This window comes from Salmo salar, chromosome 11 (assembly GCF_965601325.2).
Source record: "Salmo salar chromosome 11, fSalSal1, whole genome shotgun sequence".
Taxonomy (NCBI): domain Eukaryota; kingdom Metazoa; phylum Chordata; class Actinopteri; order Salmoniformes; family Salmonidae; genus Salmo; species Salmo salar.
In genome coordinates this window covers 34,694,090-34,766,178 of record NC_138301.1, presented here as the reverse complement: position 1 = coordinate 34,766,178, position 72,089 = coordinate 34,694,090, and the positions used below count along the sequence as shown (strand labels likewise).

Sequence of the window (72,089 nt, the reverse complement as noted above, 5' to 3'; positions counted from 1 at the left end):
TGAGGTCAGTCAGTCTGTCTCTGCTGGGAACAGGGAAACACAGCTAGTGGAGGTCAGTCAGTCTGTCTCTGCTGGGAATAGGGAAACACAGCTAGTTGAGGTCAGCCAGTCTGTCTCTGGTGGGAATAGGGAAACACAGCTAGTTGAGGTCAGTCAGTCTGTCTCTGCTGGGAACAGGGAAACACAGCTAGTTGAGGTCAGTCAGTCTGTCTCTGCTGGGAATAGGGAAACACAGCTAGTTGAGGTCAGTCAGTCTGTCTCTGGTGGGAACAGGGAAACACAGCTAGTTGAGGTCAGTCAGTCTGTCTCTGGTGGGAATAGGGAAACACAGCTAGTTGAGGTCAGCCAGTCTGTCTCTGCTGGGAACAGGGAAACACAGCTAGTTGAGGTCAGTCAGTCTGTCTCTGCTGGGAACAGGGAAACACAGCTAGTTGAGGTCAGCCAGTCTGTCTCTGGTGGGAATAGGGAAACACAGCTAGTTGAGGTCAGCCAGTCTGTCTCTGCTGGGAACAGGGAAACACAGCTAGTTGAGGTCAGCCAGTCTGTCTCTGGTGGGAATAGGGAAACACAGCTAGTTGAGGTCAGCTCAGTCTGTCTCTGCTGGGAATAGGGAAACACAGCTAGTTGAGGTCAGTCAGTCTGTCTCTGGTGGGAACAGGGAAACACAGCTAGTTGAGGTCAGCCAGTCTGTCTCTGCTGGGAATAGGGAAACACAGCTAGTTGAGGTCAGTCAGTCTGTCTCTGGTGGGAACAGGGAACAGGGAAACACAGCTAGTTGAGGTCAGTCAGTCTGTCTCTGGTGGGAATAGGGAAACACAGCTAGTTGAGGTCAGTCAGTCTGTCTCTGGTGGGAATAGGGAAACACAGCTAGTTGAGGTCAGCCAGTCTGTCTCTGGTGGGAATAGGGAAACACAGCTAGTTGAGGTCAGTCAGTCTGTCTCTGCTGGGAACAGGGAAACACAGCTATTTGAGGTCAGTCAGTCTGTCTCTGCTGGGAATAGGGAAACACAGCTAGTTGAGGTCAGCCAGTCTGTCTCTGGTGGGAATAGGGAAACACAGCTAGTTGAGATCAGTCAGTCTGTCTCTGGTGGGAACAGGGAACACAGCTAGTTGAGGTCAGTCAGTCTGTCTCTGCTGGGAATAGGGAAACACAGCTAGTTGAGGTCAGTCAGTCTGTCTCTGCTGGGAACAGGGAAACACAGCTAGTTGAGGTCAGTCAGTCTGTCTCTGGTGGGAATAGGGAAACACAGCTAGTTGAGGTCAGTCAGTCTGTCTCTGCTGGGAATAGGGAAACACAGCTAGTTGGTCAGTCAGTCTGTCTCAGTCTGTCCCTGCTGGGAACAGGGAAACACAGCTAGTTGAGGTCAGTCAGTCTGTCTCTGCAGGGAACAGGAAAACACAGCTACTTGAGGTCAGTCAGTCTGTCTCTGGTGGGAACAGGGAAACACAGCTAGTTGAGGTCAGTCAGTCTGTCTCTGCTGGGATCAGGGAAACACAGCTAGTTGAGGTCAGTCAGTCTGTCTCTGCTGGGAAAAGGTAAACACAGCTAGTTGAGGTCAGTCAGTCTGTCCCTGCTGGGAACAGGGAAACACAGCTAGTTGAGGTCAGTCAGTCTGTCTCTGCAGGGAACAGGAAAACACAGCTAGTTGAGGTCAGTCAGTCTGTCTCTGCTGGGAACAGGGAAACACAGCTAGTTGAGGTCAGTCAGTCTGTCTCTGCTGGGAACAGGGAAACACAGCTAGTTGAGGTCAGTCAGTCTGTCTCTGATGGGAACAGGGAAACACAGCTAGTTGAGGTCAGTCAGTCTGTCTCTGGTGGGAATAGGGAAACACAGCTAGTTGAGGTCAGCCAGTCTGTCTCTGGTAGGAATAGGGAAACACAGCTAGTTGAGGTCAGCCAGTCTGTCTCTGCTGGGAATAGGGAAACACAGCTAGTTGAGGTCAGTCAGTCTGTCTCTGGTGGGAACAGGGAAACACAGCTAGTTGAGGTCAGTCAGTCTGTCTCTGATGGGAACAGGGAAACACAGCTAGTTGAGGTCAGTCAGTCTGTCTCTGGTGGGAATAGGGAAACACAGCTAGTTGAGGTCAGCCAGTCTGTCTCTGGTGGGAACAGGGAAACACAGCTAGTTGAGCTCAGTCAGTCTGTCTCTGCTGGGAATAGGGAAACACAGCTAGTTGAGGTCAGCCAGTCTGTCTCTGGTGGGAATAAGGAAACACAGCTAGTTGAGGTCAGTCAGTCTGTCTCTGCTGGGAATAGGGAAACACAGCTAGTTGAGGTCAGCCAGTCTGTCTCTGGTGGGAATAGGGAAACACAGCTAGTTGAGGTCAGCCAGTCTGTCTCTGCTGGGAATAGGGAAACACAGCTAGTTGAGGTCAGTCAGTCTTTCTCTGCAGGGAACAGGGAAACACAGCTAGTTGAGGTCAGTCAGTCTGACTCTGCTGGGAATAGGGAAACACAGCTAGTTGAGGTCAGTCAGTCTGTCTCTGCTGGGAATAGGGAAACACAGCTAGTTGAGGTCAGCCAGTCTGTCTCTGGTGGGAACAGGGAAACACAGCTAGTTGAGGTCAGTCAGTCTGTCTCTGGAGGGAATAGGGAACACAGCTAGTTGAGGTCAGCCAGTCTGTCTCTGGTGGGAACAGGGAAACACAGATAGTTGAGGTCAGTCAGTCTGTCTCTGCTGGGAACAGGGAAACACAGCTAGTTGAGGTCAGTCAGTCTGTCTCTGCTGGGAACAGGGAAACACAGCTAGTGGAGGTCAGTCAGTCTGTCTCTGCTGGGAATAGGGAAACACAGCTAGTTGAGGTCAGCCAGTCTGTCTCTGGTGGGAATAGGGAAACACAGCTAGTTGAGGTCAGTCAGTCTGTCTCTGCTGGGAATAGGGAAACACAGCTAGTTGAGGTCAGTCAGTCTGTCTCTGGTGGGAATAGGGAAACACAGCTAGTTGAGGTCAGCCAGTCTGTCTCTGGTGGGAACAGGGAAACACAGCTAGTTGAGGTCAGCCAGTCTATCTCTGGTGGGAATAGGGAAACACAGATAGTTGAGGTCAGCCAGTCTGTCTCTGCTGGGAACAGGGAAACACAGCTAGTTGAGGTCAGCCAGTCTGTCTCTGGTGGGAACAGGGAAACACAGCTAGTTGAGGTCAGCCAGTCTGTCTCTGCTGGGAACAGGGAAACACAGCTAGTTGAGGTCAGTCAGTCTGTCTCTGGTGGGAATAGGGAAACACAGCTAGTTGAGGTCAGTCAGTCTGTCTCTGGTGGGAATAGGGAAACACAGCTAGTTGAGGTCAGCCAGTCTGTCTCTGGTGGGAATAGGGAAACACAGCTAGTTGAGGTCAGTCAGTCTGTCTCTGCTGGGAACAGGGAAACACAGCTAGTTGAGGTCAGTCAGTCTGTCTCTGCTGGGAATAGGGAAACACAGCTAGTTGAGGTCAGCCAGTCTGTCTCTGGTGGGAATAGGGAAACACAGCTAGTTGAGGTCAGTCAGTCTGTCTCTGGTGGGAACAGGGAAACACAGCTAGTTGAGGTCAGTCAGTCTGTCTCTGGTGGGAATAGGGAAACACAGCTAGTTGAGGTCAGTCAGTCTGTCTCTGCTGGGAATAGGGAAACACAGCTAGTTGAGGTCAGTCAGTCTGTCTCTGCTGGGAACAGGGAAACACAGCTAGTTGAGGTCAGTCAGTCTGTCTCTGCTGGGAATCAGGGAAACACAGCTAGTTGAGGTCAGTCAGTCTGTCTCTGCTGGGAAAAGGGAAACACAGCTAGTTGAGGTCAGTCAGTCTGTCTCTGCTGGGAACAGGGAAACACAGCTAGTTGAGGTCAGTCAGTCTGTCTCTGCAGGGAACAGGGAAACACAGCTAGTTGAGGTCAGTCAGTCTGTCTCTGCTGGGAACAGGGAAACACAGCTAGTTGAGGTCAGTCAGTCTGTCTCTGCTGGGATCAGGGAAACACAGCTAGTTGAGGTCAGTCAGTCTGTCTCTGCTGGGAAAAGGTAAACACAGCTAGTTGAGGTCAGTCAGTCTGTCCCTGCTGGGAACAGGGAAACACAGCTAGTTGAGGTCAGTCAGTCTGTCTCTGCAGGGAACAGGAAAACACAGCTAGTTGAGGTCAGTCAGTCTGTCTCTGCTGGGAACAGGGAAACACAGCTAGTTGAGGTCAGTCAGTCTGTCTCTGCTGGGAACAGGGAAACACAGCTAGTTGAGGTCAGTCAGTCTGTCTCTGATGGGAACAGGGAAACACAGCTAGTTGAGGTCAGTCAGTCTGTCTCTGGTGGGAATAGGGAAACACAGCTAGTTGAGGTCAGTCAGTCTGTCTCTGGTAGGAATAGGGAAACACAGCTAGTTGAGGTCAGCCAGTCTGTCTCTGCTGGGAATAGGGAAACACAGCTAGTTGAGGTCAGTCAGTCTGTCTCTGGTGGGAACAGGGAAACACAGCTAGTTGAGGTCAGTCAGTCTGTCTCTGATGGGAACAGGGAAACACAGCTAGTTGAGGTCAGTCAGTCTGTCTCTGGTGGGAATAGGGAAACACAGCTAGTTGAGGTCAGCCAGTCTGTCTCTGGTGGGAACAGGGAAACACAGCTAGTTGAGCTCAGTCAGTCTGTCTCTGCTGGGAATAGGGAAACACAGCTAGTTGATGTCAGCCAGTCTGTCTCTGGTGGGAATAAGGAAACACAGCTAGTTGAGGTCAGTCAGTCTGTCTCTGCTGGGAATAGGGAAACACAGCTAGTTGAGGTCAGCCAGTCTGTCTCTGGTGGGAATAGGGAAACACAGCTAGTTGAGGTCAGCCAGTCTGTCTCTGCTGGGAATAGGGAAACACAGCTAGTTGAGGTCAGTCAGTCTTTCTCTGCAGGGAACAGGGAAACACAGCTAGTTGAGGTCAGTCAGTCTGACTCTGCTGGGAATAGGGAAACACAGCTAGTTGAGGTCAGTCAGTCTGTCTCTGCTGGGAATAGGGAAACACAGCTAGTTGAGGTCAGCCAGTCTGTCTCTGGTGGGAACAGGGAAACACAGCTAGTTGAGGTCAGTCAGTCTGTCTCTGGAGGGAATAGGGAACACAGCTAGTTGAGGTCAGCCAGTCTGTCTCTGGTGGGAACAGGGAAACACAGATAGTTGAGGTCAGTCAGTCTGTCTCTGCTGGGAACAGGGAAACACAGCTAGTTGAGGTCAGTCAGTCTGTCTCTGCTGGGAACAGGGAAACACAGCTAGTGGAGGTCAGTCAGTCTGTCTCTGCTTGGAATAGGGAAACACAGCTAGTTGAGGTCAGCCAGTCTGTCTCTGGTGGGAATAGGGAAACACAGCTAGTTGAGGTCAGTCAGTCTGTCTCTGCTGGGAATAGGGAAACACAGCTAGTTGAGGTCAGCCAGTCTGTCTCTGATGGGAATAGGGAAACACAGATAGTTGAGGTCAGTCAGTCTGTCTCTGGTGGGAACAGGGAACACAGCTAGTTGAGGTCAGTCAGTCTGTCTCTGCTGGGAATAGGGAAACACAGCTAGTTGAGGTCAGTCAGTCTGTCTCTGGTGGGAACAGGGAAACACAGCTAGTTGAGATCAGTCAGTCTGTCTCTGCTGGGAACAGGGAAACACAGCTAGTTGAGGTCAGTCAGTCTGTCTCTGCTGGGAACAGGGAAACACAGCTAGTGGAGGTCAGTCAGTCTGTCTCTGCTTGGAATAGGGAAACACAGCTAGTTGAGGTCAGCCAGTCTGTCTCTGGTGGGAATAGGGAAACACAGCTAGTTGAGGTCAGTCAGTCTGTCTCTGCTGGGAATAGGGAAACACAGCTAGTTGAGGTCAGCCAGTCTGTCTCTGATGGGAATAGGGAAACACAGATAGTTGAGGTCAGTCAGTCTGTCTCTGGTGGGAACAGGGAACACAGCTAGTTGAGGTCAGTCAGTCTGTCTCTGCTGGGAATAGGGAAACACAGCTAGTTGAGGTCAGTCAGTCTGTCTCTGGTGGGAACAGGGAAACACAGCTAGTTGAGATCAGTCAGTCTGTCTCTGCTGGGAATAGGGAAACACAGCTAGTTGAGGTCAGTCAGTCTGTCTCTGGTGGGAATAGGGAAACACAGCTAGTTGAGGTCAGCCAGTCTGTCTCTGGTGGGAACAGGGAAACACAGCTAGTTGAGGTCAGCCAGTCTATCTCTGGTGGGAATAGGGAAACACAGATAGTTGAGGTCAGCCAGTCTGTCTCTGCTGGGAACAGGGAAACACAGCTAGTTGAGGTCAGCCAGTCTGTCTCTGGTGGGAACAGGGAAACACAGCTAGTTGAGGTCAGCCAGTCTGTCTCTGCTGGGAACAGGGAAACACAGCTAGTTGAGGTCAGTCAGTCTGTCTCTGGTGGGAATAGGGAAACACAGCTAGTTGAGGTCAGTCAGTCTGTCTCTGGTGGGAATAGGGAAACACAGCTAGTTGAGGTCAGCCAGTCTGTCTCTGGTGGGAATAGGGAAACACAGCTAGTTGAGGTCAGTCAGTCTGTCTCTGCTGGGAACAGGGAAACACAGCTATTTGAGGTCAGTCTGTCTCTGCTGGGAATAGGGAAACACAGCTAGTTGAGGTCAGCCAGTCTGTCTCTGGTGGGAATAGGGAAACACAGCTAGTTGAGATCAGTCAGTCTGTCTCTGGTGGGAACAGGGAACACAGCTAGTTGAGGTCAGTCAGTCTGTCTCTGCTGGGAATAGGGAAACACAGCTAATTGAGGTCAGTCAGTCTGTCTCTGCTGGGAACAGGGAAACATAGCTAGTTGAGGTCAGTCAGTCTGTCTCTGCTGGGATCAGGGAAACACAGCTAGTTGAGGTCAGTCAGTCTGTCTCTGCTGGGAAAAGGTAAACACAGCTAGTTGAGGTCAGTCAGTCTGTCCCTGCTGGGAACAGGGAAACACAGCTAGTTGAGGTCAGTCAGTCTGTCTCTGCTGGGAATAGGGAAACACAGCTAGTTGAGGTCAGTCAGTCTGTCTCTGGTGGGAACAGGGAAACACAGCTAGTTGAGGTCAGCCAGTCTGTCTCTGGTGGGAATAGGGAAACACAGCTAGTTGAGGTCAGTCAGTCTGTCTCTGCTGGGAATAGGGAAACACAGCTAGTTGAGGTCAGCCAGTCTGTCTCTGCTGGGAACAGGGAAACACTGCTAGTTGTGGTCAGCCAGTCTGTCTCTGCTGGGAATAGGGAAACACAGCTAGTTGAGGTCAGTCAGTCTGTCTCTGCATGGAACTGGGAAACACAGCTAGTTCAGGTCAGCCGGTCAGTCTCTGGTGGGAATAGGGAAACACAGCTAGTTGAGGTCAGTCACTCTGTCTCTGGTGGGAACAGGGAACCACAGCTAGTTGAGGTCAGCCAGTCTGTCTCTGGTGGGAATAGGGAAACACAGCTAGTTGAGGTCAGCCAGTCTGTCTCTGGTGGGAACAGGGAAACACAGCTAGTTGAGGTCAGCCAGTCTGTCTCTGGTGGGAATAGGGAAACACAGCTAGTTGAGATCAGTCAGTCTGTCTCTGGTGGGAACAGGGAACACAGCTAGTTGAGGTCAGTCAGTCTGTCTCTGCTGGGAATAGGGAAACACAGCTAATTGAGGTCAGTCAGTCTGTCTCTGCTGGGAACAGGGAAACATAGCTAGTTGAGGTCAGTCAGTCTGTCTCTGCTGGGATCAGGGAAACACAGCTAGTTGAGGTCAGTCAGTCTGTCTCTGCTGGGAAAAGGGAAACACAGCTAGTTGAGGTCAGTCAGTCTGTCCCTGCTGGGAACAGGGAAACACAGCTAGTTGAGGTCAGTCAGTCTGTCTCTGCTGGGAATAGGGAAACACAGCTAGTTGAGGTCAGTCAGTCTGTCTCTGGTGGGAACAGGGAAACACAGCTAGTTGAGGTCAGCCAGTCTGTCTCTGGTGGGAATAGGGAAACACAGCTAGTTGAGGTCAGTCAGTCTGTCTCTGCTGGGAATAGGGAAACACAGCTAGTTGAGGTCAGCCAGTCTGTCTCTGGTGGGAACAGGGAAACACTGCTAGTTGTGGTCAGCCAGTCTGTCTCTGCTGGGAATAGGGAAACACAGCTAGTTGAGGTCAGTCAGTCTGTCTCTGCAGGGAACAGGGAAACACAGCTAGTTCAGGTCAGCCGGTCAGTCTCTGGTGGGAATAGGGAAACACAGCTAGTTGAGGTCAGTCACTCTGTCTCTGGTGGGAACAGGGAAACACAGCTAGTTGAGGTCAGCCAGTCTGTCTCTGGTGGGAATAGGGAAACACAGCTAGTTGAGGTCAGCCAGTCTGTCTCTGGTGGGAACAGGGAAACACAGCTAGTTGAGGTCAGCCAGTCTGTCTCTGCTGGGAATAGGGAAACACAGCTAGTTGACGTCAGCCAGTCTGTCTCTGGTGGGAATAGGGAAACACAGCTAGTTGAGGTCAGTCAGTCTGTCTCTGGTGGGAATCGGGAAACACAGCTAGTTGAGGTCAGTCAGTCTGTCTCTGGTGGGAACAGGGAAACACAGCTAGTTGAGATCAGTCAGTCTGTCTCTGCTGGGAATAGGGAAACACAGCTAGTTGAGGTCAGTCAGTCTGTCTCTGGTGGGAACAGGGAAACACAGCTAGTTGAGGTCAGTCAGTCTGTCTCTGCTGGAAACAGGGAAACACAGCTAGTTGAGGTCAGTCAGTCTGTCTCTGCTGGGAATAGGGAAACACAGCTAGTTGAGGTCAGCCAGTCTGTCTCTGGTAGGAATAGGGAAACACAGCTAGTTGAGGTCAGTCAGTCTGTCTCTGCTGGGATCAGGGAAACACAGCTAGTTGAGGTCATTCAGTATGTCTCTGCTGGGAAAAGGGAAACACAGCTAGTTGAGGTCAGTCAGTCTGTCCCTGCTGGGAACAGGGAAACACAGCTAGTTGAGGTCAGTCAGTCTGTCTCTGCTGAGAATAGGGAAACACAGCTAGTTGAGGTCAGTCAGTCTGTCTCTGGTGGGAACAGGGAAACACAGCTAGTTGAGGTCAGCCAGTCTGTCTCTGGTGGGAATAGGGAAACACAGCTAGTTGAGGTCAGTCAGTCTGTCTCTGCTGGGAATAGGGAAACACAGCTAGTTGAGGTCAGCCAGTCTGTCTCTGCTGGGAACAGGGAAACACTGCTAGTTGTGGTCAGCCAGTCTGTCTCTGCTGGGAATAGGGAAACACAGCTAGTTGAGGTCAGTCAGTCTGTCTCTGCAGGGAACAGGGAAACACAGCAAGTTCAGGTCAGCCGGTCAGTCTCTGGTGGGAATAGGGAAACACAGCTAGTTGAGGTCAGTCACTCAGTCTCTGGTGGGAACAGTGAAACACAGCTAGTTGAGGTCAGCCAGTCTGTCTCTGGTGGGAATAGGGAAACACAGCTAGTTGAGGTCAGCCAGTCTGTCTCTGGTGGGAACAGGGAAACACAGCTAGTTGAGGTCAGCCAGTCTGTCTCTGCTGGGAATAGGGAAACACAGCTAGTTGACGTCAGCCAGTCTGTCTCTGCTGGGAATAGGGAAACACAGCTAGTTGAGGTCAGTCAGTCTGTCTCTGGTGGGAATCGGGAAACACAGCTAGTTGAGGTCAGTCAGTCTGTCTCTGGTGGGAACAGGGAAACACAGCTAGTTGAGATCAGTCAGTATGTCTCTGCTGGGAATAGGGAAACACAGCTAGTTGAGGTCAGTCAGTCTGTCTCTGGTGGGAACAGGGAAACACAGCTAGTTGAGGTCAGTCAGTCTGTCTCTGCTGGAAACAGGGAAACACAGCTAGTTGAGGTCAGTCAGTCTGTCTCTGCTGGGAATAGGGAAACACAGCTAGTTGAGGTCAGCCAGTCTGTCTCTGCTGGGAACAGGGAAACACTGCTAGTTGTGGTCAGCCAGTCTGTCTCTGCTGGGAATAGGGAAACACAGCTAGTTGAGGTCAGTCAGTCGGTCTCTGCAGGGAACAGGGAAACACAGCAAGTTCAGGTCAGCCGGTCAGTCTCTGGTGGGAATAGGGAAACACAGCTAGTTGAGGTCAGTCACTCAGTCTCTGGTGGGAACAGTGAAACACAGCTAGTTGAGGTCAGCCAGTCTGTCTCTGGTGGGAATAGGGAAACACAGCTAGTTGAGGTCAGCCAGTCTGTCTCTGGTGGGAACAGGGAAACACAGCTAGTTGAGGTCAGCCAGTCTGTCTCTGCTGGGAATAGGGAAACACAGCTAGTTGACGTCAGCCAGTCTGTCTCTGGTGGGAATAGGGAAACACAGCTAGTTGAGGTCAGTCAGTCTGTCTCTGGTGGGAATCGGGAAACACAGCTAGTTGAGGTCAGTCAGTCTGTCTCTGGTGGAAACAGGGAAACACAGCTAGTTGAGATCAGTCAGTCTGTCTCTGCTGGGAATAGGGAAACACAGCTAGTTGAGGTCAGTCAGTCTGTCTCTGGTGGGAACAGGGAAACACAGCTAGTTGAGGTCAGTCAGTCTGTCTCTGCTGGAAACAGGGAAACACAGCTAGTTGAGGTCAGTCAGTCTGTCTCTGCTGGGAATAGGGAAACACAGCTAGTTGAGGTCAGCCAGTCTGTCTCTGGTAGGAATAGGGAAACACAGCTAGTTGAGGTCAGTCAGTCTGTCTCTGCTGGGAACAGGGAAACACAGCTAGTTGAGGTCAGTCAGTCTGTCTCTGCTGGGAATAGGGAAACACAGCTAGTTGAGGTCAGCCAGTCTGTCTCTGCTGGGAACAGGGAAACACAGCTAGTTGAGGTCAGTCAGTCTGTCTCTGGTGGGAATAGGGAAACACAGCTAGTTGAGGTCAGCCAGTCTGTCTCTGCTGGGAACAGGGAAACACAGCTAGTTGAGGTCAGTCAGTCTGTCTCTGCTGGGAACAGGGAAACACAGCTAGTTGAGGTCAGCCAGTCTGTCTCTGATGGGAATAGGGAAACACAGCTAGTTGAGGTCAGCCAGTCTGTCTCTGCTGGGAATAGGGAAACACAGCTTGTTGACGTCAGCCAGTCTGTCTCTGGTGGGAATAGGGAAACACAGCTAGTTGAGGTCACTCAGTCTGTCTCTGCTGGGAATAGGGAAACACAGCTAGTTGAGGGCAGTCAGTCTGTCTCTGGTGGGAACAGGGAAACACAGCTAGTTGAGATCAGTCAGTCTGTCTCTGCTGGGAATAGGGAAACACAGCTAGTTGAGGTCAGTCAGTCTGTCTCTGGTGGGAACAGGGAAACACAGCTAGTTGAGATCAGTCAGTCTGTCTGATGGGAATAAGGAAACACAGCTAGTTGAGGTCAGTCAGTCTGTCTCTGGTGGGAACAGGGAAACACAGCTAGTTGAGGTCAGTCAGTCTGTCTCTGCTGGGAACAGGGAAACACAGCTAGTTGAGGTCAGTCAGTCTGTCTCTGCTGGGAATAGGGAAACACAGCTAGTTGAGGTCAGCCAGTCTGTCTCTGGTGGGAACAGGGAAACACAGCTAGTTGAGGTCAGCCAGTCTGTCTCTGGTGGGAATAGGGAAACACAGATAGTTGAGGTCAGCCAGTCTGTCTCTGCTGGGAACAGGGAAACACAGCTAGTTGAGGTCAGCCAGTCTGTCTCTGGTGGGAACAGGGAAACACAGCTAGTTGAGGTCAGCCAGTCTGTCTCTGCTGGGAACAGGGAAACACAGCTAGTTGAGGTCAGTCAGTCCGTCTCTGGTGGGAATAGGGAAACACAGCTAGTTGAGGTCAGTCAGTCTGTCTCTGGTGGGAATAGGGAAACACAGCTAGTTGAGGTCAGCCAGTCGGTCTCTGGTGGGAATAGGGAAACACAGCTAGTTGAGGTCAGTCAGTCTGTCTCTGCTGGGAACAGGGAAACACAGCTAGTTGAGGTCAGTCAGTCTGTCTCTGGTGGGAATAGGGAAACACAGCTAGTTGAGGTCACTCAGTCTGTCTCTGCTGGGAATAGGGAAACACAGCTAGTTGAGGGCAGTCAGTCTGTCTCTGGTGGGAACAGGGAAACACAGCTAGTTGAGATCAGTCAGTCTGTCTCTGCTGGGAATAGGGAAACACAGCTAGTTGAGGTCAGTCAGTCTGTCTCTGGTGGGAACAGGGAAACACAGCTAGTTGAGATCAGTCAGTCTGTCTGATGGGAATAAGGAAACACAGCTAGTTGAGGTCAGTCAGTCTGTCTCTGGTGGGAACAGGGAAACACAGCTAGTTGAGGTCAGTCAGTCTGTCTCTGCTGGGAACAGGGAAACACAGCTAGTTGAGGTCAGTCAGTCTGTCTCTGCTGGGAACAGGGAAACACAGCTAGTTGAGATCAGTCAGTCTGTCTGATGGGAATAAGGAAACACAGCTAGTTGAGGTCTATCAGTCTGTCTCTGGTGGGAACAGGGAAACACAGCTAGTTGAGGTCAGCCAGTCTGTCTCTGGTGGGAACAGGGAAACACAGCTAGTTGAGGTCAGCCAGTCTGTCTCTGGTGGGAATAGGGAAACACAGATAGTTGAGGTCAGCCAGTCTGTCTCTGCTGGGAACAGGGAAACACAGCTAGTTGAGGTCAGCCAGTCTGTCTCTGGTGGGAACAGGGAAACACAGCTAGTTGAGGTCAGCCAGTCTGTCTCTGCTGGGAACAGGGAAACACAGCTAGTTGAGGTCAGTCAGTCCGTCTCTGGTGGGAATAGGGAAACACAGCTAGTTGAGGTCAGTCAGTCTGTCTCTGGTGGGAATAGGGAAACACAGCTAGTTGAGGTCAGCCAGTCGGTCTCTGGTGGGAATAGGGAAACACAGCTAGTTGAGGTCAGTCAGTCTGTCTCTGCTGGGAACAGGGAAACACAGCTAGTTGAGGTCAGTCAGTCTGTCTCTGCTGGGAATAGGCAAACACAGCTAGTTGAGGTCAGCCAGACTGTCTCTGGTGGGAATAGGGAAACACAGCTAGTTGAGATCAGTCAGTCTGTCTCTGGTGGGAACAGGGAACACAGCTAGTTGAGGTCAGTCAGTCTGTCTCTGCTGGGAATAGGGAAAAACAGCTATTTGAGGTCAGTCAGTCTGTGTCTGCTGGGAACAGGGAAACACAGCTAGTTGAGGTCAGCCAGTCTGTCTCTGGTGGGAACAGGGAAACACAGCTAATTGAGGTCAGTCAGTCTGTCTCTGCTGGGAACAGGGAAACACAGCTAGTTGAGGTCAGTCAGTCTGTCTCTGCTGGGAATAGGGAAACACAGCTAGTTGAGGTCAGTCAGTCTGTCTCTGCTGGGAACAGGGAAACACAGCTAGTTGAGGTCAGTCAGTCTGTCTCTGCTGGGAACAGGGAACACAGCTAGTTGAGGTCAGTCAGTCTGTCTCTGCTGGGAATAGGGAAACACAGCTAGTTGAGGTCAGCCAGTCTGTCTCTGCTGGGAATAGGGAAACACAGCTAGTTGAGGTCAGCCAGTCTGTCTCTGGTGGGAATAGGGAAACACAGCTAGTTGAGGTCAGTCAGTCTGTCTCTGCTGGGAATAGGGAAACACAGCTAGTTGAGGTCAGCCAGTCTGTCTCTGCTGGGAACAGGGAAACACATCTAGTTGTGCTCAGCCAGTCTGTCTCTGCTGGGAATAGGGAAACACAGCTAGTTGAGGTCAGTCAGTCTGTCTCTGCAGGGAACAGGGAAACACAGCTAGTTCAGGTCAGCCGGTCAGTCTCTGGTGGGAATAGGGAAACACAGCTAGTTGAGGTCACTCAGTCTGTCTCTGCTGGGAATAGGGAAACACAGCTAGTTGAGGGCAGTCAGTCTGTCTCTGGTGGGAACAGGGAAACACAGCTAGTTGAGATCAGTCAGTCTGTCTCTGCTGGGAATAGGGAAACACAGCTAGTTGAGGTCAGTCAGTCTGTCTCTGGTGGGAACAGGGAAACACAGCTAGTTGAGATCAGTCAGTCTGTCTGATGGGAATAAGGAAACACAGCTAGTTGAGGTCAGTCAGTCTGTCTCTGGTGGGAACAGGGAAACACAGCTAGTTGAGGTCAGTCAGTCTGTCTCTGCTGGGAACAGGGAAACACAGCTAGTTGAGGTCAGTCAGTCTGTCTCTGCTGGGAACAGGGAAACACAGCTAGTTGAGATCAGTCAGTCTGTCTGATGGGAATAAGGAAACACAGCTAGTTGAGGTCTATCAGTCTGTCTCTGGTGGGAACAGGGAAACACAGCTAGTTGAGGTCAGCCAGTCTGTCTCTGGTGGGAACAGGGAAACACAGCTAGTTGAGGTCAGCCAGTCTGTCTCTGGTGGGAATAGGGAAACACAGATAGTTGAGGTCAGCCAGTCTGTCTCTGCTGGGAACAGGGAAACACAGCTAGTTGAGGTCAGCCAGTCTGTCTCTGGTGGGAACAGGGAAACACAGCTAGTTGAGGTCAGTCAGTCTGTCTCTGCTGGGAACAGGGAAACACAGCTAGTTGAGGTCAGTCAGTCCGTCTCTGGTGGGAATAGGGAAACACAGCTAGTTGAGGTCAGTCAGTCTGTCTCTGGTGGGAATAGGGAAACACAGCTAGTTGAGGTCAGCCAGTCGGTCTCTGGTGGGAATAGGGAAACACAGCTAGTTGAGGTCAGTCAGTCTGTCTCTGCTGGGAACAGGGAAACACAGCTAGTTGAGGTCAGTCAGTCTGTCTCTGCTGGGAATAGGCAAACACAGCTAGTTGAGGTCAGCCAGTCTGTCTCTGGTGGGAATAGGGAAACACAGCTAGTTGAGATCAGTCAATCTGTCTCTGGTGGGAACAGGGAACACAGCTAGTTGAGGTCAGTCAGTCTGTCTCTGCTGGGAATAGGGAAAAACAGCTATTTGAGGTCAGTCAGTCTGTGTCTGCTGGGAACAGGGAAACACAGCTAGTTGAGGTCAGCCAGTCTGTCTCTGGTGGGAACAGGGAAACACAGCTAATTGAGGTCAGTCAGTCTGTCTCTGCTGGGAACAGGGAAACACAGCTAGTTGAGGTCAGTCAGTCTGTCTCTGCTGGGAATAGGGAAACACAGCTAGTTGAGGTCAGTCAGTCTGTCTCTGCTGGGAACAGGGAAACACAGCTAGTTGAGGTCAGTCAGTCTGTCTCTGCTGGGAACAGGGAACACAGCTAGTTGAGGTCAGTCAGTCTGTCTCTGCTGGGAATAGGGAAACACAGCTAGTTGAGGTCAGCCAGTCTGTCTCTGCTGGGAATAGGGAAACACAGCTAGTTGAGGTCAGCCAGTCTGTCTCTGGTGGGAATAGGGAAACACAGCTAGTTGAGGTCAGTCAGTCTGTCTCTGCTGGGAATAGGGAAACACAGCTAGTTGAGGTCAGCCAGTCTGTCTCTGCTGGGAACAGGGAAACACATCTAGTTGTGCTCAGCCAGTCTGTCTCTGCTGGGAATAGGGAAACACAGCTAGTTGAGGTCAGTCAGTCTGTCTCTGCAGGGAACAGGGAAACACAGCTAGTTCAGGTCAGCCGGTCAGTCTCTGGTGGGAATAGGGAAACACAGCTAGTTGAGGTCACTCAGTCTGTCTCTGCTGGGAATAGGGAAACACAGCTAGTTGAGGGCAGTCAGTCTGTCTCTGGTGGGAACAGGGAAACACAGCTAGTTGAGATCAGTCAGTCTGTCTCTGCTGGGAATAGGGAAACACAGCTAGTTGAGGTCAGTCAGTCTGTCTCTGGTGGGAACAGGGAAACACAGCTAGTTGAGATCAGTCAGTCTGTCTGATGGGAATAAGGAAACACAGCTAGTTGAGGTCAGTCAGTCTGTCTCTGGTGGGAACAGGGAAACACAGCTAGTTGAGGTCAGTCAGTCTGTCTCTGCTGGGAACAGGGAAACACAGCTAGTTGAGGTCAGTCAGTCTGTCTCTGCTGGGAACAGGGAAACACAGCTAGTTGAGATCAGTCAGTCTGTCTGATGGGAATAAGGAAACACAGCTAGTTGAGGTCTATCAGTCTGTCTCTGGTGGGAACAGGGAAACACAGCTAGTTGAGGTCAGCCAGTCTGTCTCTGGTGGGAACAGGGAAACACAGCTAGTTGAGGTCAGCCAGTCTGTCTCTGGTGGGAATAGGGAAACACAGATAGTTGAGGTCAGCCAGTCTGTCTCTGCTGGGAACAGGGAAACACAGCTAGTTGAGGTCAGCCAGTCTGTCTCTGGTGGGAACAGGGAAACACAGCTAGTTGAGGTCAGCCAGTCTGTCTCTGCTGGGAACAGGGAAACACAGCTAGTTGAGGTCAGTCAGTCCGTCTCTGGTGGGAATAGGGAAACACAGCTAGTTGAGGTCAGTCAGTCTGTCTCTGGTGGGAATAGGGAAACACAGCTAGTTGAGGTCAGCCAGTCGGTCTCTGGTGGGAATAGGGAAACACAGCTAGTTGAGGTCAGTCAGTCTGTCTCTGCTGGGAACAGGGAAACACAGCTAGTTGAGGTCAGTCAGTCTGTCTCTGCTGGGAATAGGCAAACACAGCTAGTTGAGGTCAGCCAGTCTGTCTCTGGTGGGAATAGGGAAACACAGCTAGTTGAGATCAGTCAGTCTGTCTCTGGTGGGAACAGGGAACACAGCTAGTTGAGGTCAGTCAGTCTGTCTCTGCTGGGAATAGGGAAAAACAGCTATTTGAGGTCAGTCAGTCTGTGTCTGCTGGGAACAGGGAAACACAGCTAGTTGAGGTCAGCCAGTCTGTCTCTGGTGGGAACAGGGAAACACAGCTAATTGAGGTCAGTCAGTCTGTCTCTGCTGGGAACAGGGAAACACAGCTAGTTGAGGTCAGTCAGTCTGTCTCTGCTGGGAATAGGGAAACACAGCTAGTTGAGGTCAGTCAGTCTGTCTCTGCTGGGAACAGGGAAACACAGCTAGTTGAGGTCAGTCAGTCTGTCTCTGCTGGGAACAGGGAACACAGCTAGTTGAGGTCAGTCAGTCTGTCTCTGCTGGGAATAGGGAAACACAGCTAGTTGAGGTCAGCCAGTCTGTCTCTGCTGGGAATAGGGAAACACAGCTAGTTGAGGTCAGCCAGTCTGTCTCTGGTGGGAATAGGGAAACACAGCTAGTTGAGGTCAGTCAGTCTGTCTCTGCTGGGAATAGGGAAACACAGCTAGTTGAGGTCAGCCAGTCTGTCTCTGCTGGGAACAGGGAAACACATCTAGTTGTGCTCAGCCAGTCTGTCTCTGCTGGGAATAGGGAAACACAGCTAGTTGAGGTCAGTCAGTCTGTCTCTGCAGGGAACAGGGAAACACAGCTAGTTCAGGTCAGCCGGTCAGTCTCTGGTGGGAATAGGGAAACACAGCTAGTTGAGGTCAGTCAGTCTGTCTCTGGTGGGAACAGGGAAACACAGCTAGTTCAGGTCAGCCAGTCTGTCTCTGGTGGGAATAGGGAAACACAGCTAGTTGAGGTCAGCCAGTCTGTCTCTGGTAGGAATAGGGAAACACAGCTAGTTGAGGTCAGTCAGTCTGTCTCTGCTGGGAACAGGGAAACACAGCTAGTTGAGGTCAGTCAGTCTGTCTCTGCTGGGAATAGGGAAACACAGCTAGTTGAGGTCAGCCAGTCTGTCTCTGCTGGGAACAGGGAAACACAGCTAGTTGAGGTCAGTCAGTCTGTCTCTGGTGGGAACAGGGAAACACAGCTAGTTGAGATCAGTCAGTCTGTCTCTGCTAGGAATAGGGAAACACAGCTAGTTGAGGTCAGTCAGTCTGTCTCTGGTGAGAACAGGGAAACACAGCTAGTTGAGATCAGTCAGTCTGTCTCTGATGGGAATAAGGAAACACAGCTAGTTGAGGTCAGTCAGTCTGTCTCTGGTGGGAACAGGATAACACAGCTAGTTGAGGTCAGTCAGTCTGTCTCTGCTGGGAACAGGGAAACACAGCTAGTTGATGTCAGTCTGTCTGTCTCTGCTGGGAATAGGGAAACACAGCTAGTTGAGGTCAGCCAGTCTGTCTCTGATGGGAATAAGGAAACACAGCTAGTTGAGGTCAGCCGGTCTGTCTATGGTGGGAATAGGGAAACACAGCTAGTTGAGGTCAGCCAGTCTGTCTCTGGTGGGAACAGGGAAACACAGCTAGTTGAGGTCAGCCAGTCTGTCTCTGGTGGGAATAGGGAAACACAGCTAGTTGAGGTCAGCCAGTATGTCTCTGGTGGGAACAGGGAAACACAGCTAGTTGAGGTCAGCCAGTCTGTCTCTGCTGGGAACAGGGAAACACAGCTAGTTGAGGTCAGTCAGTCTGTGTCTGCTGGGAACAGGGAAACACAGCTAGTTGAGGTCAGCCAGTCTGTCTCTGGTGGGAACAGGGAAACACAGCTAATTGAGGTCACTCAGTCTGTCTCTGCTGGGAACAGGGAAACACAGCTAGTTGAGGTCAGTCAGTCTGTCTCTGCTGGGAACAGGGAAACACATCTAGTTGAGGTCAGTCAGTCTGTCTCTGCTGGGAATAGGGAAACACAGCTAGTTGAGGTCAGTCAGTCTGTCTCTGCTGGGAACAGGGAAACACAGCTAGTTGAGGTCAGTCAGTCTGTCTCTGCTGGGAATAGGGAAACACAGCTAGTTGAGGTCAGCCAGTCTGTCTCTGCTGGGAATAGGGAAACACAGCTAGTTGAGGTCAGCCAGTCTGTCTCTGCTGGGAACAGGGAACACAGCTAGTTGAGGTCAGTCAGTCTGTCTCTGCTGGGAATAGGGAAACACAGCTAGTTGAGGTCAGCCAGTCTGTCTCTGCTGGGAATAGGGAAACACAGCTAGTTGAGGTCAGCCAGTCTGTCTCTGGTGGGAATAGGGAAACACAGCAAGTTGAGGTCAGTCAGTCTGTCTCTGGTGGGAACAGGGAAACACAGCTAGTTGAGATCAGTCAGTCTGTCTCTGCTGGGAAAAGGGAAACACAGCTAGTTGAGGTCAGTCAGTCTGTCTCTGCTGGGAACAGGGAAACATAGCTAGTTGAGGTCAGTCAGTCTGTCTCTGCTGGGATCAGGGAAACACAGCTAGTTGAGGTCAGTCAGTCTGTCTCTGCTGGGAAAAGGTAAACACAGCTAGTTGAGGTCAGTCAGTCTGTCCCTGCTGGGAACAGGGAAACACAGCTAGTTGAGGTCAGTCAGTCTGTCTCTGCTGGGAATAGGGAAACACAGCTAGTTGAGGTCAGTCAGTCTGTCTCTGGTGGGAACAGGGAAACACAGCTAGTTGAGGTCAGCCAGTCTGTCTCTGGTGGGAATAGGGAAACACAGCTAGTTGAGGTCAGTCAGTCTGTCTCTGCTGGGAATAGGGAAACACAGCTAGTTGAGGTCAGCCAGTCTGTCTCTGCTGGGAACAGGGAAACACTGCTAGTTGTGGTCAGCCAGTCTGTCTCTCCTGGGAATAGGGAAACACAGCTAGTTGAGGTCAGTCAGTCTGTCTCTGGTGGGAACAGGGAAACACCGCTAGTTGAGATCAGTCAGTCTGTCTCTGATGGGAATAAGGAAAAACAGCTAGTTGAGGTCTATCAGTCTGTCTCTGGTGGGAATAGGGAAACACAGCTAGTTGAGGTCAGCCAGTCTGTCTCTGGTGTGAACAGGGAAACACAGCTAGTTGAGGTCAGCCAGTCTGTCTCTGGTGGGAATAGGGAAACACAGCTAGTTGAGGTCAGCCAGTCTGTCTCTGCTGGGAATAGGGAAACACAGCTAGTTGAAGTCAGCCAGTCTGTCTCTGGTGGGAACAGGGAAACACAGCTAGTTGAGGTCAGCCAGTCTGTCTCTGCTGGGAACAGGGAAACACAGCTAGTTGAGGTCAGCCAGTCTGTCTCTGGTGGGAACAGGGAAACACAGATAGTTGAGGTCAGTCAGTCTGTCTCTGGTGGGAATAGGGAAACACAGCTAGTTGAGGTCAGTCAGTCTGTCTCTGGTGGGAATCGGGAAACACAGCTAGTTGAGGTCAGTCAGTCTGTCTCTGGTGGGAATAGGGAAACACAGCTAGTTGAGGTCAGCCAGTCTGTCTCTGCTGGGAATAGGGAAACACAGCTAGTTGATGTCAGCCAGTCTGTCTCTGCTGTGAATAGGGAAACACAGCTAGTTGAGGTCAGTCAGTCTGTCTCTGGTGGGAATAGGGAAACACAGCTAGTTGAGGTCAGTCAGTCTGTCTCTGCTGGGAATAGGGAAACACAGCTAGTTGAGGTCAGCCAGTCTGTCTCTGCTGGGAACAGGGAAACACAGCTAGTTGAGGTCAGCCAGTCTGTCTCTGCTGGGAACAGGGAAACACAGCTAGTTGAGGTCAGCCAGTCTGTCTCTGCTGGGAATAGGGAAACACAGCTAGTTGAGGTCAGTCAGTCTGTCTCTGCTGGGAATAGGGAAACACAGCTAGTTGAGGTCAGTCAGTCTGTCTCTGCTGGGAATAGGGAAACAAATGCACAGCGCAAGCCAAAACTCATGTTGATCACCAAAACACTTTATATCCTTGTTTACACACACACACACACACACACACACACACACACACACACACACACACACACACACACACGCACACACATGCACACACACACACACACACACACACACACACACACACACACACACACACACACACACACACACACACACACACACACACACACACACACACACACACACACACACACACATACACAAAAACACAGACACACACACACAGTGGTATTATCAGATAAACAAGAGAGGTCGGTGATGACATTTTGGGAGATGACAATATTCCAGAGCTGGAGTGGCCGTCCTTCCCTGCTCTGTGTTCCTCCCTGAGCTACGAGGTCATTTGTCAAATTCAGTCTTAACGAGACATCAATTAAATCATGGAAATTAATTAGTGTAGGGAGGTCTCTTCTAACAAGGAAGGTCACAGTTAGCTTTAATGAAGTAGATGAAGTTTTAGGTATAAACTGTTGGTTCAGATACCACTCTGTCTGTCTGTCCCAGGACTAGGAGATAACTATAGCTGCACAGAGGAAATGACTGCCAGACCTACTCAACGTCTACTGAAAGTATGTGTGTGTGTGTGTTTGTCTGTGTGTGTGTGTGTGTTTTTGTGTATGTGTCAGTGTGTGTGTGTGTGTGTGTGTGTGTGTGTGTGTGTGTGTGCAAGTGCAAGAGAAGGACAGACATGGCCAGATCACTCTGTAACAATAGCTCAGTATTGTGATTATAATATTTTAAATGATCACCACTGTCTTGTATTGAAGCAACGTTGAACGTTTGTTGTTAAAGATAAAACCAGAAGATAATTGAAAATCAGAGGAGTTTCTGTGTGTGCAGCTCAGAGATACAATCTGTTCTGGTCTTGTGGCCTGAAATACTGACGTCTTTTCAAATCTACCAGCATGCGCAGGTTGAGTTACTCTGTGTTGGATTTAATCCCAGCCTACATTACCATTACCTACATTATCATCAGCCTACATTACCAACTATTTACAGTTTCTTTATTTTTAATGGCACTTTAACTGACTGCCTAATAGAAAGCATCTGCGTGTTGTTTCTTAAGTACTCGTTAGAAGAAAGTCCTCTTTGTTCCTCTAATGCTCCATGAGAAATGAATGAGCTGTGTTTTTCCACATCAAAAGGCCCTGGAATCAGAGTTCGTGTTTGATCCGGTCCATCTGCTGGCTGAGAACCAGTCCTGGGTTTCATGGCAGGGCCTGCCCGTGTGTGTGTGTGTGTGTGTGTGTGTGTGTGTGTGTGTGTGTGTGTGTGTGTGTGTGTGTGTGTGTGTGTGTGTGTGTGTGTGTGTGTGTGTGTGTGTGTGTGTGTGTGTGTGTGTGTGTGTGTGTGTGTGTGTGTGTGTGTGCGTGCGTGCATTTGTGTGCATCTTGTGTAGGAGCATGCATGTGTGTGAAGCCTGGCCAGTGAAAGAGCTTAATGTTTCCCTTCTTTCAGTTGAGTATCTACAAAAGGAGTATGATTCTGAATAACTCTGAACATTTAATAATGTTCAGGGATAATGTTTAGGGACAATGTTTAACGATAATGTTTCGGGATAATGATGAGGGACAATGTTTAACGATAATGTTTAAGGATAATGTTTAGGATAACAGTTTGGGATAATGTTTAGTGGTGCTAGTAATAATGTTTAAGGATAATGTTTAGGGACAATGTTTAACGATAATGTTTAGTGAAAATATTTAGCAATAATATTTTCACATTATTAACTAATCTTAAATGATTTTCATGAAGATCGTTGCCATTGACACAGCTCTCTCAACAATACGCTTCTCAGAGAGATTAGTGATAGACATCTCTGCTAGACGTTCCCATAGCAACCCCTGCCTTGTCTTGTTGATGAAGAGCTAAATATCAACAAGGGAGATGATGCTGCTATAGGCTATAAAGATATATTAGCAGGAACAACATGTCACAACCAGTTAGTGTGTGTGTGTGTTTACACTCTGCCTTCACCCATGTCAGTTTGAGAGAAGACACGAGCCTGTTTCCTTTTGGAAGACACAGAAACACAACGAGAGAGAAAAGAGAAATGGAATCTATTTGTGTACTAACTTTGTTCCAAGACTAAAAGGTCTAATGGTTCTATTCCAATGTTCATGAATGTGTTATTTTATCTATACCAGCTGTAGATTGCATGACAGAGAGCTCCAGGGTTCTCTATTGATATGCTTCAATAAGTACAATGCTTTTTCTGCCGTGGAAACATGAAAACTGCACTCAGCCAAGGAGTAAGATTGGGCTTCCTTTGTGCTGAATCAGTGTTTCCCTCTGATGAAACCTAATATCGTCTAACACACACACACACACATGCACGTCTGTATGCTCACACATACACTCACACACACGCACGCAGACACATGCACACATACACACACGCATACACGCACACACATACTGTACACACACACACTCAGAACCAACCCCAATATAATGCAGTTACTCCTGATCTATCCAACAGATCTCTGATCTCATACAGTAGACAGTAGAGTTGGAATAGGGACAACACAACATCACATTCACTATCTGAGAGATGCAATGATATTGTCAAGTCTTATTTCATATGGAGTGAACTGACGCTCACTTTATTGACTTTTTATCAATTGAGATGTGGAGAATGACCTCACTTTTCAATACAATCATTTTGTTTTTAATTATAAATGTTGTCTCTCTCTATTTCTCTCTTGTAGCACTGTTCTTCTTTCATCCTCTATTTCCTCCCTCCTCCTCCTCTTCCTCCTCCTCTCATTCTGACTTTTTACATCTCTCTCTTTTTCTTCTCTCCCTCCTGTCTTCCCCTCTCCTCCTCTTCCACTTCTCCTCCTCCTCTGTCTGTCTCTCCATCTATATACTGTACGCCCCTCTCCCTCCTGTCTTTACCCTCATCCTTCTTCCTCTCCTCTTCTTCTCTCTGTCTCTATCTCCCTGTTCCAACAAGCTCTCACAGTCTCACTGCAGAATTAGATGCTCATCCACGTTCTCCAAATGGCAAATTTAGAAGTTGCTCCAAACGTCAAATTTCAATTACAGCTGCACTGTATCGTTCCATTTCTGCAAACATCAAATTTAGAAGTTGAGGTGTAAGTTTAGACACTCATTCTGAATGGTTAAGGTAAAGGTTAAGGTTTTGGATAGGGTTAAAACATGAAGTAATAGCGCTCCCTGCTGCCCCTAGTGGCAGGTTTTGAAGGCTTTTCCCAACCTCCTCAGGAGACGTCCAATTTTGACGGCAATCTTGAACGACCTGGCTACTCTGTGCCCTTTGTCCCTCTTGTCTTCCCTCTCCTTCTCTCACTCCTCCTCTCTCTCCTTCTCTCTCTCCAGTGTCGTGAAAAAGTATTTGCCCACTTTTCAAATGTTCTCTACTTTTGCATATAGTTGATACTGAATGTTATCAGATCTTCAACCAAAACCTGATATTAGATTTAAAAAAAAATTGTATTTCACCTTTATTTAACCAGGTAGGCAAGTTGAGAACAAGTTCTCATTTACAATTGCGACCTGGCCAAGAAAAGGCATAGCAGTTCGACACATACAACAACACAGAGTTACACATGGAGTAAAACAAACATACAGTCAATAATACAGTAGAAAAATAAGTCAATATACAATGTGAGCAAATGAGGTGAGATAAGGGAGGTAAAGGCAATAAAAAGGCCATGGTGGCGAAGTAAATACAATACAGCAAGTAAAACACTGGAATGGTAGATTTGCAGTAGAAGAAAGTGCAAAGTAGAAATAGAAATAATGGGGTGCAAAGGAGCAAAATAAATAAATAAATAAATACAGTAGGGGAAGAGGTAGTTGTTTGGGCTAAATTATAGATGGGCTATGTACAGGTGCACTAATCTGTGAGCTGCTCTGACAGCTGGTGCTTAAAGCTAGTGAGGGAGATAAGTGTTTCCAGTTTCAGAGATTTTTGTAGTTCGTTCCAGTCATTGGCAGCAGAGAACTGGAAGGAGAGGCGGCCGAAGGAGGAATTGGCTTTGGGGGTGACCAGAGAGATATACCTGCTGGGTGCTGCTATGGTAACCAGTGAGCTGAGATAAGGGGGGACTTTACCTAGCAGGGTCTTGTAGATGACCTGGAGCCAGTGGGTTTGGCGACGAGTATGAAGCGAGGGCCAGCCAACGAGAGCGTACAGGTCGCAGTGGTGGGTAGTATATGGGGCTTTGGTGACAAAACGGATGGCATTGTGATAGACTGCATCCAGTTTATTGAGTAGGGTATTGGAGGCTATTTTGTAAATGACATCGCCGAAGTCGAGGACCGGTAGCATGGTCAGTTTTACAAGGGTATGTTTGACAGCATGAGTGAAGGATGCTTTGTTGCGAAATAGGAAGCCAATTCTAGATTTAACTTTGGATTGGAGATGTTTGATGTGAGTCTGGAAGGAGAGTTTACAGTCTAACCAGACACCTAGGTATTTTTAGTTGTCCACATATTCTAAGTCAGAACCGTCCAGAGTAGTGATGCTGGACGGGCGGGCAGGTGCAGGCAGCGATTGGTTGAAGAGCATGCATTTAGTTTTACTTGCATTTAAGAGCAGTTGGAGGCCACGGAAGGAGAGTTGTATGGCATTGAAGCTCGTCTGGAGGTTAGTTAACACAGTGTCCAAAGAAGGGTCAGAGGTATACAGAATGGTGTCGTCTGCGTAGAGGTGAATCAGAGACTCACCAGCAGCAAGAGCAACATCATTGATGTATACAGAGAAGAGAGTCGGCCCAATAATTGAACCCTGTGGCACCCCCATAGAGACTGCCAGAGGTCCGGACAACAGGTCCTCCGATTTGACACACTGAACTCTATCAGAGAAGTAGTTGGTGAACCAGGCGAGGCGAAGCAGGGCTAGAGGCTCTACAGTGAAATAAGCCAATTAACACTAACCATAACAGCAATGGACAAGGCATATTGACATTAAGGAGAGGCATGCTTAGCCGAGTGATCATAAGGGTCCAGTGAGTAGTGAGCTTGGTTGGGGTCTTGGGCCATGGGTAGCAAGCTTAGATTAGTGGGGTTCCGTGTGGTAGAGGGGACCAATCCAATTGGCAAAATAGTTATAGTTATAGTGGCCCAAGAAAATTGTCCGATAGACCTATTCAGATAGCAGCCGTTAAGACAGCTAACAATTAGCAGGCTGCAGATGGGCGTTCAGGTTACGTCGCGACGGAGGGGCCAGTTGGATAACTCCCTCGAGCAGATAACGTCGGTAGTCCAGTCGTGAAGGCCCGTTGGGGCTCCGCATCGGCAGTAAAACGGGTCCGGATAGGTGATTGTAGCCCAGGAGTGGCTGATGGAACTCTTCAGCTGGCTAGCTCCGGAATAATTGATGTTTGCTCCGGGACCGACGTTAGCCAATAGACACTCGGATAGCAGCTAGCTAGCTGCAAGATCCAGGTGTAAATGTCCAGAGCTTGCGGTAGAAATCCGGGGATATGGAGAGAAAATAGGTCGGGTATGCTCTGGTCTGAGTCTCGTTGTACAAAACTGGCGATAGCTTTTCGAACTAAAGGATAGCTGATGACCGCCAACCGTGGTTAGCTGAATACTAACGTTAGCCAGTGAACTGGTTAACTTCTGGCTAGCTTCTGTTGTGGATTTCAGATTTGAGGTGAATAATACTCTTTTTTTAAATTGGGGAGGCGGGTTGCAGGAGAGCGTTTTGAAGTTGAGTTTTTCGAAAAAAATATATAAAAAAGATACGCGAAGAAAAGATGTAAATATATATACACGGGACACGACAAGATGAGGACAAAGGACGTCTGACTGCTATGCCATCTTGGATCACAGATAAAGGGAACCTGAGTGAATAAATAACACAACAATTATATATTTATTTCATTTATTTCATAAACAAAGTTATGCAACACCCAATGCCCCTGTGTGAAAAAGTAATTGCCACCTTTAGCTGCAAAGACTGCAACCAAGCACTTCCTGTGGTTATTGATCATTCTACCACGTCGCTGTAACTGGCCCACTCTTCCAGGCAGAAGTGCTGTAACTCAGCAACATTTATTGGTTTTCAAGCATGAACTGCTCATTTCAATTCCTGACACAACATCTCAATTGGGATTAGGCTTGGACTTTGACATTCCAGAACTTCAAATTTGTTACTTTTTAGTCATTTTCATGTAGACTTGATTGTGTGTTTTGGATCATTGTCTTGCTGCATGACCCAGCTGCACTTCAGCTTCAGCTCACTGACGGATGCCCTGACATTGTCCTGTAGAATTTTCTGATACAAAGCAGAATTCATGGTTCCTTACTGTGGAATGCAGTGTTAGGTTTTTGCCAGGCATAATGGGACCCATGTCATCTAAACAGTTATACATCTGTCCATAGAACATTCTGCCAAGAGTCTTGATTATCATCCAGGTGCTTTTTGGCAAACTTGAGAAAACTGTTTGGACGACATGGGTCCTATTATGCCTGGCGAAGACCAAACATTGCATTCCACAGTAAGAACTTCATACCAACGGTCAAGCATGGTGGTGGTAATGTGCTGGTTTGGGGATGATTTGCTGTCTCAGGATCTGGACGACTTGCCTTAATAGAAAGAACCATGAATTCTGCTCTGTATCAGAGAATTCTATAGGAGAATATTAGGGCATCCGTCAGTGAGCTGAAACTGAAGTGCAGCTGGGTCATGCTGCAAGACAATGATCCAAAACACACAATCAAGTCTACATGAAAATGGCTAAAAAGCAACACATTTGAAGTTTTAGAATGGCCTAGTCAAAGTCTAGACATAATCCAAATTGAGATGTTGTGGCAGGACTTGAAATGGCAGTTCATGCTTGTTAAAGCAGTTCTTCATGCAAGAGTGTGCCAAAATTCCTCTGCAGGTATGTGAGGCTGATCAACAACTACAGGAAGCGTTTGGTTGCAGTCATTGCAGCTAAAGGTGGCAAAGCCAGTTATTGAGTGTAAGGGGGCAATTATTTTTCCACATGGGGGAATTGGGTGTTGCAAAGCTTTGTTCAATTAAATAAATAAAATAAGTATGTAATTGCTGTGTTATTTGTAAACTCGGGTTCCCTTTATATAATATTAGCTTTTGGTTGAAAATCTGATAACATTCAGAATCAAAAATATGCAAAAATAGAGAAAATCAGAAAGGGGGCAAATTCTTTTTCACGGCACTGTGTGTCTCTCTCCCCTCTCCCTCCTGTCTTCCTCCTCCTCCTCCTCTCCCCCTGATGTTGATAGGAGATGACAATGTTCTGTACTAGGGTGATAGACCATTCACAGAGAGGTGACAATTAACGTCACAAACACACTGCCCCACACACACACACACACACACACACACACACACACACACACACACACACACACACACACACACACACACACACACACACACACACACACACACACACACACACACACACACTCAGGCAAAGAAGTGACAGTCACATCATGTAGACAAATATAATCACATAGACAAAGACAACAAACCTCATTGTGGTCTGTATATGACAAAGACAACAAACCTCACTGTGGTCTACAGGAGACAAAGACAACAAACCTCACTGTGGTCTGTAGGTGACAAAGATAACAAACCTCACTGTGGTCTGCAGGTGACAAAGACAACAAACCATACTGTGATCTCCAGGTGACAAAGACAACAAACCTCACTGTGGTCTGCAGGTGACAAAGACATCAAACCTCACTGCGGTCTCCAGGTGACAAAGACATCAAACCTCACTGTGGTCTGCAGGTGACAAAGACATCAAACCTCACTGTGGTCTGCAGGTGACAAAGACAACAAACCTCACTGTAGTCTGCAGGTGACAAAGACAACAAACCTCACTGTGATCTGCAGGTGACAAAGACAACAAACCTCACTGTGGTCTCCAGGTGACAAAGACAACAACCCTCTCTGTGATCTGCAGGTGACAAAGACAACAAACCTCACTGTGGTCTGCAGGTGACAAAGACAACAAACCTTACTGTGATCTGCAGGTGACAAAGACAACAAACCTCACTGTGGTCTCCAGGTGACAAAGATAACAAACCTCACTGTGGTCTGCAGGTGACAAAGACAACAAACCTCACTGTGGTCTGCAGGTGACAAAGACAACAAACCTCACTGTGATCTGCAGGTGACAAAGACATCAAACTTCACTGTGGTCTGCAGGTGAGAAAGACAACAAACCTCACTGTAGTCTGCAGGTGACAAAGACAACAAACCTCACTGTGATCTGCAGGTGACAAAGACAACAAACCTCACTGTGGTCTCCAGGTGACAAAGACAACAACCCTCTCTGTGATCTGCAGGTGACAAAGACAACAAACCTCACTGTGGTCTGCAGGTGACAAAGACAACAAACCTCACTGTGATCTGCAGGTGACAAAGACAACAAACCTCACTGTGATCTGCAGGTGACAAAGACAACAAACCTCACTGTGGTCTCCAGGTGACAAAGACAACAACCCTCACTGTGATCTGCAGGTGACAAAGACAACAAACCTCACTGTGGTCTGCAGGTGACAAAGACAACAAACCTCACTGTGGTCTGAAGGTGACAAAGACAACAAACCTCACTGTGATCTGCAGGTGACAAAGACAACAAACCTCACTGTGGTCTCCAGGTGACAAAGATAACAAACCTCACTGTGGTCTGCAGGTGACAAAGACAACAAACCTCACTGTGGTCTGCAGGTGACAAAGACAACAAACCTCACTGTGGTCTCCAGGTGACAAAGATAACAAACCTCACTGTGGTCTGCAGGTGACAAAGACAACAAACCTCACTGTGGTCTGCAGGTGACAAAGACAACAAACCTCACTGTGCTCTCCAGGTGACAAAGACAACAAACCTCACTGTGGTCTGCAGGTGACAAAGACATCAAACCTCACTGTGGTCTGTAGGTGACAAAGACAACAAACCTCACTGTGGTCTCCAGGTGACAAAGACAACAACCCTCACTGTGATCTGCAGGTGACAAAGACAACAAACCTCACTGTGGTCTGCAGGTGACAAAGACAACAAACCTCACTGTGATCTGCAGGTGACAAAGACATCAAACCTCACTGTGGTCTGCAGGTGAGAAAGACAACAAACCTCACTGTGGTCTGCAGGTGACAAAGACAACAAACCTCACTGTGATCTGCAGGTGACAAAGACAACAAACCTCACTGTGGTCTCCAGGTGACAAAGACAACAACCCTCTCTGTGATCTGCAGGTGACAAAGACAACAAACCTCACTGTGGTCTGCAGGTGACAAAGACAACAAACCTCACTGTGATCTGCAGGTGACAAAGACAACAAACCTCACTGTGGTCTCCAGGTGACAAAGATAACAAACCTCACTGTGGTCTGCAGGTGACAAAGACAACAAACCTCACTGTGGTCTGCAGGTGACAAAGACAACAAACCTCACTGTGATCTGCAGGTGACAAAGACAACAAACCTCACTGTGGTCTCCAGGTGACAAAGATAACAAACCTCACTGTGGTCTGCAGGTGACAAAGACAACAAACCTCACTGTGGTCTGCAGGTGACAAAGACAACAAACCTCACTGTGATCTCCAGGTGACAAAGACAACAAACCTCACTGTGGTCTGCAGGTGACAAAGACATCAAACCTCACTGTGGTCTGTAGGTGACAAAGACAACAAACCTCACTTTGGTCTACAGGTGACAAAGACAGCAAACCTCACTGTGGTCTGCAGGTGACAAAGACAACAAACCTCACTGTGGTCTGCAGGTGACAAAGACAACAAACCTCACTGTAGTCTGCAGGTGACAAAGACAACAAACCTCACTGTGATCTGCAGGTGACAAAGACAACAAACCTCACTGTGGTCTCCAGGTGACAACGAAAACAACCCTCACTGTGATCTGCAGGTGACAAAGACAACAAACCTCACTGTGGTCTGCAGGTGACAAAGACAACAAACCTCACTGTGGTCTGCAGGTGACAAAGACAACAAACCTCACTGTGATCTGCAGGTGACAAAGACAACAAACCTCACTGTGGTCTCCAGGTGACAAAGATAACAAACCTCACTGTGGTCTGCAGGTGACAAAGACAACAAACCTCACTGTGGTCTGCAGGTGACAAAGACAACAAACCTCACTGTGGTCTCCAGGTGACAAAGATAACAAACCTCACTGTGGTCTGCAGGTGACAAAGACAACAAACCTCACTGTGGTCTGCAGGTGACAAAGACAACAAACCTCACTGTGCTCTCCAGGTGACAAAGACAACAAACCTCACTGTGGTCTGCAGGTGACAAAGACATCAAACCTCACTGTGGTCTGTAGGTGACAAAGACAACAAACCTCACTTTGGTCTACAGGTGACAAAGACAGCAAACCTCACTGTGGTCTGCAGGTGACAAAGACAGCAAACCTCACTGTGGTCTGCAGGTGACAAAGACAACAAACCTCACTGTGAGTCTGCAGGTGACAAAGACAACAAACCTCACTGTGGTCTCCAGGTGACAAAGACAACAAACCTCACTGTGGTCTGTAGGTGACAAAGACAACAAACCTCACTTTGGTCTACAGGTGACAAAGACAGCAAACCTCACTGTGGTCTCCAGGTGACAAAGACAACAAACCTCACTGTGGTCTGTAGGTGACAAAGACAACAAACCTCACTTTGGTCTACAGGTGACAAAGACAGCAAACCTCACTGTGGTCTGCAGGTGACAAAGACAACAAACCTCACTGTGGTCTGCAGGTGACAAAGACAACAAACCTCACTGTAGTCTGCAGGTGACAAAGACAACAAACCTCACTGTGATCTGCAGGTGACAAAGACAACAAACCTCACTGTGGTCTCCAGGTGACAAAGACAACAACCCTCACTGTGATCTGCAGGTGACAAAGACAACAAACCTCACTGTGGTCTGCAGGTGACAAAGACAACAAACCTCACTGTGGTCTGCAGGTGACAAAGACAACAAACCTCACTGTGGTCTCCAGGTGACAAAGATAACAAACCTCACTGTGGTCTGCAGGTGACAAAGACAACAAACCTCACTGTGGTCTGCAGGTGACAAAGACAACAAACCTCACTGTGGTCTCCAGTGACAAAGATAACAAACCTCACTGTGGTCTGCAGGTGACAAAGACAACAAACCTCACTGTGGTCTGCAGGTGACAAAGACAACAAACCTCACTGTGCTCTCCAGGTGACAAAGACAACAAACCTCACTGTGGTCTGCAGGTGACAAAGACATCAAACCTCACTGTGGTCTGTAGGTGACAAAGACAACAAACCTCACTGTGGTCTCCAGGTGACAAAGACAACAACCCTCACTGTGATCTGCAGGTGACAAAGACAACAAACCTCACTGTGGTCTGCAGGTGACAAAGACAACAAACCTCACTGTGATCTGCAGGTGACAAAGACATCAAACCTCACTGTGGTCTGCAGGTGAGAAAGACAACAAACCTCACTGTAGTCTGCAGGTGACAAAGACAACAAACCTCACTGTGATCTGCAGGTGACAAAGACAACAAACCTCACTGTGGTCTCCAGGTGACAAAGACAACAACCCTCTCTGTGATCTGCAGGTGACAAAGACAACAAACCTCACTGTGGTCTGCAGGTGACAAAGACAACAAACCTCACTGTGATCTGCAGGTGACAAAGACAACAAACCTCACTGTGGTCTCCAGGTGACAAAGATAACAAACCTCACTGTGGTCTGCAGGTGACAAAGACAACAAACCTCACTGTGGTCTGCAGGTGACAAAGACAACAAACCTCACTGTGATCTGCAGGTGACAAAGACAACAAACCTCACTGTGGTCTCCAGGTGACAAAGATAACAAACCTCACTGTGGTCTGCAGGTGACAAAGACAACAAACCTCACTGTGGTCTGCAGGTGACAAAGACAACAAACCTCACTGTGATCTCCAGGTGACAAAGACAACAAACCTCACTGTGGTCTGCAGGTGACAAAGACATCAAACCTCACTGTGGTCTGTAGGTGACAAAGACAACAAACCTCACTTTGGTCTACAGGTGACAAAGACAGCAAACCTCACTGTGGTCTGCAGGTGACAAAGACAACAAACCTCACTGTGGTCTGCAGGTGACAAAGACAACAAACCTCACTGTAGTCTGCAGGTGACAAAGACAACAAACCTCACTGTGATCTGCAGGTGACAAAGACAACAAACCTCACTGTGGTCTCCAGGTGACAACGAAAACAACCCTCACTGTGATCTGCAGGTGACAAAGACAACAAACCTCACTGTGGTCTGCAGGTGACAAAGACAACAAACCTCACTGTGGTCTGCAGGTGACAAAGACAACAAACCTCACTGTGATCTGCAGGTGACAAAGACAACAAACCTCACTGTGGTCTCCAGGTGACAAAGATAACAAACCTCACTGTGGTCTGCAGGTGACAAAGACAACAAACCTCACTGTGGTCTGCAGGTGACAAAGACAACAAACCTCACTGTGGTCTCCAGGTGACAAAGATAACAAACCTCACTGTGGTCTGCAGGTGACAAAGACAACAAACCTCACTGTGGTCTGCAGGTGACAAAGACAACAAACCTCACTGTGCTCTCCAGGTGACAAAGACAACAAACCTCACTGTGGTCTGCAGGTGACAAAGACATCAAACCTCACTGTGGTCTGTAGGTGACAAAGACAACAAACCTCACTTTGTTCTACAGGTGACAAAGACAGCAAACCTCACTGTGGTCTGCAGGTGACAAAGACAACAAACCTCACTGTAGTCTGCAGGTGACAAAGACAACAAACCTCACTGTGGTCTCCAGGTGACAAAGACAACAAACCTCACTGTGGTCTGTAGGTGACAAAGACAACAAACCTCACTTTGGTCTACAGGTGACAAAGACAGCAAACCTCACTGTGGTCTGCAGGTGACAAAGACAACAAACCTCACTGTGGTCTGCAGGTGACAAAGACAACAAACCTCACTGTAGTCTGCAGGTGACAAAGACAACAAACCTCACTGTGATCTGCAGGTGACAAAGACAACAAACCTCACTGTGGTCTGCAGGTGACAAAGACAACAAACCTCACTGTGGTCTGCAGGTGACAAAGACAACAAACCTCACTGTGGTCTGCAGGTGACAAAGACAACAAACCTCACTGTGATCTGCAGGTGACAAAGACAACAAACCTCACTGTGGTCTCCAGGTGACAAAGATAACAAACCTCACTGTGGTCTGCAGGTGACAAAGACAACAAACCTCACTGTGGTCTGCAGGTGACAAAGACAACAAACCTCACTGTGGTCTCCAGGTGACAAAGATAACAAACCTCACTGTGGTCTGCAGGTGACAAAGACAACAAACCTCACTGTGGTCTGCAGGTGACAAAGACAACAAACCTCACTGTGCTCTCCAGGTGACAAAGACAACAAACCTCACTGTGGTCTGCAGGTGACAAAGACATCAAACCTCACTGTGGTCTGTAGGTGACAAAGACAACAAACCTCACTTTGGTCTACAGGTGACAAAGACAGCAAACCTCACTGTGGTCTGCAGGTGACAAAGACAGCAAACCTCACTGTGGTCTGCAGGTGACAAAGACAACAAACCTCACTGTGGTCTGCAGGTGACAAAGACAACAAACCTCACTGTGGTCTGCAGGTGACAAAGACAACAAACCTCACTGTGGTCTGCAGGTGACAAAGACAACAAACCTCACTGTGGTCTGCAGGTGACAAAGACAACAAACCTCACTGTGGTCTGCAGGTGACAAAGACAACAAACCTCACTGTGGTCTGCAGGTGACAAAGACAACAAACCTCACTGTGATCTGCAGGTGACAAAGACAACAAACCTCACTGTGGTCTGCAGGTGACAAAGACAACAAACCTCACTGTGGTCTGCAGGTGACAAAGACAACAAACCTCACTGTGGTCTGCAGGTGACAAAGACAACAAACCTCACTGTGGTCTGCAGGTGACAAAGACAACAAACCTCACTGTGGTCTGCAGGTGACAAAGACAACAAACCTCACTGTGGTCTCCAGGTGACAAAGACAACAAACCTCACTGTGGTCTGCAGGTGACAAAGACAACAAACCTCACTGTGGTCTGCAGGTGACAAAGACAACAAACCTCACTGTGGTCTGCAGGTGACAAAGACAACAAACCTCACTGTGGTCTGCAGGTGACAAAGACAACAAACCTCACTGTGGTCTGCAGGTGACAAAGACAACAAACCTCACTGTGGTCTGCAGGTGACAAAGACAACAAACCTCACTGTGATCTGCAGGTGACAAAGACAACAAACCTCACTGTGGTCTGCAGGTGACAAAGACAACAAACCTCACTGTGGTCTGCAGGTGACAAAGACAACAAACCTCACTGTGGTCTGCAGGTGACAAAGACAACAAACCTCACTGTGATCTGCAGGTGACAAAGACAACAAACCTCACTGTGGTCTGCAGGTGACAAAGACAACAAACCTCACTGTGGTCTGCAGGTGACAAAGACAACAAACCTCACTGTGGTCTGCAGGTGACAAAGACAACAAACCTCACTGTGGTCTGCAGGTGACAAAGACAACAAACCTCACTGTGATCTGCAGGTGACAAAGACAACAAACCTCACTGTGGTCTCCAGGTGACAAAGACAACAAACCTCACTGTGGTCTGCAGGTGACAAAGACAACAAACCTCACTGTGGTCTGCAGGTGACAAAGACAACAAACCTCACTGTGATCTGCAGGTGACAAAGACAACAAACCTCACTGTGGTCTCCAGGTGACAAAGATAACAAACCTCACTGTGGTCTGCAGGTGACAAAGACAACAAACCTCACTGTGGTCTGCAGGTGACAAAGACAACAAACCTCACTGTGATCTCCAGGTGACAAAGACAACAAACCTCACTGTGGTCTGCAGGTGACAAAGACATCAAACCTCACTGTGGTCTGTAGGTGACAAAGACAACAAACCTCACTTTGGTCTACAGGTGACAAAGACAGCAAACCTCACTGTGGTCTGCAGGTGACAAAGACAACAAACCTCACTGTGGTCTGCAGGTGACAAAGACAACAAACCTCACTGTGGTCTGCAGGTGACAAAGACAACAAACCTCACTGTGATCTGCAGGTGACAAAGACAACAAACCTCACTGTGGTCTGCAGGTGACAAAGACAACAACCCTCACTGTGATCTGCAGGTGACAAAGACAACAAACCTCACTGTGGTCTGCAGGTGACAAAGACAACAAACCTCACTGTGGTCTGCAGGTGACAAAGACAACAAACCTCACTGTGATCTGCAGGTGACAAAGACAACAAACCTCACTGTGGTCTCCAGGTGACAAAGATAACAAACCTCACTGTGGTCTGCAGGTGACAAAGACAACAAACCTCACTGTGGTCTGCAGGTGACAAAGACAACAAACCTCACTGTGGTCTCCAGGTGACAAAGACAACAAACCTCACTGTGGTCTGCAGGTGACAAAGACAACAAACCTCACTGTGGTCTGCAGGTGACAAAGACAACAAACCTCACTGTGCTCTCCAGGTGACAAAGACAACAAACCTCACTGTGGTCTGCAGGTGACAAAGACATCAAACCTCACTGTGGTCTGTAGGTGACAAAGACAACAAACCTCACTTTGGTCTACAGGTGACAAAGACAACAAACCTCACTGTGGTCTGCAGGTGACAAAGACAACAAACCTCACTGTGGTCTGCAGGTGACAAAGACAACAAACCTCACTGTGGTCTCCAGGTGACAAAGACAACAAACCTCACTGTGGTCTGCAGGTGACAAAGACAACAAACCTCACTGTGGTCTGCAGGTGACAAAGACAACAAACCTCACTGTGGTCTGCAGGTGACAAAGACAACAAACCTCACTGTGGTCTGCAGGTGACAAAGACAACAACCCTCACTGTGATCTGCAGGTGACAAAGACAACAAACCTCACTGTGGTCTGCAGGTGACAAAGACAACAAACCTCACTGTGGTCTGAAGGTGACAAAGACAACAAACCTCACTGTGATCTGCAGGTGACAAAGACAACAATCCTCACTGTGGTCTCCAGGTGACAAAGATAACAAACCTCACTGTGGTCTGCAGGTGACAAAGACAACAAACCTCACTGTGGTCTGCAGGTGACAAAGACAACAAACCTCACTGTGGTCTCCAGTGACAAAGATAACAAACCTCACTGTGGTCTGCAGGTGACAAAGACAACAAACCTCACTGTGGTCTGCAGGTGACAAAGACAACAAACCTCACTGTGCTCTCCAGGTGACAAAGACAACAAACCTCACTGTGGTCTGCAGGTGACAAAGACATCAAACCTCACTGTGGTCTGTAGGTGACAAAGACAACAAACCTCACTGTGGTCTCCAGGTGACAAAGACAACAACCCTCACTGTGATCTGCAGGTGACAAAGACAACATACCTCACTGTGGTCTGCAGGTGACAAAGACAACAAACCTCACTGTGGTCTGCAGGTGACAAAGACAACAAACCTCACTGTGGTCTCCAGGTGACAAAGATAACAAACCTCACTGTGGTCTGCAGGTGACAAAGACAACAAACCTCACTGTGGTCTGCAGGTGACAAAGACAACAAGCCATACTGTGATCTGCAAGTGACAAAGGCAACAAACCTCACTGTGGTCTGCAGGTGACAAAGACATCAAACCTCACTGTGGTCTGTAGGTGACAAAGACAACAAACCTCACTTTGGTCTACAGGTGACAAAGACAACAAACCATACTGTGATCTGCAGGTAACAAAGGCAACAAACCTCACTGTGGTCTGCAGGTGACAAAGACATCAAACCTCACTGTGGTCTGTAGGTGACAAAGACAACAAACCTCACTTTGGTCTACAGGTGACAAAGACATCAAACCTCACTGTGGTCTGCAGGTGACAAAGACAACAAATCTCACTGTGGTCTCCAGGTGACAAAGACAATAAACCTCACTGTGGTCTCCAGGTGACAAAGATAACAAACCTCACTGTGGTCTGCAGGTGACAAAGACAACAAACCTCACTGTGGTCTCCAGGTGACAAAGACAACAAACCATACTGTGATCTCCAGGTGACAAAGATAACAAACCTCACTGTGGTCTGCAGGTGACAAAGACAACAAACCTGACTTTGGTCTACAGGTGACAAAGACAGCAAACCTCACTGTGGTCTGCAGGTGACAAAGACAACAAACCTGACTTTGGTCTACAGGTGACAAAGATAACAAACCTCACTGTGGTCTGCAGGTGACAAAGACAACAAACCTCACTGTGATCTGCAGGTGACAAAGACAACAAACCTCACTGTGGTCTGCAGGTGACAAAGACAACAAACCTCACTGTGATCTGCAGGTGACAAAGACAACAAACCTCACTGTGGTCTGCAGGTGACAAAGACAACAACCCTCACTGTGATCTGCAGGTGACAAAGACAACAAACCTCACTGTGGTCTGCAGGTGACAAAGACAACAAACCTCACTGTGGTCTGCAGGTGACAAAGACATCAAACCTCACTGTGATCTGCAGGTGACAAAGACAACAAACCTCACTGTGGTCTCCAGGTGACAAAGATAACAAACCTCACTGTGGTCTGCAGGTGACAAAGACAACAAACCTCACTGTGGTCTGCAGGTGACAAAGACAACAAACCTCACTGTGATATCCAGGTGACAAAGACAACAAATCTCACTGTGGTCTGCAGGTGACAAAGACATCAAACCTCACTGCGGTCTCCAGGTGACAAAGACATCAAACCTCACTGTGGTCTGTAGGTGACAAAGACAACAAACCTCACTTTGGTCTACAGGTGACAAAGACAACAAACCTCACTGTGGTCTGCAGGTGACAAAGACAACAAACCTCACTGTGATCTGCAGGTGACAAAGACAACAAACCTCACTGTGGTCTGCAGGTGACAAAGACAACAAACCTCACTGTGATCTGCAGGTGACAAAGACAACAAACCTCACTGCGCTCTGCAGGTGACAAAGACAACAAACCTCACTGTGGTCTGCAGGTGACAAAGACAACAAACCATACTGTGATCTGTAGGTGACAAAGACATCAAACCTCACTGTGATCTGTAGGTGACAAAGACAACAAACCTCACTTTGGTCTACAGGTGACAAAGACATCAAACCTCACTGTGGTCTGCAGGTGACAAAGACAACAAACCTCACTGTGATCTGCAGGTGACAAAGACAACAAACCTCACTGTGGTCCGCAAGTGACAAAGACAACAAACCTCACTGTGGTCTCCAGGTGACAAAGACATCAAACCTCACTGTGGTCTGCAGGTGACAAAGACAACAAACCATACTGTGATCTGTAGGTGACAAAGACATCAAACCTCACTGTGGTCTGTAGGTGACAAAGACAACAAACCTCACTTTGGTCTACAGGTGACAAAGACATCAAACCTCACTGTGGTCTGCAGGTGACAAAGACAACAAACCTCACTGTGATCTGTAGGTGACAAAGACATCAATCCTCACTGTGGTCTGCAGGTGACAAAGACAACAAACCTCACTGTGATCTGCAGGTGACAAAGACAACAAACCTCACTGTGGTCTGCAGGTGACAAAGACAACAAACCTCACTCAAAGGTGAAGAAGTGGAAATTGGAAACGATCAAAAGTAAAACACGTTAAACTGAAGTGATGTATTTAAACAGAAAAGCCCACAAATGAATTTATTGACATTTTCCTATATCAAAACGTTCCCATTTGGGTGTATCATAAGAAGCCCCACTCGTGACTGGCCGGCAGGTCAGCGATGTCAGCCAATGCTGTCAGGATTTGGAAGTGTTTATCTGATGGAGCTCAGCTGTTCTGAGAGTCGTTACTATGGAGACGTGCTTGGAGGAACAGACTATGATGCTATCTAACAGAAAATGGCCTTTTAAATAAGCTAACCCCAAGACTCTTTCTCAATTCATTTTTACTGATTCCTCACATCCTCTCTGCTCACCTCCTTCTCAAAACACATTAAACAATAATATCTCAAGAGAGGGACCATGGACCTTCTCCTCCAATAAGGTTGAATTAGAGGTCCAACTCTTACCTTTTTATCCTAACCCCGTAACCCCTGGACTATAAAGCTAACGCTTCACAAAGAACAACTAGCTGAAGTACATCAACAAGTCTGATGTCACTTCTGTTCTTCCTGCATGGCCAGACCATCTAGTGACAACTAGTGACTACTAGTGACTAAAACTATGTAACAGAAGAGCAGCTGTTCTGTGTTACAGAAGAGAAAATACACAAGACCAAACAGCCCATCCTTAGACACCAAATACTTCTGTAATCACACACTGTGACGTGGAATGATGAACGACTGGAGAGTTTATATTAGTTGATGAGAGAATATCGAGGAGTTAAGTTTTTTTCAGCTTGATTAGCATCATTATCTCCTAATCTAAGCTTCTTTCCCATGTCTCTCTACAGTTGTGTTAACAACAGTGACTTTCTCATATCTCTACAGTTGTGTTAACAACAGTGACTTTCTCATGTCTCTACAGTTGTGTTAACAACAGTGACTTTCTCATGTCTCTACAGTTGTGTTAACAACAGTGACTTTCTCATGTCTCTACAGTTGTGTTAACAACAGTGACTTTCTCATGTCTCTACAGTTGTTAACAACAGCGGCTTTCCCATAGAGGGCACTGAGTCTGAGTCATCACTAGGCTAAACAGACACCCACTCTATCAGCGACAGTGCCTTTAGAGAGAGGAGGGGGGGAAGAGAGGGGATAGGCTGAGAGAAGGAAGGTATAGAGTGAGCGGAAGTAGAGAGGGAGGAGAGAGGGAGCGGGAGAGAGGAGGAAGAGAGAAGGAAGGAGAGAGAGGGCAGGTAGAGATAGATAGAAGGACTCTCCTCTGAGATGAGAGTCAATTAAATTCAAAACAACTTTTTAGGAAAGGCATATTCAGTTTACAAGTGTAAATATCAACATCAAAACCAGACCTCTCTCTCCAATATAATATATCCTCCTTTAGACAGCACACTATGAATGGGGTGATTGAGTAGGTAACCCTCCCCTCAGATTCCATCCACCTCTACCCAGCAGTTCCTCAGTCACATTAACAATGTCTATCTGAGTGAAGTCTGATCTCTCTCGGGAGGCTGGAGATCGATGCGCTGTGATGATTCTAAGATAAGAAAACTCTAGGTGGCTAATCAATGATGCTAACAGCCCAGCCTGCTAAGCCCAGCATGAAACCAACTGGTTCTAGGTGTGTGTGTGTGCAGAAACCAAATGGCAATCTCTTAAATCTTGCTTGAAAAACACTCTTTGAGTGTACTATGTCAATGTACAGCCACAAGATGGCGATGTTTCCCTACAGTCCATTAAGTGCAATAATGTGCATATTGCTCACCGGAGCAACATTGTAGTAATGTTGTTATATAGCTTTGAGAATACAGATGAGGATAACATATCACATCCTAAAGTCAACCTTCAATTAAAACCCTTATTGGAACATTATTGCACTTAATGGACTGTTGGGAAACATCACCATCTTGTGGATGTACATTGACATAGAAAACCTGCCTTCACTACTGCTGATGGTCGATTGTCTGAAAACTACAGGTAATTAACTGGTGCTCGACTTGGACTGAAATAGGTGCCGGTACTCATTTTTGGTGCCGGTACTGTTTATATTTAGGTGCAGGAACTCCACAATACTTTGGAGCTAATATTCTATAAGAGGTACAGGAGCTCAAGTAGAACATTTGAGGTGCCGGTACTCAGCTCAGGTGAACTCCTGACCAAGTCAAGCACTGCAGGTAACTGCCAAAATAATGGAAACACTTGAGTAAATGTGGGATACAACGAATATTGAAAGCAGGTACTGTACGTCCACACAGGTGAGGTTCCTGAATTAATTAAGCAATTAACATCCCATCATGCTTAGGGTCATGTATAAAAATGCTGGGCGGGACATTATTTTGGCTACCATGGCTATGACCCATACGATGACAATGCCCCTATCCACAGAGCACGAGTTGTCACTGAATGGTTTGGTCACTGAATGGTTTGGTCACTGAATGGTTTGGTCACTGAATGGTTTGGTGAGCATGAAAATGATGTAAACCATATGCCATGGCTGTCTCAGTCACCAGATCTCAACCCAATTGAACACTTATGGGAGATTCTGGAATGGCACCTGAGACAGCGTTTTTCATCACCATCAATAAAACACAAAATGATGGAATTTCTTGTGGAAGAATGATGTCGCATCTCTCCAATGGAGTTCCAGACACTTGTAGAATCTATGCCAAGACGCATTGAAGCTGTTCTGGCTCGTGGTGGCACAAGGCCCTATTAAAACACTTTATGTTGGTGATTCTTTCATTTTGGCAGTTACCTGTACATTACTGATGCTGAACTGATTGCTCAATTCAAATCAAAGTTTACTGTCATATGCACAAGATACAGCGTAGTGTACACAGTGCAATGAAATTATTTCTTGCAAGCTCTCCTTCTAGTTCAACAGCAAAACATTTTTTTTAAATAAAATATAGTAAGAAACATAATCATGCAGGACAGTATTTAATTATTATAGTAAGTCATGTAATAATCTAATTTCAGGGGTTTACTGAACATATGACAGTGCATACAGACCTGGGCTTCCTGTTGTATTTATTGGACTGTTTTCTATTCTTCCCAATGTCATGTTATATCAGGAAGAAGAATATGGATCTCATCCACTAAGATGATATGGTCCACAGAGATAGATGGACAGGTAGGTCTTATTGGATTACATTATGAGACTGTGATTTACTATGCTAACACATGAAATAATAACCTTATTCACAAAATAACTTAGTTCTGCATTAATAACTGCAATTGAATGATTACATTATCAGGAAAAGTTTTTGCATTATAAATGTAAAATGTTAATACATTATCTGCTGATTTATATAATATGTATTACATTACAATTAATTATTACACTATCTGGTCACTATTACATTATCAGTTATTTTAACATTATTTCAATGTTTGGTATAAACCAGTCAGTCAGTTATATCTACAGGAGTGATGACCAGTGGGGTTGAGTTTTTACCAGTGTAATTATTACCAGGGCTGAAGAATGGATAGAGTTTCTCAGTGAAGGTGCAGCCAGTGAAAGAGTAGATATGAGACCTGGCCTCCACATTGTGGAATGAGACCCGACCATTCTCATAATCCACAAACACCCCCACCTTCTGGGGCTTCTCTTTCAGAGAGAGAGGGACAGGGGGGTCAGTGATAGCCCTGTACCCTTCCTCCCTCAGCAACACAGTCCAGTTTCCATTCTCAGGGCTCACTGTAATCTCCCCCTTCCTGTTGATGGACTCTCTGACCACTCCTAAAATCCACCCAGTCTTCTCCTTCACCTGAACCTCATAGTAGAATCTCCCTGAGGAGAAGCCCTCCTTTCCCAGGATACAGGGAACAGTATCAAACCTCTCTGGGTTATCAGGGAGATCCTGTTTTGTGTCTCCACATCTAACTTGTTTCCTGTCTTCAGACAGGATGAGTTTAGGATGTGCTGTATCAGGATCTAGAGTCACATCCACTGTTGAGAAAACATACATTTAATTAGAATTAGAAAATATCAGTGGATATATAACAAATCTGGGGAACAGAATTGTACTGTATAAAATCCCCTAGTGTTGATATCCGCGGCAGTAAGGACATCTAATTAGCATAACAAAACCACATACTGTAAATCTGTCTCGTCTTTGCCAGAGATATATCTTTTTTTCATGATTTTCTTTGATTTTGTGCTGCGTCTCAATCCATCCCATTCGCCAATGTTGGCCTTACGCATATGTGGTGGAAGGTGATTGCTACAGCGGAGTTTGTCAGACCTGAAGCAATACTGAAATTTGGTCTAGCGAAAACGTCTGTAGCCTCCGAACGGTTTGGGCTACCAGATATTATGACCCCACTACGGAAAGCTGAGACTCTGACAAACACGATGGTGTTCATCATTTTACGACCACCCACAAGCATCACAGGGCTCGTCTGAAGGTAACATGGTACAGTGGTGGAAAATGAATGGAAGTGAATAGGGCATTTCCTGAGCAGTAAGGCAAAATTCTATGTTTCATCAAATATACACTACCGGTCAAAAGTTTTAGAACACCTACTCATTCAAGGGTTTTTCTTTATTTTTTACATTGTAGCATAATAGTGAAGACATAAAAACTATGAAATAACACATATGGAATCAATGCCAAGAGTGTGCAAAGCTGTCATCAAGGCTAGGGTGGCTATTTGAAGAATCTCAAATATAAAATATATTTTGATTTGTTTAACCATTTTTTACTTACTACATGAATCCATATGTGTTATTTCATAGTTTTGATGTCTTCACTATTATTCTACAATGTAGAAAATAGTAAAAATAAAGAAAAACCCTTGAATGAGTAGGTGTGTCCAAGCTTTTGGCCGGTAGTGTATATATCTTTATATGAAAACAACTCCATGTGTTAGCTTAGTAGAAACCCAGCCCTGGGTCCTTAGACTAATACATTCTATGACATTTGGCTACGGTATTTTGCAAATGGTATGCCATCTAAACAGTAATAGTCTATTCATGTAAAAACTCTAGATGGAGTAAACACACAGGACTGTTGAGTCTAACAGAGGACTAAACACGCACTGACCATAACATTTTCTGATTGTTTCAAGTTCTAAACAAGGCAACAGTAAACATGTCATCCCCCTGAAATGATGCAGTGCCCCTCTTGGGCCAATCAGTGTAATTTAGTAAATGACAGATCTCTATGACAAGACTCATCATTCTCCCAAGCTTCGTTAAAGTAGGACCAGTGTTATCTGAGATATCGTGTGTGACTAAAGTACGTTCAGTTGATTACTATAACGCACCCCTTTAGCCAATCAGTTCATTTGTAAATTATGTATCTTTATGACAAGACTCATCATTCTACCAAGTTTCGTCAAAGTTGGCCCAGTTGTGTCTGAGATATCGCATGTGACTAACGTACGACGGACAGAGACAGTTCCACAGTCCCATCCTCGGGTTTTATCGTGGACGACAAATGTAGAAGGTAAAACTTTACGTGAATTATTTTCAGTATTTTTTATTTAACCTTTATTTAACCAGGTAGGCAAGTTGAGAACAAGTTCTCATTTACAATTGCGACCTGGCCAAGATAAAGCAAAACAGTTCGACAACATACAACAATATGTGAGAGAGAATAAAGTAGACGGCATCGGTCAAAATCGTGATTTATGACCCTATGTCCGTCTAGGGCGTACATGCCCAAATAAGGGCATCCGGTCAGGACATCCTGGCGGGAAGGTGTCACGTGGTTAGGGTCATATAGTTTCATCCTGTTCTGTCACTTGTTAGAGTGTGTGTTATATCTATATTGCATCTCTTTGAAGTTGTCATGATGATATATGTGTAGGGACCTCGTTGAGCTGGGGGGGTTGTGTTTGAACATTTCAAAGAGGATGGCCCCCACATCCCCCTATTTTATTGCTCTTAGGGTTGTTGTCTATGAATTAGGAATGTCCGGGGGGCTATGTGTTGGAGGCAGACGTCTTATAAATACGCCCCAGACACACATGCGGCCCCAGAACACTAAACAAGATTTTAAAATGAACATTAAACAGAACATTATGTCTCTTAGGCCAATTCTCGGGGTACTATGCGCCTCTTGTCATGAACCCAATGATAAAAGCATTGAGGATCTTTGGGTTGAGGTCCCAGAATGTTTTAAAGCATTTTTGGATACTAGTGATGGCCATATGACTTATATGTTCGAACCTGAGGATTCGATGGTGAAGGATTTCACAGACAGCGGCCCCAGACCACTTTATCATGCAAAACCTGGGAGTTTTTCTTCTGCACTGCATATGAGAGAATGGCTTAAGATACACCTAGCGCTCTGTCAAATTGAACAGGCCCTTAGCGCTACAAAATTACCAGGCTATGCAGTGGAAGAGCTTGTGGGGGGTCGCCATGATTTAAAAGCCATCAAGATCTCTTCAATGGCTTATAGCCCCGACTCCAAAGTGACAACTTTAGCATGTGAACAATTTGATAGTACAAATGCAACGAAGTCTGTCAGTTCATATTTATTTTCCAAAGCCTACAAGGATGTGAATTATTTTATGCCTGTGTTTAGCTTTAAATGAAGGGATTACCCTATATTCATAACCCTGATTGTCACGTCTGATTAGGACTGGCGGATAGGCGGAATCAAATGCAGGAGACAGAGGTGCTGGAGGTGAGTGTCTTTTAATAAAACAGACACACACAAACGCCGAAAAGCACAGGGCGCTATACAAAGTTCGCCTGGGAGAAACACTTTCCCATAAAATACAAAATATAATTCCAAGGCACAAAAAGGCAAGGTAACACAACGTGGACAATAAACAATCCCGCACAAAATCCCAACTGAAAACACACCTTAAATAAGCCCCCACTAATGACATACACAAAACAGGTGCGGCACAGACAGACAAAACTAAAAGACACAGAAACAACGATCGGTGGCAGCTAATAGGCCGGCGACGACGACCGCCGAGCGCCGCCCGACCGAGGAGGGGCGCCACTTTCGTTGGATCCTGTGACAGTACGCGCGCCGACGCCGGCCTCGGGGACGGCCCGGAGGGCGAGGCGCCGGCCGATCCGGTCGGCGACGGTGGAAGTCCAGCAGCATAGAGGGGTCCAGAACGTCCGCCGCCGGAACCCAGCACCTCTCCTCCGGACCGTACCCCTCCCAGTCCACGAGGTACTGCAGGCCCCCTACCCGACGTCGGGAGTCCAGGATGGCTCGGAATGTGTACGCCGGGATCCCCCCGATGTCCAGGGGGGGCGGGGGGGCCTCCAGCACCTCACTGTCCTGCAGCGGACCAGCTAACACCGGCCTGAGGAGAGACACATGAAACGAGGGGTTAATGCGGTAATATGAAGGAAGTTGCAACCTGTAACACACCTCGTTTATCCTCCTCAGGACTTTAAACGGCCCCACGAACCGCGGACCCAGCTTCCGCAGTTCGGCCCATGGCACGAACTGCGCCCACTCCCCTGGCCGGTCCTGGCAATACGACCGCAGGAACCTGCCCACATCCTGGTTAATGCGCTCTACCTGCCCATTACTCTCGGGGTGGAACCCCGAGGTCAGGCTGACCGAGACCCTCAGCCTCTCCATAAACGATTTCCATACCCTGGACGTAAACTGGGGACCCCGATCAGATACGATGTCCTCGGGCACCCCATAGTGCCGGAAGACGTGGGTGAACAGGGCCTGCAGGGCCGTAGGAAGACCGGGCAAAGGGAGCAGACGGCAGGACTTAGAGAACCTGTCCACAACGACTAGGATCGCCGTGTTCCCCTGAGACGGCGGGAGATCCGTAAGGAAATCCACCGAGAGGTGAGTCCAGGGCCGCTGTGGAACGGGGAGGGGCTGTAATTTCCCTCGAGGTAGGTGCCTAGGAGCCTTACACTGAGCGCATACTGAACAGGAAGAGACATAACGCCGAACATCCTCAGCCAAGGTGGGCCACCAGTACCTTCCCTTCAGGCCCCGCACTGTCCGTTCCACCCCAGGATGACCCGAGGAGGGTAGAGTATGGGACCATCGGATCAGGCGATCGCGAACACCAAGCGGAACGTATTTCAGGCCCATGGTACACTGCGGTGGAGTGGGTTCTGACCGACCCGCCCGCTCGATGTCCGCATCCACCTCCCATACCGGTGCCACCAGACAGGAGGCGGGAAGTATGGGAGTAGGATCGATGGTCCGCTCCTCGGTGTCGTAGAGACGCGACAGTGCGTCAGCCTTCCAGTTCTGGGAACCTGGAATGTACGAGAGAGTGAAGTTAAACCTCGTAAAAAAACATGGCCCACCTTGCCTGACGGGGATTAAGCCTCCTCGCTGCCCGAATATACACCAGGTTACGGTGGTCGGTCCAGATGAGAAAAGGGTGACGTGCCCCCTCAAACCAATGTCTCCACACCATCAAAGCCCTGACCACGGCTAACAGCTCCCGGTCCCCCACATCATAGTTGCGCTCCGCCGGGCTCAGCTTCTTAGAAAAGAACGCACATGGGCGGAGCTTCGGAGGGGCGCCCGAGCGCTGCGATAGCACAGCTCCTACCCCAGCCTCGGACGCGTCCACCTCCACTATGAATGGCAAAGAGGGGTCCGGATGCGCCAGGACAGGTGCATTGGTAAACAGAACCTTCAGACGATGGAAGGCTCTGTCCGCCTCTGCTGACCATCGTAGCCGCACCGGCCCCCCCTTCATCAGTGAGGTAATGGGAGCTGCCACCTGGCCAAAACCCCGGATAAACCTCCGATAATAATTAGCGAACCCCAAGAACCGCTGCACCTCCTTCACAGTGGCTGGGGTTGGCCAATTACGCACAGCCGTCACGCGGTCACACTCCACCTCCACCCCCGAGGTGGAAATGCGATATCCTAGAAATGAGACGGCTCTTTTGAAGAACTCACATTTCTCAGCCTTGACGTATAGGTTATGCTCCAGCAGCCGCCCAAGCACTTTACGCACCAGGGACACATGCTCGGCGCGTGTGGCGGAGCAGATCAGGATGTCATTGATGTACACCACCACACCCTGCCCGAGCATGTCCCTAAGGACCTCGTCCACAAAGGATTGGAAGACAGCGGGAGCATTCTTTAACCCATACGGCATGACGAGGTACTCATAATGGCCCGATGTGGTACTAAATGCGGTTTTCCACTCGTCTCCATCTCGGATATGCACCAAGTTATACGCACTCCTGAGATCCAGTTTCGTGAAGAAGCGCGCCCCATGAAATGACGCCACTGCCATAGCAATGAGAGGTAGCGGGTAACTGAAACCCACTGTGATAGCATTTAGACCTCTATAGTCAATGCACGGGCGCAGACCTCCCTCCTTCTTCTTCACGAAAAAGAAGCTTGAGGAGACGGGGGATTTAGAGGGCCGAATGTATCCCTGTCTCAAGGACTCAGCAACGTATGTATCCATAGCCACTGTCTCCTCCTGAGACAGAGGATACACATGACTCCTAGGAAGAACCGCGTCAGCCTGGAGGTTTATCGCACAATCCCCTCGACGATGGGGTGGTAATAGAGTCGCCTTCGTCTTACTGAAAGCGATAGCCAAATCGGCATACTCTGAGGGAATGTGCACGGTGGAGACTTGGTCTGGACTCTCCCCCGTAGTCGCACCGATGGAAACTCCTATGCACCTACCTGAGCACTCCCTCGACCACCCCGTTAGAGCCCTCTGCCCCCACGAAATCTGGGGGTTGTGTGTGGCTAGCCAGGGGATTCCCAGTACCACTGGAAACGCTGGGGAGTCAATGATGAACAGGCTGATACGCTCCACATGACCCCCCCACGTCTGCATAACCAGTGGCACGGTGACCTCCCCTACTTGGCCTGACCCTAGCGGTCGACTATCTAGGGTGTGCACGGGGAAGGGGTGGTCCAGCTGAACCCGGGGAATCCCTAACCTCTTAGCTAACCCATGGTCCATAAAACTCCCAGCTGCACCTGAATCGACTAGCGCCTTATACTGGAAGTGAGGGGAAAAATTAGGAAAACAAACGGAGGTGTACAAGTGGTCGACAGGGGGCTCTGGGTGTGGCTGGTGCGGACTCACCTGGGGGGTCGAAGCGGTGCTCTGCCTGCCCTCCGAACTCCCGGAGGGACCTCTCCAGCACCGGTCCACAGTGTGTCCTCTGCGTCCACATCGGGTGCAGGAGAGACCCCCCCCTCCGGTCCTCCTCGATGCAGCCCCCCCTATCTCCATGGGCTGTGGAGCGGGAGGACTGGGAGGCGGAACGAACAGGCCCCGACTGGAACGTCCCCGGGCAGCCAGCAGGTTGTCCAATCTAATGGACAAATCCACCAGTTGGTGGAGGGGCGCCACTTTCGTTGGATCCTGTGACACTGATGAATAAGCTGGACAGTCTTTTCCAAAATCGTGAACAATTACGTCGATGGCCGCTTCTATCCTTAAGACACACGGGCGAGTGTCTACAGGCCAGACGTAGGATCTATCCCTGGAGTGAAAACTTACTGAGTCTTGACGCTGGGGAATTGGACACAGACAGCGGGTGGTGTTCAGTGACAACCCTATAGCCGGGCCCGTTATCCGTAAGAAAGGAACAGTAAAAAAAAATGTTTTGGATTAATTATTCAAAGGTCTGTATTAAATATTACGAATTAAATAAATGTTTTTAAAGCTACCCCTTAACGAACGGGAATCTGTCATTTCTTCAAACGTTGTTTATACAAAAAAACATGAATGCGTGTTAAAATATTGCACAGTAAAACATTTTAAGTGATTATTGCATGTTTAAAAAGGTCTGTACTAAATAATATGAATTAAATAAAATGGTTTTAAAGCTGTATCTCACCTTTAACGTAGGGACTATGCATTTTCGAGCCATCCCCCGGCAGGGCCCTGAGAAAAAAGGATTCCGGAACGACATGTGCATGCGCTGGGGTGTGTGCGTGTGAAGGTGGGTAATTGTGTGTGTGTGTTTCAAAACAAAAAGGGGGGTGTGTCTCTGCATGGGTGGCTTTTGAAACCAGAAAAAGTGTGTGTAAGTTTGTTTAGGATTGGGTGCGTCTCTTCAATTGGGCTAGGCACTTTCAATTTTATCACCACACAAGCCCTTTCAAATAAGTATTTATCTCACCCCCAAGCATGTGGGGGCAAAAAAAAAATCTAAAAGCCCAGCCATAACATATCTTGTCTAGACGAACTCCTAAGGGTTTAAAACATATGTTATTTCTAATCAGCGCATATACTAAAGGTCCCCCACCCCGGGATATACATTTACAACGGTCACCCCCAAAGCTGTGCTATGAAGCATAAATGCAATATCGGCAGACCGAATATGTCGAGACACCCGCCTGTGGTTTTTGGGTCTCTAGACATTCGGGGGTACTTTATATGACCATTTTATGCATACAGGCTGTCGCCCGAAAAAACGGCACACCCAGCTCTGTAAACTCATTGCAGAATATATCTCTCGTTAGAGTACGAAAGGCTAAAGCGCAACATCAGGCCAACAGCCAGAAGAGTTATCCGCCCAGAACAGCTAAAAGATCCTCGATGAATCCGTCCTAATGGAGCTTTCTGAAGGTGAGTTAGTGAAAATAATATATTAGATATGTAGGTTAGATTTTTTGCAGGGAATTGTTTGGATATAAAACCGGCGTGATATGGTTTGTTAAACGGGGGACAATGATTTTTTAGGTAATATGTCAAATGCACGTATTATTATAAGTTAAAGTGTATATATTTCGTATAAATACCTGTTAATATTATCTAACGTCTGTATGATACCCAGAGGCTACCTGGGCATAATTGCTTGGGAACCGACAGCGTTAGACGGGGATTCTCAGAAGCAAATTGCGCCCGGTCCTTTACGTAACTCTTCACCATAACACTATTTTCGACGTAAATTCCAAATAAAATCCATAATAATATTTATACATTAAAAAACAAAAAGTGGGCAACCTATTTTAAAAGCTATTTTTGTGTTTACAGCGGACAGCCAACAAACAGGGGTACATGATGCATTAGGGACTCTGAACGACTTCGGAGGAGCAGATGAAACAGATGGTATTCTACGGTTCTGTACTAACGGCTTTACCCTAACTCCAAACACCAGCCAACAGCCCAGAACCGCGGAATACCGAGCAGCTAATAGATCATCTGTGAATCCATCCTCATGGAACTTTTTTGAAGGGGAGGTGAATATTCAGTGTGATGTTTGTATATAGATATATATTATTTAAGAATGATAGGTATTATTCTTGGCATTTACATGTATGTTTAAAAAAAAAGAAGGCTATTTAACCATTGAACCATAGTTTTTTATTCATACAGTTTGTAAACAGTAGCTTCTGCCCTCTTAGGGTCTATCTGACCTGCTTATTATATCAAACCTCTCAGACTAGAAAGTATGATTAAAAAATATGATTAGAAACTATGACAACTATGTTCAAACTGTGATTAGAAACAATAATTTGAAACTACGACAAACTATGAGCAAACTATGATAGCCTTCTTTTTTTTAAAACATACATGTAAATGCCAAGAATAATACCTATCATTCTTAAATAATATATATCTATATACAAACATCACACTGAATATTCACCTCCCCTTCAAAAAAGTTCCATGAGGATGGATTCACAGATGATCTATTAGCTGCTCGGTATTCCGCGGTTCTGGGCTGTTGGCTGGTGTTTGGAGTTAGGGTAAAGCCGTTAGTACAGAACCGTAGAATACCATCTGTTTCATCTGCTCCTCCGAAGTCGTTCAGAGTCCCTAATGCATCATGTACCCCTGTTTGTTGGCTGTCCGCTGTAAACACAAAAATAGCTTTTAAAATAGGTTGCCCACTTTTTGTTTTTTAATGTATAAATATTATTATGGATTTTATTTGGAATTTACGTCGAAAATAGTGTTATGGTGAAGAGTTACGTAAAGGACCGGGCGCAGTTTGCTTCTGAGAATCCCCGTCTAACGCTGTCGGTTCCCTTTTCGTTTTGAAACACACACACACAATTACCCTCCTTCACACGCACACACCCCAGCGCATGCACACGTCGTTCCGGAATCCTTTTTTCTCAGGGCCCTGCCGGGGGATGGCTCGAAAATGCATAGTCCCTACGTTAAAGGTGAGATACAGCTTTAAAACCATTTTATTTAATTCATAATATTTAGTACAGACCTTTTTAAACATGCAATAATCACTTAAAATGTTTTACTGTGCAATATTTTAACACGCATTAATGTTTTTTTTGTATAAACAACGTTTGAAGAAATGACAGATTCCCGTTCGTTAAGGGGTAGCTTTAAAAAACATTTATTTAATTCGTAATATTTAGTACAGACCTTTGAATAATTAATACAAAACATTTTTTTATTACTGTTCCTTTCTTACGGATAACGGGCCCGGCTATAGGGTTGTCACTGAACACCACCCGCTGTCTGTGTCCAATTCCCCAGCGTCAAGACTCAGTAAGTTTTCACTCCAGGGATAGATCCTACGTCTGGCCTGTAGACACTCGCCCGTGTGTCTTAAGGATAGAAGCGGCCATCGACGTAATTGTTCACGATTTTGGAAAAGACTGTCCAGTTTATTCATCAGGGTTAGGAATATAGGGTAATCCCTCCATTTAAAGCTAAACACAAGCATAAAATAATTCACATCCTTGTAGGCTTTGGAAAATAAATATGAACTGACAGACTTCGTCGCATTTGTACTATCAAATTGTTCACATGCTAAAGTTGTCACTTTGGAGTCGGGGCTATAAGCCATTGAAGAGATCCTGATGGCTTTTAAATGATGACGACCTCCCACAAACTCTTCCACTGCATAGCCTGGTAATTTTGTAGCGCTAAGGGCCTGTTCAATTTGACAGAGCGCTAGGCGTATCTTAAGCCATTCTCTCATACGCAGTGCAGGAGAAGAACTCCCGGGTTTTGCAAGTTAAAGGGGTCTGGGGCCGCTGTCTGTGAAAATTTTCACCGTTGAATCCTCAGGTTTGAACATATAAGTCATATGGCCATCACTAGTATCCAAAAACGCTTTAAAACATTCTGGGGCCTCACCCCAAAGATCCTCGATGCTTTTATCATTGGGTTCGCGACAAGAGGCGCATAGTAACCCGAGAATTGGCGTAGGAGACATAATGTTCTGTTTAATGTTCAGGGTTTATTTTCAAATCTTGTTTAGTGTTCTGGGGCCGCATGTGTGTCTGGGGCGTATTTATAAGACGACTGCCTCCAACACATAGCCCCCCGGACATTCCTAATTCATAGACAACAACCCTAAGAGCAATAAAATAGGTGGGTGTGGGGGCCATCCTCTTTGAAATGTTCAAACACAACCCCCCCAGCTCAACGAGGTCCCTACACATCAATCATCATGACAACTTCAAAGAGATGCAATATAGATATAACACACACTCTAACACGTGACAGAACAGGATGCAACTATATAACCCTAACCACGTGACACCTTCCCCCAGGATGTCCTGACTGGATGCCCTTATTTAGGCATGTACGCCCCAGCCGGACATTTTTTCTCTCTTTATGTGTGTGTTCTTGTATGTGTTTATTTGAATGAGATTGTGTGTATATGCATGTGTACAAACACCTGCACGGCATCAGCCTCAGGCAAACCGGCATTAGTTGTAAAAACACTGCCACTTAGTGTCATTCAAATGTACTTTTATTATGATTTATTTTCACTTTTAAAAAAAATTTTTTTTTTGTACTTTTTCTTTGACCATCATTCTATCTCTCACACAGCAACTCCACTCCCACTTGTCTCCAATTCCACATACCAACCCTCAGCTTCCCTCAGCCCATCCCATCTATCTCTGCTGGCCACCCACTTCGGGTTTCTACGCATGACGTCTTTCAATTATACTGTGATGTTTAATGTACAATTTCAATCTATCTAATCGAATAGAATCCACAGATTGCGAGTTGAAGATAAATACTTTTAATAGGATTATTAGTATATTAGTAATTGACTGACCCGGTCTCTCCAGATCTCATAACAGTACTATTTCTATGGTCAATTTTAGATCAATGCTATGCATTTTCAGCCATTCCTGAACCTGAGACCAGAAACAGGCTATCTGAGGGCAATACCAAAAGAAATGGTCTATTTATTCTGTATCCTCACAACAAAATCTGCAGAGCTTCGATCATTTTATGCCCCAAATATTCAACATTTTGATGGTGGCAAGAATTCTATATAATAATTTTAGCTGAAAAGCACAAAGTCTTGAATCTTGCATTGTTTTATATATCAACTCAGACACCCTGTGCCATGGAATAAGTATATCAAAAATATCTTCCCAACTATTTTGCAATCTGTATAACACAGTTGTCAACATCCTGGTCCTCAAATGAAACTGGTATACTTTCCTATTTATGCTATTTTTATTCCTCCGCCAGTTTTGATCCTTTATATTGGGCAGACAGACCAGCTCCCTACCTCCTCCCGCTGCCACCCGCCTCCTCCATTTTGGGAGCAATGCTGTAATCAATTGGTTGTACTCTTGGATTGAGTAGACCTTTCCGTACAATTCTGATATAACTGACATAACTCTACCATTCCAATTTACAATATCATTTAAGAACAAAATACCCTTTTCAAACATCTTTCCCATAAATACAGGTATTTTATCATCCAGCACATTTCAGTTCAGCAATAATATTTGTTGTAATATTTGTTCTATCTTTTCAGGGGGATGAAATTGAAATTGTAGCCAGCTCTGCAATGCTTGTTTGAAAAAGAGAGATACTTTGAAAAAAGTATCATTTTCAATTAATCGAAAATGAGACATGGCAATCTGCACAAAGGCAAAAAGGCAATTTTTAAACAATGGATGAGTTTTTCTTATTAATCTAATTGAGAACCATTTAGGGTTCAAATAAAACTTTTCAATGAGTGAAGCTTTTAGAGAGAGGTTTAGTGCTTTTATATTTAATAATCTCAACCCACCCAATTCATATTCATTACATAGACAGGCACGTTTTATTTTGTCTGTTTTAGCGTCCCAGATAAAGCAAAATATTTTTTGCTCATATGATTTGAAAAACGAATAATCAGGAGTAGGCAGCGCCATAAGTAAGTGCGTAAACTGAGATATGACTAAGGAGTTAATCAGGGCAATTTTTCCATAAATAGACAGGTATTTACTTCTCCATGGTTGCAGGATCTTGTCTATTTTTACAAGGTTTTTAAAAAAAATCCATGTGGAGAGCTTATTTATATATTTTGTGATATGAATACCGAGTGTGTCTACTTCACCATCAGCCCATTTTATAGGTCAACTGCAGGGTGATATAAAAGCTGTATTTTTAAAATGATCCAATACGTAATATTGTACACCTATTGTCACGTCCTGACCAGTAAAGGGGTTATTTGTTCTTATAGTTTGGTCAGGACGTGGCAGGGGGTATTTGTTTTATGTGGTTCAGGGTGTGTATGTGTTCATGTAGAGGGGGTATTTGGTTTATATGGTTCGGGGTGGTTGTTTATGTAGAGGGGGATTTGATTTATTAGTCCAGGGTTTTGGTTATTGTTCTATGTTAGTTTAGTTCTATGTTCAGTCTAGTCGTTTGTATTTCTATGTTTAGTTAATTGGTGTTGGGGTCTTCAGTTGGAGGCAGCTGTCTATCGTTGCCTCTGATTGAAGGTCCTATAAATAGGTATGTGTTTTGTCGTGGGAGATTGTTGCTGTGTATAGCTTTGTGCCTTACCGGCCTGTTCTTTGTCGTCGTGTTTTTTGTATACGTGTTTATTTTGGTTTTCCTTCTTTGTCCTTTAATAAAAGAAGATGAGTATACATTTTCCCGCTGCGTCTTGGTCTAAACCCTACGACACCCGTGACACCTATCATAATTAGGTTTAGTCCAGAGAGTACAGAAAAGTTATCTAGATCTTTATTGAGACATTGCAGGGATCTACAGTGAGGGAAAAAAACGTATTTGATCCCCTGCTGATTTTGTACGTTTGCCCACTGACAAAGAAATGACCAGTTTATAATTTTAATGGTAGGTTTATTTGAACAGTGAGAGACAGAATAACAACAAAAAAATCCAGAAAAAAGCATGTCAAAAATGTTATAAAATGATTTGCATTTTAATGAGGGAAATAAGTATTTGACCCCTCTGCAAAACATGACTTAATACTTGGTGGCAAAACCCTTGTTGGCAATCACAGAGGTCAGACGTTTCTTGTAGTTGGCCTTCAGGTTTGCACACATCTCAGGATTGATTTTGTCCCACTCCTCTTTGCAGATCTTCTCCAAGTCATTAAGGTTTCGAGGCTGACGTTTGGCAACTCGAACCTTCAGCTCCCTCCACAGATTTTCTATGGGATTAAGGTCTGGAGACCGGCTAGGCCACTCCAGGACCCTGCCAAAAATAATCACACAGCCATTTTCAAAGCAAGCAACACCACAGATGTTAGAAAATTGAGACAAGATATTATGTGTGTAGCAAATCTTAGTAGGTTGATGTGTATGATATTGGATGTGATACAGTGAGAGTGTGTACGATGTCTGTATAAGAGTAAGACTATAATCTGTGATGTCCAAATAAATAATAACTCTGCCAATTTGCATGGTTGAGTGTCTATGTGTGTAACATGTAGTGCGTATAGCCTTAATATTCATGATGATAATTGTAATCCATATTGTATCACCATCATAGTTGCATCATAATTACCTTTAACATAATTGAAAAACTCATCCCAGCATTTCCATAGCGATTGACGTTTCACATGATGATGAAAGAGACCTTGCATTACTCTAGAGACGGCTTCACTACAGTACAAATGTATTCCATACAATATGTTATTATTCCCCAATGCCCCTATTCTGATATCTTCCCCTTGCTTGTTGTAAACATATATACACTTTTAGACAAATACTTAAAAAAGATAAACAAACAATAAACACATTAAATTATAAAACAGTTCTCGACAATAGAGGGCGAGGGAGAGAAGAGAAAAGAGAAAGAGAGAGTGAGAGAGGAGAGGAGAGCGAGATCAGGTGTGTGTGTGTATGTATAAGTCCGTATGTGTAAGCAAGCATGTAATTGAGTACGTGTGTATTCATATCCACTTCATAATGTTCAGATCATTTTACAGTACCCATACCTTCTTTTCTTTCATAACCTGAAGTCCCTGTAGAATTTAGTACAGCCATGGTGTTATGGAGCTGTCTTGGAATAGCTGTCCATCTATAAAGAGTTTGTCCACAATGATAAAGGCACGCCTACCATCCTTCCTTTGTTGTCTTTGCACCGGATACAGTCTCTTACTGCATTCGTTTATCTCCTTTGGAATTTGGTCCCTTTAAGCTCCCTTCCTCTGCTTTTGATCAGCTCCTTTTGTTGGTAGTGTTCAAATTTTGTGATGATCGGTCGGGGACCCTTGGTCTTGTCGCTCCGAGCTCCAAGTCTGTGTACTCGGTGGAAAGCCACCTTGTTTACAGTCTCTATAGGAAGTTTCAAGGCGGATTGCATGAATTCTCTGATTGCGCCCTCTGGATTATTGAATGCGTCCCCAGGAATCCAAGAAAGAAATAGATTTTCACGCATGCTACAACTTTGTTTGTCTGGTAGCGACTCCTTCATCACCCTGTTTTCCCTGAGTAGACAATCCATGTTGGAATCGTGGATTTTTACCTTGGCTGTGAGTGTCTTGTTTTCTCTTTGGAGAGTGAGAATTTTACTCTGGATGAACTCCAAACCCTCTCAGCCCTGCTACCTCCTCACACAACTTTTCCAGTGTTTCATGGATTCCAGCCAGAGCACCAGCCTCTACCTCAATGGTAAGTAAATTGTCCGTGTCTGTAACCCTAACCCTAACCCTAACCCTAACCCAACCACCTCTACAACAAGAGGACTGTTGACGCTTGAGTTAGATTCTCCAGGTACATAATCAGTAGGTAAGACAAAAAGGCTTTACAGCGAAAACAAAACATTAGATTATGTCAGGAGAGTACCCTGCCAAAAATAATCACACAGCCATTTTCAAAGCAAGCATATATGTCACAAAAACCAAAACCACAGCTAAATGCAGCACTAACCTTTGATGATCTTCATCAGATGACACTCCTAGGACATTATGTTATACAATACATGCATGCTTTGTTCAATCAAGTTCATATTTATATCAAAAACCAGCTTTTTACATTAGCATGTGATGTTCAGAACTAGCATACCCACCGAAAACTTCCGGTGAATTTACTAAGTTACTCATGATAAACGTTGACAAAATACATAACAATTATTTTAAGAATTATAGATACAGAACTCCTTTATGCAAACGCTATGTCAGATTTTAAAATAGCTTTTCGGCGAAAGCACATTTTGCAATATTCTGAGTACATAGCTCGGCCATCACAGGCTAGCTAATTTTACACCCACCAAGTTTGGGGCTCACTAAACTCAGAATTACTATTAGAAAAATTGGATTACCTTTGCTGTTCTTCGTCAGAATGCACTCCCAGGACTTCTACTTCAACAACAAATGTTGTTTTGGTTCCAAATAATCCATAGTTATATCCAAATACCTCCGTTTTGTTCGTGCGTTCAGGTCACTATCCGAAGGGTAATGCGCGAGCGCATTTCGTGACAAAAAATGTCAAAATATTCCATTACCGTACTTAGAAGCATGTCAAACGCTGTTTAAAATCAATTTTTATGCCATTTTCTCGTAAAATAGCGATAATATTCCAACAGGACAACGTTGTATTCATTCAAAGACTGAAAGAAAAAAATGGAGAAGTCTCGTGAATGCGCATCTCAGTCTCACTGTTCCCAGGCAGGCCACTGACAAACTCTGCTGCTGTACTTTGCCCAGAGACAGGAGACCCGTCATTACGCTTTCTGAACGCTTTAGAGAGCCAATGGAAGCCTTAGAAAGTGTCACATAACAGCACAGATGCTGTAATATCGATAGAGATGCAACAGAAGGACAACAAATTGTCAGACAGGGCACTTCCTGCATGGAATCTTCTCAGGTTTTGGCCTGCCATATGAGTTCTGTTATACTCACAGACACCATTCAAACAGTTTTAGAAACTGTTCAAACAGTTTTAGAAACACTAGAGTGTTTTCTATCCAAATCTACTAATTATATGCATATTCTCGTTTCTGGGCAAGAGCAGTAACCAGTTTAAATCGGGTACGTTTTTTATCCGGCCGTGAAAATACTGCCCCCTAGCCCCAACAGGTTAACATGTATCTTTCACTTCCAGTGAAATGGTGGTTAGGGGCGGGGTTGTTGTTGTTTATGAGTAGGGGGGCTGATCTAGGATCAGGTCCCCCCTGTCCATATAATCCTATTTTCTATTATGTAACAGACAAAACAGATCCTTGATCACCACTCCTACACTCAGACGGTTTATGAATACGGTCCCAGACCTAAAAAAGCCTTGCTAAGCAGAGTCATGCTGTAGTACAATCTCACCATTTAGTGGCTGTAGGATGAATTGTGTCTAGATAACATGAGTTCATAGACACTGGGGTGTGATTGTAGTTGTAACATTTGTCGTGGAAATTCAGTACCAAGTGAGACTTTGTCATTTCTTCAAACAATCATCTTTATATAATATCAATTAATTATTGAAATAATGAAACTGTCAATCCAACAGTCGGGGCAGAGAGCCTAACTGAAAATGAAAAAACAGATATTATATAGGATGCTTATAAAAAATGCTTAGTCAGGCTGGTTCCAACCTCTCCCATAGCCACCTTGGTCCATCTCCTGGTTATCTGCACGGGATGTTTTACTTCCAACCCGGCTTAGTTTCCCAGATGCCAGGAAGATGACACAATGAGGCAGTGTCACACACACCACATCTTATCAATGGAATGGTCCCGTGTGGCTCAGTTGGTAGAGCATGGTGTTTGCAACGCCAGGGTTGTGGGTTCGATTCCCACAGGGGGCCAGTATGAAAAAAATCTATGCATTCACTACTGTAAGTCGCTCTGGATAAGAGCGTCTGCTAAAATGTGAATGCCATCTGTAGGTTTTTACCTAGCCATCTCTTAATCAATTGCCAGCCCAAGCTTCAAAAAGACTCCTCTCAGTTCACTCAGAAAGGAAGATAACAGAAATATCTTACTCTTAGTTAAGTATATAACCGTTAACTATTAACATAAATCAAATCAGGCAAATATGTAATTTTCTATCACACTTTACAAACTACAGTGCAGCAGAACATCATATCTTCCCAACAAACCAGACAATCTTCACCTCCAATCATAGAAAGCAATTCAAGTTATGTTGTTGTAATCAGTCTTTATTGTGTGTTTGTGCGTGTGTGCATATCTGCAAGTATGTGTTTGTGTGTGTTTGTGCATATTTGTGTGTGTGTGGACGTGTTTAACCAGAAGTCCCCACAAAAATGTGTTAGCCCCACACTGTTAAATGCTTTTTCTATGGGGTTTATGTTTAACATTAGAATTAGGGTTAGAATTTGGTTCAGGATTAGGAGCTAGGGTTAGTTTTAGAGTTAGAGTTAGGAGCTAGAGTTAGGCTTACAGGCTGACTACACCGTGCGCAAGCGTTGCAAAATAAATTTCGAAATCTATATTATTAAATTATTGCACCCACACTGCTCGCGTGTGCCAACGAGCGTCTGTGTTGCCATGGGCGAAAATAGAAGTCAGTTCTATTTCTGATGCAGGTCGCGCTGCAAGTCCTGCCTCTTCCATCTCCTCATTGGTTTATAGAAGCAGGTACCCACGTGCCATCTCCTCATTGGTTATGCCCATGTGGATGACTGAAAGACGAATGAGGTTGGTGGCGATAATGCACCTAATTTATGAAAATTGCCAATCGCAATATAAAGTCAAGAGAAGAAAAAGCCTAGAAGGAGGAGAGATGACTAGAAATGTTTCGGTTGACCGTTTTATGTGTGGATTAATTGTCGGAGTAGAGGACCTTGTGCATTTCAGGTAAAATAACAACTCAATGTTTATATCCCAGGACAAATTAGCTAGCAACAGCAAACTAGCTAAATAGGACAAATTATCTAGCAAGTGCAAGCTAGCTAAATTGCCATAAAGGTTTAATGCTTGTCGACCTGTCCTCAAATTAATGTAATTGGTTCAGAGTTTGTTTTGATATTTTAACCTGCGTATCGTGATCGCGTTTGGTGTGGGGGGGCAGTATAAATTCATGCACAATGGCGCACGATGGCGCACGCGCGCAGCCGGTTTGGGTTCCGTGTTAGGGTTAGGGTTAGGTTTTGGGGTTAAGGTTAGGGTTAGTGTTAGGATTAAAGGTTAGGGAAAATAGGATTTTGAATGGCCTGAATTGTGTGTCCCCACAAAGTTAGTTAAACAAGACTGTGTGTGTCTCATGATTCATACCAGAAGTCAGTAGAGATGACATCCAGTATGTGACTCTGGTTATCCTTTAGTTACTACACAGGACAGGGTTCAGAAAAGACTGGGTTCTACTCATGTTTCATTCCTCATCTAGTCTAGAGGCGAAAGAAATGCACACCTATTTAGGCGAGGTGCTGGCTAGCGGAGTGGAACACTTAAAACAATTAAGGAGAGCCGCACACTCTAGGAGCTTAGATGCAAAAATATTTATGTCCAACGTTTCAACAGACAAGCTGTCTTCATCAGGGTGTACCCATGTTCGAGTTTCCCCAAAACATTACAATAACTCAACCTTACTCTCTGTTCGGATTTTCCGGTGGGTATTTACGCACTGTACCCCGCTTTCAAGGGGAAAAAACCATCCAGCAAGCTGTCAGATTCCCCCCAATCCACAGATGTTCCCCCGATACAACTGCTCATTCCACGGACACCACACAAAAATGACAAACAAAATAACCATTCCCAACGTATTCCAAAGTGAAACACCTCACAAACCCTAACAGGGGAAAAATAAATGCTATAGCCCCGGTTTGCTAGTTTCACTACCCTACCCAAATCTCCCACTTAGGTGCACATCCAATTGTACTCATCTCCTTGGACCGATCTCCCAACAGCGAGTAGAGCAAGAGTTTCCAGCCTGGGCAGGGGCCTGGAGACGAACCAATGTACTTCTCCAACGCAGCACACAACCAACTATCCACCGCACTGGCAAGTTCACCAAACAAAAAAAGGCAACCAACACTGGGGCTACCAAACATGACAATTCAAGAGCTGTAACAAAAAATGCAGACAAAGCACCTACAGAGTTTTCAAACATTAACTCCACGTTTTCTCCCAAACACAATACCTTCAAGATCCCTAATGAGTCCCCCTCTATATCTCTCTATAGAACGAATGGGGTCAGCATCCCCAACGTCAATATCGTGTTCTATTAAGTTTGTATGCGTAGGTGTATCAGAAAACTAACCTGGAAATCTCTGAATCAGACCGACCATCTCTTCCCGCCCATCAACAGGTAGATGAGCGAGAAGGCTGTCTAAAACATCCAGTGTCTCTGAATTTTTCAATCTACCCTGCAGTACGCAATCGTCGGGACCAGGAACATCTTCCTACCCATGCACGGACCTAGCATGACAAGAACCCAGCAAGTAACGGTATCGGCCAACAGAACAGGTTTACCGTCCTCTGTAGACTCCCACTGTTCAGCCTCAGAGGAACGTGCATAATAGAGTTTTAACAGATTTACATGACACAGTTGGTGTGCTTTTCTCCGTTCTGGAGTGGCAACTAGATAGTTTTGGTCAGTGCACTGGCGTACAACCATATACGGACCTTGAAACTTGGCTTGAAAAGGAGAACCAACAATTGGCAGCAGAGCAAGAACCTGGTCACCTGGACTAAAGTGACGAGGCTCAGTTCGCCGATCAAATATACCCTTCATCCTCTCCTGTGAAGATGATAGCTTCTCTTTAGCCATTTCACCAGCGGCGTACAGGCATCGCCGGAAATCACACACATAAGATAACAGGGACTGAGGGGGCTCGGGAGACTTCCAGTCATCCTGGAGAACAGATAGAAGTCCACGCACCCTATCTCCAAACACAAGGTCATTTGGACTGAAACCCGTGCTCTCCTGTGAAACCTCCCTAGCGGCTAACAGTAACCAAGGCAACCCCTCCTCCCAATCCTTATCCAGCTCAGTATAATAAGCTCTCAATGAAGACTTAAGTGTTTGATGGAAACGTTCCAGTGCTCCTTGACTCTGCGCGTGATAGGCGCTAGACAAATTGTGTTTAATATGGAGCTGTTGGAGAACCTGACCAAACAGATTAGAGGTGAAATTAGATCCTTGATCACTCTGAATGACCTTAGGGATTCCAAACAGTGAGAGAAACTGAGTCAAAGCTTTTAGCACAGACTTAGTCGTGATAGACCGGAGAGGATAGGCAGCAGGAAACCTAGTGGTCTGACACATCACAGTGAACAGGTAACTACTACCCTTTTTAGAACGAGGCAGAGGACCAACACAGTCAATAATCCGATACTCAAAAGGTTGGCTGAGTACAGGGATAGGAAACAGTGTACCAGCTTAATAGCTTGATTAGGTTTACCAGTTAATTGACAGGTGTGACAAGTTTTGATGAACTCAGAAACATCCCTCTTTAACCTAGGCCAAAAGAAATGTCTTAGTATGCGATTGTAGGTTTTCCTCACGCCCATATGTCCAGCAACATTGTTGTGAGAAGTTGTCAACACCAACTCACAAAGCTTATTTGGTACAACAACCTGACTAATCGCCTCCCCCACAAAACAACTACCATGAGACACCCACTTTCTCATCAGGACATCCTCTTGGAGAAAATAGCCATGGGCGACATCTCCCAACTGTCAATTTGGGACGCAGAAGCTGGGTCAATTTGTTTGTGTGACTAGTATGGTGTTCTGGGGTCCTTGTTGTTCGGCCATAATATAATATTCAACCTGACTCCATTTTCATGTGAACAATGCTATAGATGCTCTATAATCTCCCATAAGTGTTCAACTGGTTTGAGATCTGGTGACTGAGATGCGCGCAAACCTTTTAAAGAGACAATCAGCAGGTGAAACAATAACAAAGCTTTTCTCCACAGACTGCAGGAAAAATAACAGATTCAAATCAGATGTGCACTTCAAACTGCCAATGTGAACACGGCTTAAATCATTGTTTCAATTAAGGATTCTAGCTTCAAATCCCTTATGCTCCTTTGAGACCTCTCTTTCAAATTCTCTGAAATCTCTTCTAGCAATGGACGCCAAAATAATGGGCAACTGGGCATTTTAATACATGACCCTAAGCATGATGGGATGTTAATTGCTTAATTAACTCATGTACTACATGTGAAAGCACCTGCTTTCTATATACTTTGTATCATTCATTTACTCAAGTGTTTCCTTTATTTTGCAGTTACCTGTATGTCCTAGCATTAAGTTATGATGTTAACTTTAGACAGGGATGTTAGAACCTTCACATTATGCTATGTGTAGTGGGACATTTATCATTAAACTATTACATCGAAGATTAATACAAGGAAAATTACTCTGAAATATGAGGACTACTGTACGTAATTATCCATTTAAAAGTAAAATGTATTAGTTATGCAATAAGAATACAATTATAAAATAGTACATGCCAGAAGTCTTCAATGCCAAAAGATGCAAATATCTAAAGTCTAAAGTATAAAACACACTATGGCATACAAAACGTACACCAGGAGATTGGTTTACAATGACTCCCTGAATGAAACAACCCAACACTTTTTATCCCAACTACAGCGGAACGCGGTCTCAATAACCCCCATCGCTTAATTACCATCACATTGCTTGACCAAAAACAATAAACAAAAGGCATAAAAACATCACACTCATTCTTGACTCAAATCATCACAACGCAATCTAAATGATAGGAGAGCACATCTTTGTCGATCCCACTTTGAACTGACCGCCATCCAGTGAACAGATTAACACAGTAACTCTGTAAAAATAAAAAATAAATCCATAACACTTAGGCTGCGTTTACACATGCAGCGCAATTCAGATTTTTTTCTTCACTAATTGGTCTTTTGACCAATCAGATCAGCTCTGAAAAAGATCTGATGTGAAAAGATCTGACGTGATCGGTCAAAAGACCAATTAGTGAAAAAATGGGTCTGCCTGTGTAAACGCATCCTTACAGTACAATAGAACATATCAAAATTCACATCTCTTTATGAACTCTTGAAACAATCGAAAAACTATGGAAATCATCACGCTGGACCTGCAAGTCACATCTCGTCTATTTTTCCACTACAGTATGAGAAAAGCCTTTAAATGTTTCTAGTGCTGTACAATCATAAAGAGAGAGACCTAGAACGACTAGGGACACACTGGGAAAAGAAAAGCTACTTCATTCAACCATTTGCTTCCACATGAGTTATATTTGGAAAAAAAGAAAGACATTTCAATGGAAAACATTGTTAATCCCTAGAAGAAATGGAAGCACAGATTGGATGATAAGATGCTACAGTCAGAGACTGACGCTGTGATCCAAGAAGATCCTGGGATGCAGGATGAGGTAATATTCTCTTTAGTTGGAGGATATTTCATTGTTGTGTCAAGCAGACTATAATTGATAGTCCAGAGTCTTATGAAGCAGACGCAGAGCACCCAACACATCATGATCTATGGAGCATTTCTATTCACACATGTTGATCAAACAGGATTAGCAGACAGATGTGGTGCAGACACCAGCCACTAGAGGGAGGTACAGCACTAGTTTGTGATAATAGAATCACATCAACAAAACCAGAACAAAACACACTGAACTTCCTCAGGAAACACTAAACATAAAAAGTCCCTCCAGTACCTCCTGTTCTCTTCCATACTGACCTATAGATGGGTTCAACGGTCAACACTGATTAATATACAAGAGCTACTGTTCCTGATTTGGGGCGGCAGGTAGCCTAGTGGTTAGCGCATTAGCCCAGTAACTGAAAAGTTACTGGATCGAATCCCCGAGCTGACAAGGTATAAATCTGCCGTTCTGCCCCTGAACAAGGTAGGCTGTTGTTGTAAATAAGAATTTGTTCTTAACTGACTTGCCTAGTTAAATAAATGATATAGACTGCATATATAACACTTTTACTAAACAAACATCCCATTTATGTCCATCTAACCAAGTAATACAACGGAGATATCATCTCATCCATCTCATCATGATTTGGCATCATAGTATGTAATCACTTGAAATTATTATGTTATCTACAACTTGGTGCTCATTTATTTAAATTACATTAGTAAATAGTATCCAATATTATCCAGTGGCTATTACATTATCAGTTATTTTAACATTATTTCAATGTTTGGTATAAAACAGTCAGTCAGTGACATCTACAGGAGTGATGACCAGTGGGGTTGAGTTTTTACCAATGTAATTATTACCAGGGCTGAAGAATGGATAGTTTCTCAGTGAAGGTGTTGCCAGTGTATGAGTAGATATGAGACTTGGTGTCATAAGCGTCGTTGTAGGGAGCAGACCAAACTGCAGCAGGTATAGTGAACATCTTTTTATTAGAAGGAAAAACCAAAATACACTTACACAAAACAAATGACGAAAAACAGTCCCGTAAGGTGCTCAGACTATACACGGAAACAACCACCCACAAACACAAGAGAAAATTAACCCACTTAAATATGGCCTCCAATTAGAGGCAATGACGACCACCTGCCTCTAATTGGAGGTCGTTCCAAAACCCCAACATAGAAATAGAAAACCCTGATAAACACATAGAAATAGAAAATATAGAACATACACCAAAAACCCCGAAACACACAAAACAAACACCCTCTGCCACGCCTGACCACACTACAATAACAAACAACCCCTTTTACTGGTCAGGACGTGACACTTGGCCTCCACATTATAGGAGACCAGACCCTTCTCATAATAAACACCCTCACCTTCTGGGGTTTCTCTCTCAGGGAGAAGAGGACATCATTTACATTTACATTTTAGTCATTTAGCAGCGCTCTTATCCAGAGCGACTTACAGTAGTGGATGCATACATTTCATTTCATACATTTTTTTTTCTTTTTCGTACAGCCTTGTACTCTCCATTCCTCAGCCACACATTCCAGTTTCCATTCTCAGGGCTAACTGTAATCTCCCCCTTCCTGTTGATGGACTCTCTGGCCACTCCTAAAATCCACACAGTCTTCCCCTTCACCTTCACCTCATAGTAGAATCTCCCTGAGGTAAAACCCTCCTTTCCCAGGACACAAGGAACAGTATCAAACCTCTGGGTTATCAGGGATATCCTGTTTTGTGTCTCCACATCTCACTTGTTTCCCGTCTTCAGACAGGATGAGTTTAGGATGTGCTGTATCAGGATCTAGAGTCACATTCAATGTGGAGAGAAACAGACACTTTATTAGAATGAGAAAATATCAGTGTATGTAAACTTCCGACTTCAACCGTATAACATAAGTCTGGGGAACTGCATTTTACTGTATAATACATTATTCTCTGACATTGGATATTTTGTGAATGGTATGACATCTAAACTAATGTAATAGTATATTTATGTATTACTTTATATGGAGTTAACATGCAGGGCTGTGGACTGTAACTGAAGAGTAACATACAGGCAGTGGTGTAAAGTACTTAAGTAAAAATACAACTTTAGTCGTTTTTGGGGGTATCTGTACTTTACTATTTATATTTATGACAACTTTTACTTCACTACATTCCTAAAGAAAATAATATACTTTTTACTCCATACATTTTCCCTGACACCCATAAGTACTCGTTACATTTTGAATGGCTAGCAGGACAGGAAAATGGTCCAATTCATGCACTTAAAGAGAACATCCCTGGTCATCCCTGTTGCCTCTGATCTGGCAGACTCACTAAACACAAATGCTTGGTTGGAAATTATGTCTGAGTGTTGGAGTGAAAATAAATAAAAAAGACAACGGTGCCTTCTGGTTTGCTTAATATAGGGAATTTGAAATGATTTATACTTTTACTTTCAATACTTAAGTATATTTTAGCAATTCCATTTACTTTTGATACTTAAGTATATTTAAAACCAAATAATTTTAGACTTTCACTGAAGTAGTATTTTACTGGGTAACTTTTACCGAGTACTTTTCTATGAAGGTATCTTTACTTTTACTCAAGTATGACAATTGGGTACTCTTTCAATCACTGCATACAGGACTGTTGAGTCTAACTGAGGAGTCCCGGCTGTTTGAAGGAGCGGACCAAAATGCAGCGTGTTCGTAGTTCCACATATTTATTAAACGTGAAACTGAAATGCAATACACTTAAATTACTTGAAAACACAAAACAACAAACCGTGACGCAGAGAGGAAAACACACTACTCAAAAAATACTAACCCACAAACAACAATGAGAAAAACCCCTACTTAAATATGATCTCTAATCAGAGGCAATGAGGATCAGCTGCCTCCAATTAGAGATCAACCCCAAACAATCCCAACATAGAAATAGAAAACTAGAACTTAAATATAGAAATAGAAAACATAGAACAACCCAAAACACCCCCTGCCCTACTCTACTATAGAAAATTACATCTTACTAGGGTCAGGACGTGACAGTACCCCCCCAAGGTGCAGACTCCGAATGCAAAAAAAAAAACACAAAAAAAAACAACAACCACAAAACACAAAGGGAGGGTAGGGTGGGTGACTAATGTCTATGGCGGCGGCTCTGGTTCCGGGCGTAGTACCCCCACCGCCCGCTGATCCCCCCACTTCTGTATGTCCGGAGGAAGCAGACCATGGATCGTCGCCAGAGGCGTCAGACCGCCAACCGCCGCTGAAGACTCTGGGCTAAAGGCCGCCGCTGAAGACACTGGGCTGCAGACTGCCATTGAAGGCTCTGGGCTGTGGGCCGTCTCTGCCGGCTCCGGACTGTGGGCCGTCTCTGCCGGCTCCGGGCTGAGGAGCGTCGCTGGAGGCTCCGGGCTGAGGAGCGTCGCTGGAGGCTCCGGGCTGAGGAGCGTCGCTGGAGGCTCTGGACTAGGGATGCGCACTGGAGGTCCGATGCGTGGAACTGGCATAGGTGGCACCAGACTGGTAACACGCACCTCAGGTCGAGTGCGGGGAGCAGGCACAGGACGTACTGGGCTATGGAGGCGCACTGGAGGGAGAGTGCGAGGAGCAGGAATCGGTCTCACCGGACTGGGGAGACACACTAAGGGCCAAGTGCTCATAGCAGGCACTGGCTGTACCGGGTTATGGATGCGCACTGAAAGGAGAGTGCGAGGAGCAGGCACAGGACGTACTGGACTATGGAGGCACACTGGAGGGAGAGTGCGAGGAGCAGGCACAGGACGTACTGGGCCGCGGATGCGCACTGGAGGTCTGGAGCGTATGGCTTGCACAACCCGCCCTGGCTGGATACTCAACTCAGCTCGACAACTGCAGGGTGCGGGCACAGATCGCATCGGCCTGTGAATGCGCCCTGACGACACAGTGCGCATCACCGCACAACACGGTGCCTGCCCCGTCACTTGCTCCCCGTGTGCCCCCCCCCATTTTTTTTTATTGGGGCTGCCACTTGCCTCGTGGCTTGTACAGCGCCTCATAGTAACGCTGCTCTGCCTCAAGTTCCTCCTTCGGTCGGCGATACTCCCCAGCCTGACTCCAGGGTCCTTCCCCATCCAAAATTTCCTCCCAAGTCCATCTCTCCTGCTGCTCCTTTCCACGCTGCTTGGTCCTTTGGTGGTGGGTTATTCTGTCACGGCTGTTTGAAGGAGCATACAGGACCAAAATGCAGCATGTTCGTAGTTCCACATATTTATTAAACGTGAAACTGAAATGCAATACACTTAAATTACTTGAAAACACAAAACAACAAACCGTGACACAGAGAGGAAAACACACTACTCAAAAAATAATAACCCACAAACAACAATGAGAAAAACCCCTACTTAAATATGATCTCTAATCAGAGGCAATGAGGATCAGCTGCTTCCAATTAGAGATCAACCCCAAACAATCCCAACATAGAAATAGAAAACTTGAACTTAAATATAGAAATAGAAAACATAGAACAACCCAAAACACCCCCTGTCACGCCCTGCCCTACTCTACTATAGAAAATGACATCTTACTAGGGTCAGGACGAGACAAACATACAGGACTGTTAAATCTAACTGAAGAGTAACATATAGGACTGTTGAGTCTAACTGAAGACTAACATGCAGGACTGTTGAGTCTAACTGAGGAGTAACATACAGAACTGTTGAGTCTAACTGAAGAGTAACATACAGGACTGTTGAGTCTAACTGAAGAGTATCATTCAGGACTGTTGAGTCTAACTGAAGAGTAACATACAGGACTGTTGAGTCTAACTAAATTTAAAAGGTAACACTTTACTTGAAGGAGGTATACTTAAGACATTCATGACATCTTTATGAAACCAGTCATAACACCTTCATTAGTGTTGCAGTATCATTCATTAGAACCTGTTAACAGTACTATCTACTAGCATACTACTACATAAAAAAAAAACAATTGTCACTTTAACTTGTCATTATTGTCATACTAACCATAGTCCATGGTCATATTCTTCAGGTTTCTTCTCACATACTCAGCCTCTCTCTGTTGCTGTGGGTCTGAGATGAGAGTAGCTATGATCTCATTCAGATCAGCAGTACTCATGTCCACCACTTCTTACTCAAATGTTGCCTCTTGTTTTAACGCAGCATTCTCCTTACTGAGTTCACGAACATCATGTTTAAGCTCAGAGATTTTCTTCTTCAGCTCAAAGTTCTCCTTCTTCAGCTCAAAGTTCTCCTTCTTCAGCTCAAAGTTCTTATTTTTTAGATCAGAAATGTCTTCATCACAATCTTTTTCCTCCTCTTTAACGTCCATCTTAATGTTTTTACAACCACCCTGCCCATTCTCCTCGTCAGTTTCAGTCTCCTTAACCCTCTCCTGGAGAGAAAACATGAAACACACAGTTCAGGTAATATAATACATTCACAGTTCAGTTCATCTCATTCTAATAGTGTTATACGTGCTTATAGATAAGACAGCGTTGCCTTGGTGGCCTTTGTGTCCCCCGTCCCCAGTGACCTCAACCAGGGTGTGTCTCTGCAGTGCTGGGACAGTGTAGTGCTGCCTGACGTGGCTCTCACAGTTGGAAACAGTGCAGGTCAGACAGGACTTCACCGCTCTGAGCTTCTGTCCAGAGCAGATATCACAGGCCACGTCCCCAGGAACAGCGTAGCCCAGAGCAGGGAGGGCAGGACTGAAGCCTGCCTGCTGGAGCCCCTGGAGCAACCTGGCCAAGGCTGTGTTAGTGCAGAGCACAGGCCGGACTCTGGATCTCTTACTGCACTGGAGACACACATAGTCTCCTGCAGGGCCGGGCTGGACCCAGTATGTGCTGATGCACTGCATGCAGTAACTGTGTCCACAGGGAATGGAGACCGGGTCCCTCAGCACCTCTGAACACACAGAGCATCTGAACAGATCCTCAGTCAGCAGACTAGCAATGCAGAGACACAGGAAGTGATGAGAGAGAGAATGTTAGTTGTCAATAGTCTAAATAAATAAGTAAATATATGGATTTGGTATAAAACTGCATTCTGACAAAGCTTCTCATTTTAATACTCTCACCTCAGATCAGGGTTCCAGATTTCTCTTTTAAAGTTATAGGATTTATCCTTTGACCTGTCGCTCTCCATAGCCAGAGACTCCACTCCACTCTCCCCACATTGACACTACACATGAGAACAGCACATCTTAGATGTAGCTGTAATATAGTGTCCACAACGCATAGCAATCAGTTTTCCCTTTCTGAATCTCACTACACTGCACAATTCAGGAAGCTGAACCAAGAGCAGAACATAGCTGGTCCTACAACTGTCAGATGTTGGTTTATAATGGGTTAAGATAAACAAACTGCATCTTCTATATGTTGCATATGTTAGTTAAAGCTGTAACAATGTTCTCACCTTGAGTCAGGGACATCAAAATCAAATCAAATTTATTTTTATATAGCCCTTCGTACATCAGCTGATATTCTCAAAGTGCTGTACAGAAACCCAGCCTAAAACCCCAAACAGCAAGCAAAGCATGTGAAAGAAGCACGGTGGCTAGGAAAAACTCCCTAGGAAAAACTCCCTAGAAAGGCCAAAAACCTAGGAAGAAACCTAGAGAGGAACCAGGCTATGAGGGGTGGCCAGTCCTCTTCTGGCTGTGCAGGGCGGATACCACAACAGAACATGGTCAAGATGTTAAAATGTTAAAATGTTCATAAATGACCAGCATGGCCAAACAACAACAATCACAGTAGCTGTCGAGGGCGCAACAAGCACGTCCGGTGAACAGGTCAGGGTTCCATAGCCGCAGGCAGAACAGTTGAAACCGGAGCAGCAGCACGGCC

At 45.9% G+C, this 72,089-nt stretch overlaps 1 protein-coding gene and 1 long non-coding RNA gene across 2 annotated transcripts; one reads left to right on the top strand and one right to left on the bottom strand.

Moving 5' to 3' along the window:
- Positions 1–42,228: 42,228 nt before the first annotated feature.
- Positions 42,229–70,358, bottom strand: LOC123725155 (E3 ubiquitin-protein ligase TRIM39-like). Its single transcript, XM_045689390.2, has 2 exons — positions 70,246–70,358; positions 42,229–42,773 (listed from the first exon to the last, which is right to left on the bottom strand). The coding sequence occupies exons 1-2, from the start codon at positions 70,355–70,357 to the stop codon at positions 42,229–42,231; spliced, it is 657 nt and encodes a 218-aa protein (XP_045545346.2). The 5' UTR covers position 70,358.
- On the top strand, positions 51,801–56,364 carry LOC145859115 (uncharacterized). Its single transcript, XR_014379371.1, has 2 exons — positions 51,801–51,894; positions 56,042–56,364. It is a non-coding gene; the product is annotated as an uncharacterized LOC145859115 (long non-coding RNA).
- Positions 70,359–72,089: the final 1,731 nt, after the last annotated feature.

Excerpts from the sequence above, each read along its gene's own strand:
- LOC123725155 (XM_045689390.2), bottom strand. The coding sequence starts at position 70,357 with ATGAGTACTGCTGATCTGAATGAGATCATAGCTACTCTCATCTCAGAC. Across the intron at positions 42,774-70,245 it reads GAATATGACCATGGACTATG|TGGATGTGACTCTAGATCCT; the intron begins GTTAGTATGACA and ends TTTTCTCAACAG.